We start from the raw sequence: 72,089 nt of genomic DNA, 5'->3' as shown, positions 1-72,089 counted from the left end.
ACTGCTCAGGGTGACAACATCACGTGACCCCCCAGTAATTCTATTTTTAAAAAAATTATATTGCTACCCCACAGCCAGAATAAAAATAAATGGCAGTCTAACTAACCCTGTGCCTCTTAATAGAGGCTGCAGGCAGGGATGCCCCTTAGGCCCAGCTCTGTTCGCCCTATTTATTGAGCCTCTCGCTCAGCTAATCAGAGAAGAGGAAAAAATAAGAGGTATTTGGATTAAAAAGACTGAATTTAAGACCTGCCTTTATGCGGATGATGTACTAATCGCCCTTTCTCAGCCCAACCTGAGTCTGCCTAAACTACTCTCCTGCTTGACAATCTTTGGGTACTATTTGGGTTATAAATTAAATATACACAAGACGCAGAAGACGCATAATGTTGGTAGTTTTAAATGGGGAAATGACACTATTAAGTACTTGGGGATCATAATCCCTAAGAATCTGTCCAATATTTATGCTATAAATTACTTGCCGATTACTAAAGAAATAAAGTCTGATTTCAACAGATGGACCTTACTACCATTAGACCTCCATAGTCGAATAGACATAATCAAAATGAATATCTTACCACGATTACTTTTTCTCTTCCAATCCATACCTATTGAAATACCCTCAAAACAATTTATTGAGTGGAAAAGAATTATTTCTGGGTTCATATGGAAAGGTCTAAAACCAAGGGTTAGATTCACTACATTGCAATTACCCAAACAAAATGGGAGATTAGATCTGCCAAATTTGGAGAGTTATTACAAATCAGCACAACTGACATACTTACTTTACTGGTGTGACCCAAATTATAGTGCTAAATGGAAAATGTTAGATCTGACTCAACTGGATATTCCCCTCCAATCACTACTTGGAGACAGAAATCTATACTCTTCACAAAAAGAAAAACTGAACTGTTGGACAAGAACACCCTTGAACATTTGGTTTGATGAATGCCGCAAGTTAAAATCGGGAAATCAAATTAATTTATTAAAATGGTTGGCATATGATAAAGACTTCAAACCAGCCCAGATGGATGGACGATATAAACAATGGTCATTTAGAGGTATTACAGCATTCTGTCTCATTTCTGACAAGGGGGGGATTGGATAGCTTCCAAAAACTTAAAGATAAATATTACTTAGAAAATCAGGACTTCTTTAGGTACCTGCAGGTTAGAGCCCTCTTTAACAGTACTATTAAGACAACAGAAGAAATGGGAACTCTACACTCTATATTAAAACGAAATGGGAGAAAGAAGCTAATATAACTATTTCAATAGAGGATTGGCTAAACATTTGCAAAACCCAGCTGAGCACTTCATGTTCAGGATAATTGGAGAGAATTTACATGGAAGAATATGATTAGATTTTTTTATTACACCGAAAATAAAACAAAAACAGAAGGATTTGCCAAATTTGGGACGATGTTGGAGGGACTGTGGTAACACTCAAGCAGACTACTTCCACATCTTCTGGGACTGTCCAACCATCCGACCTTATTGGACTGAAACAATGGAAAAGATTAACTTAAGCTTTGACATTAAACATGATTTATGTACAATATATCTTGCCAACCTACCACACATAATCAATTTTAATGATAGGTACTTGATAAACATGTTGGCAGCTAGTAAAAAAGTTGTAACTAGAAAATGGCTAATTAAAGAGACCCCAACCAAAGGGGAATGAAAAAAAAAAAAACTAGAAAAGAAAAAGAAAAAAAAAGTTTCTCCCTGAAAACTAACTTTCTCCCTGAACCTACAAATGGACAAATTTAATAATTATTGGAGGAAATGGATAGCCCATTTCAATACAGTAGAGCCTTGACATGACAACACATAATTAGGAACAATATGGATACATGTGTACGTAAGAAATTGTTGATGTATTTACATGCAAATGTAGTAGTTATGTAAATATGTGGATATGTACAACTGGACAAATATTTGTATATGGGGATATGTATATGTTTGTTTATGTGTATATTAGCATACACGGTACACACCAAGAGCAGAAGTTTGAGGAGGGGAAAAATATATAATAATACAATTTTTAATGCAATAAAAAAAGAGTATAAAAAGAAAGAAAGAGGAAGGTTAGGGACCTGGGATCTGGCTCAAAATGAGCGCCATCCGGTGGAATTTCCAGCGGCACCTGAACAATCCCAGAAATGAAACTTCACCGATATATACTAACGATGTGCACTAATGGTTGTAAAGTTACCTAACAAGCAGATTTTGTGGATCTAGTGGGAAGGTAAATCCAGTGAGCCTTGTCATAATGTCACTAAAGCCACGCCAGAATGTAGTAAGTCTTATACATGACCAAGTGCAATGTAAGAACGAGCCTTCCAATATATATTGTCAAAATCTATGTCCCAGTCATGTGCACCTGCCTGGGATGCTGTCAGTGGCACAGGAAGGTTGGAATGATGTAGTATGATGACATTAGTAACATTTACCTTCATGATAAATGCAGTGTTTGTGTAAGTGCACATAGTGTACATGAATATGTTATGTAACATAATTTCCCCCCCGAGGTTATCCTTGAATTAAATACTGTAGTAGTCATGAGGTCACATTAAAAAACACATCAAAGTACAAAACGTGTGGGGAAATCTGAGTCATCTCTGCTGTAGTGTAGACCGCTAGCGAATATTGTTACACAGATAAAAACAGCATTCACTGTTTATCTGAAAACGTATTGTTTAACTTATAAAATGATTCAATGAGCACTCGGTTTCCATAGCAACCAGACAGCAAGAGTCCCCAAACTAAGACTTCCGTCAACGCCAATGTTTGAGGCTATTGTCCATAGATCAAACTGCGTTTGTCTGTAGATTTTGTAAGTGGATTTTTTTTAGGACAAAATAAGGCGAGATGTATCATACTGCTTTTTCTCCTGTCGTTTTATACTGTGTTTTCAAGGATGCCTCAGACAAATCCTGTCCTGTTAACAGTCAGTGTCAGCTGTGATTTTACCATTTTGTAAATTGCACTAATAAGACCTAACAAGCCACACTTTGTATAAAATTAAATATACTAAATATAATGTGGTCTTTATTAAACAGTAAACAAACACAGTTTTACCCTAAATAGACACCATATAATGATGCTGCAATTGGAAACCAGATGTAATGAAGTGTAATGCTAACGTTAGCTGGCTAGCCTAGCTAGGTTGCTCTGTAATTAATTTTTTTGTTTCATCCAGAGGGAACGCAAATCTCATTTACAGTCATTTAATGCTTTTATTAAAGGTGACCTATTATGCTTTTCTGTATTTTCTGTCATATCTATAATGTCAGATTTTCATGTTAAAAGTGGCCAAAACTCAAAATAATTAGGTAAACGTATTTCAAAGAAATCCCCTTGAGCAAAAACTTTAAGATTTCCAACTGTTCTGAACGCTCCAGTTTCAACAGTTTTTTCTACTGTCGGCTCCGTGTCATGTTACGCCGGCCTCTATGATTTGTCATCTGCTCCAGGCAGGAACGACTGGAGTGTTTTTTCTTTTTAAGCTACTGCAGTGTTAACATTGTCGCATGTAGTTATATGCTAACGGCAGTAAAAGATGTAATCTTGGCTGCTACTGTTGTTAAATTCTCCCCAATTGCGTGTCACATTACTCCTGAAACATTTCCGGTTATGTAGTATTTGATTTAAAAGTCTAAATCTGCAATTTTTGACTAAAAAGTGCTGCTATATTCTATTAGTCTCCACTGCTAACCACAGTAGCTGCGTGCTAGCGCTATGGAAATCTGTACCCTTGGCTGCCAATGTTGTTAATTTCTTCCCAATTTCAGGTTGCATTATTGTTGAAACATTTCCAATTGGGTAGTGTTTGGTTCAGAAGCCTTTATCTGCAATTTTTGATGCTGCTTCGTTCCATTACAATCTAACGTTAGCATACTGCTAACTATTAAGTAGCTTCATGCTTACGCCAGATACCTGTATGACTTGGTGGCCAATGCTGATAATTTCTCCCCAATTTCGGGTCACATTTCTGCTGGGACATGTCCGGTTGTGTAGTATTTGGTTTAGAAGCCTTTATTAGTGATTTTTTACGTTACAAAGTCCTGCTGTATACTCGGTTGCAGTCAGTCTCCAGCGACAATGGGTGCAACAACAGCCGAGATTCCAGGAGACTTGGAGATGCGGACTGCTGACCAATCAGAGCAGACTGGGCTCCAACCGAGCGACTCAGACTATGCGGTGAATACAGGTGCAGCAGCCATGGGCAGTATGACAAAAATAAAGTGTTTTTTTAATATTAAAGCATGTAAACATGTTCTAGTACAAACACAAAATACAAGTATGATCCTGAAAATGCTATATAATAGGTCACCTTTAATGCTGTAATGCTGTGACAACTCACAGATATTCATGTATTGGTATTATTTGTGTTTCATTTTAGAAACTGTAACAATATTCACCACTATGCTGTACCGTGTGTAATATTAATGTTACTGTTGGTAACGTTAATACTTACAATCTTCACGTAAAAGGCTAAGAACACTCTGTGCCCTCTTCACAGGCAAACGATGGAACATCCCAGCGTCCCGCTGTGAAAGACCAGACAGCCAACTGCAATACACAATCAGTCAATCAATCAAGAAATACTTTTGTTAAATTACCACGTGTGTTTATTTTACCTGTATACTATGCAAATCTGTGTATAAATTAGCCATTGTTGTTGTGATGTGTCACAATTACTTTTCAAAAAAGTCAAATACTATCTAACAAGATCTAACAGAGGGAAACAACTGATGGATCCCACTTTAGATTACGGTACAGTTTTGTTGTAATTTGTTACAAATTACCTTCTAAGAAAGTCTAATAAGATCAAACAGTGTGAAATAATGATGGATCTCACTTTAGATTACAGCACTGTTCTGGTCTAATATGTCACTAATTGCCCATTAATAAGACTGTAACTGGGAAATAAAGATGCAATATCCTGGACACTTTAATAGCTATGACAACAAACTGTACTGTAAGATTGCCGATGTTCTTTTGTCAGAGATGGAAAACACTTGGCTGATAGCTGAATGACTGCATATACTGTACATGTCTTATCCTGCTAGGTTGGACTGAGGGTGAAGAATGATTGGCTGCCAGGCAGACAGCCTTGGCCTGGACTGGTAGGAATGTGCGGTGCTTTGACCTGGTTCCCTTTGGGTTGGTGTGACCTGCTGAAACAACAGGACAGACTCATGAGCAAATACCCCTCATAATAACTGTAATATTCCACAACATGGCTTCACATTCAGCCGCAAGAATAAAGCTGAGATGTTGTATTCTATTAATCCAAAAAGAGCTCTGTCATAGAAACAGCATTAAGATAATGTATATATAGACAATTTGTCTGTAATCCCTGGTATGTTACGGGCACCAGCAGCTGTAGGTCTTTCAAATAATCCCCCCAGCCACAACAGCAACCACAACATACCACCATCAACAATAATACTACAGAAATTGTACACACTCTCTCTCTCTCACACACACACACACACACACACACACACACACACATTTTACCAATTTATTTCAACTTGAAGTGAATAATTATTTACAGGGACATAAATATATGCAGTTAAATACATACACAAAAGCAGGCATACAGCAGACAAAACACACACACACACACACACACACACACACACACACACGCACACACGCTCACACGCACATGCACACGCACATGCACACGCACACGCACACGCACACGCACACGCACACGCACACGCACACGCACACGCACACAAACATATGCAGTATCTATTGCCATGCCAAATAATGGATCCATTCATTTCATGTGCTCTCTACGTCAAGCTGCTGCAGTTAGCCACAACAATACCAGGAAACCAGGTGATTCTGCTTTCAAAATAAAAGCGGTGCATGTGTCACTTTGGGGCACAGTGTTTTTTCCACTATCTGACAGACAAGGGGGGGGGGGGGGGGTTATTATTTTTCACAGTTCCCTCCAGAAGATAACCCACAACAAAACAGTCCTTGGAAAGTATATAATGTCTCCAAAGTATGACAAATATTTAGAATTTACAAATATCTGTACAAATTGTTTTCAATGACGGGTCTAATGAGTGTTGGAGCGGCACAAGTATTGATATGCAAATAGAGTTTAAGGGCATTTCTACATCTATTTATGCCTAACTGCGGGAGTGGAAATGAGGCTTTGTGTGGGTGCGCCTAGCTCAACAATAATTAGGATTTACAAAACAGAACTGAGTCCATCTTTTACATTATATTTGAGTTAATAAAAGAACACGCATGTACGGATGGTCTTTGTTGACTTTAGCTTGGTATTCAAAACCTTAACCCCCCAGCATCTGGTCAATAAACTTGGCCCACTTGGACTTGGATTGTAGGTTTTCTCACAGAGAGGGCTCAATTTCATAGGTGGCGCCAGGGAGGGGCTTGGGGGCGCTGTAGCTACCCCTAGGATTCCCATAGCACCCCCAAGAAATTGCTGTGGTTTATTTATAAAAATATTTTTCTTAATGTGTAAATACTATAATTTATATTTGAAAAATGAGTAAATACTTTAATAAAACAAAATTATTATTGTTTTTGTTTTTTAGATCAACTTTTTATTGTTTTTTTTTTTTATATTTTTGAACATATAGAACAGACAAATACAATTGAACAAGAACAAAAACCCTCACCCACCCATAACTCTCTGCGGTCTCAAGGAAAGCAAAACAAACGAATAAATAAAGAAAAAGAAACAAAACACAAAAACAGAAATCACACCTTGCCTAGTCACTCTCCTATACTTCTTGTGATGCTGAGGTCATTAGGACTGATACTTGTGCTGCTGCGCCTTTCCATAGGTCTATAGTCGATGATTTGGCTTTGTTAATCCTTGCTGTAGAGAGCTCAAGCATAACTTTGTCCAGAAAATATGCCAACCACTGTTTTATACAAAGCAAGTGGGGGGGGGGGGGAGCCAGCGCTGAGCTATCATTTTCTTGGTCGCGGTTGAGCCGGCTAACCAAATTTTCTTCTGTCTCCCAAGCAGATGTAATTTAGAGTCGTCATTAAGTAACAAAACAATCAGGTCAGTAGGAATTCAACATCCTATCACATCAGATATTATTGATGTTGTTTTGTTCCAGAACTCATGTACCTGTTCACACTCCCAGACAGACATACACTTTTTTGGATACACACCTGCAAAGGCAAGGTCTTGCAGTCTTTCCTATAATATAATGTTATAGGTTGACCCAGTTCTTCTGCCTCCTCTGGGTCAAGAAGAGGCAGGTTTGGTTCTTTTAGGAACTTCTGGCATTGTGTCGGATCTGGGTTGCAGGAGGACTCATACAGCTTTGAGTAGAAGGATTGAAAAGTAGTGCTGATATCCTTAGGATTGGTTGAGATATCTCAATCTGTGCGAATGCTGTTGATAGTAGCTCTGGATTCGCTTTGTTTTAATTTCAGAGCTAGCAATTAGCTTGGTTTACAGGCATTAAAATAGTAATTCTGCCTCACTCTGTGCATTATGAACTCAGCTCTCCTTAGCAAATAATTTAGCTCTGCTCGATTTGTGACTAGAAGATATGTGTAGATTTAGAAAAACAAGTCTTAAGAGATTGCTCTAACGATTTACAGTGTTCTTCCAACTCTGCAATCTTTGCCTCTCTTTTCCTCTTCAAGTTGACCACGAAGGAGGATGTGAAATCCCTAATAAACCCTACCCTAGTTGCTTGCCATGTATATGCGGGATCAGGAACTGAGTCGGTATTAATTGATATAAATTCAGCTAGTTTGGTTCTAAATTCTGCATCAAAAGCTGTGTTCTGGAGAAGGGAATTATTAAATTGCCATCTCCTAGATCTTTCTCCTAACATATCACAACAGAATGTGGTTATCAGCGCATTGTGGTCAGACAGAATTGCTGGTTCTATTGCTATCGTGTGGAACATTGCCTTAAGTTCACTGGAGCACAAACTATAATCAATGCGGGAGTGGGTGAGGTGACGTGTGGAAAAGAAGGTGTAGTCCTTGCTAGTAGAATTGTGCATCCTCTATACATCTGTAAGATGGTGGGATTCCACAACTGCTTTGAACATGTCTGATATATGTTTCTGGGTTTGGTGTGATTGACCCCTGATCTATCCTGATTTAAAGTGCCCATATTATGAAAAAATCACTTTTTCTGGGATTTGGGGTTTTATTTTGTGTCTCTGGTGCTTCCACACACATACAAACTTTAAAAAAAATCCATCCATGCTGTTTAGAGTGAGATACGGTTTCTGAATGTGTCCTGCCTTCAGTCTCTGGGTGAGCTGTTTAAAATCGGCACGGCTTGTGACATCACAAGCCGAAACGAGCAGGCTAACCGCAACCATTAGCTCATGCTAGCGTTAGCATTAGCATTAGCATGCTAATGCTAACGCTAGCATGCTACCTCGTTCTCAATAGCAAAGCACTGCTACAACACACACAAGTTCACCATAATCTACAAAAGAACTACTTACATGTGCGCCCTCATTTAGAAGTCTCCCAGCTAATCCTGCCTTGTAACTGACCGAAGTTGTAGAAACAGCCTTTCTTTTACTGTCTATGGAGCTAGCTAGCTGACATGATCTACATCTGAGCTACTGGGCATGTGCAGTGCAATCAAAGATAGTACAGAAGAAGAAGAAGAAAAGAGGTCTCACTCTGTAGCTAAAACAGAGACCAGCTGAAAAGGGGATCTGCAGCAGTGAGAGAGAGCACTGCAGTACAACTAAAATATGGTGTTTTTTGAAAATTAAACCATGTAAACCTATTCTGGTACAACCTTAAAATACAATTATGAACCTGAAAATGAGCATAATATGGCTGCTTTAAATCTAGTACTGCATTCATGTCTCCCCCTACAATTAGTAAATATTCGTTGAGAGAGAGCAATTCATTGGTTAGGCGCGAGAAAAAGCTTTCATCATATGTAGACGGTGCATATACCGAAACAAAGGCTATTTTCCTACTCCTTATCGTGGTACATATATAAGATATTCTGCCTGATAAGTCCTTACTGCTTTTGTCTACGGTGAGGGCGCATTTCTGCGACAGCAACACAATGGAGCCCTTGGTTTTGGTGTCGTCACTAGATGAGGCAGCAACCTTAAAGTATTTATTTTGTAGATGATTTACATCTCTTTTACGTAAATGTGACTCTTGTATGAGCACCACATCTATGTTCTTCCTTCTTAAATAGTCCAGGAATTTAGCTCGTTTGATCGGCCGTTCAGCCCCCTGATGTTAACTGAAAGGATTAAAAGCTTAGCCATATTCCAAATTTACATGCATACATGTCTCGAGTACCCTACCGTAATTTACTGAAAAAAATGTAGTAAAGGGTGAACTGTTAGCTCTGAGCAAGGTGTGACAAAAATATAAAAAATACAATAAATCCCCTAACCCTTTGAGACCGCAGACCCCCTCCCCTATTTGTAAGATGCGTGACCACATCAAACGCAGTTTGTGCAAAACTCCAGCTCAAAACTACACCTCCTGTCTTAAGCCACAGGTCAATTGAAACAGGTCTAGTGGATTCTTATGTTAAACATGAACAATATTATAAACACCTACGAACAATTTCTGGACTAAGCTATGTGAAAAACAGACCAATCTAGTTGGAGCAATAAGCAGATTATGAGCTGAACAGACCGCATCCCTCATGTTCTTTCAGTCTAGCTTAAATGTCAACAAACATAGACTGCAGACTGACCAGTCAGCATTTATCATGCACCTTCAGTCTGGTTAAGTGTCCCTTTAAAGCTCGGCTTCAAAACTTTACATACAGTATCCTTAGGATTACCAGCCAGTATTTATCATGTAAAATATAGATTATATATATATGAAATATGGAGGCAAGTGTCGGAGCTCAGTCTATTGCAACCATAACGGGTGCCGGTCACGTGTTTCTCCTCAAACAAAATTATTTTTAGAATAAAAAACATCTAAAGAAGAGCTCAATATTTGGTAGCCATTAGGATTAGAGAAGTGAGTGTAACATTAGTAATGGATCGTTTTTTTTACTCCCTAAACATCAACGTGTGGAGACTTCATCAAAATCTGTAAATGAGACTGATGCCCTCATGGACGTAGATTTGCAAACGTAGCGCCATGGCCAACCTGCAGAAAGCACATGTTGTGATACTTCAGCTTACGTCATATTTACCAAACCTGCAGTTCATCGGGTAATCAGCGCCTTTCTCCGCCCACTATACCGTAAATTGCGCTGTAGCAAAGCGTTAAGTACTTGTGCTATGATACGGCTGAGTGCAGACTGCGATATTCCCACTGCTGATACTATGACTGTTTGAAATTATTCTGATGCCAATATTTGTAATGTGGCAAGGAGTTTAACAACTGCTGGAATGGAATGTGATTGCTGAGTCGGAGATTCAATGTCATCTTTGACCTATGTCTTTGTCTTGCTCGGATTACTGCTGCCATTTCACCAGGAGGCATATGCGAGGAAACCTGCTTGGGGCTGGTTTACACCTGCTTTTAAAAGGCAGACAATTTTCACCACAAAATAGAAGCGCGCTGTCATGGGAGTTTTTTGTACATACCGTGGAATACATAATTAGGCGCACTTTACGCTTCCCCTCTTATCTCTTTATGGAAAACTCCCACTTTCCCCTTGACCCTCCCGTGAATGCATATGCATGACACGGAAAAGCACAATTATCCATTTTAAGTTCCCGCAGCTGTGGTTTTACCTGAGTGCGGCATGTTTGTACATACCTCGCCATGCTTTTACGCACACATTGCGAAACAAATACGCCTGAAGTGGGCGCAAAAGCATTAGTACATGAGGCCCTGAGAGAGATGGCGAACATGTCACCAACCAGGACGAAGGGTTAGATTGATATGATCATGACCACATGGGTCCTTCTCACTTTCCTTAAATTGCATCCCGGCTCCTAGCCTAGAAATCTAGACCCACCCTAGCGGCAGCAAATGTAATTTGCAGCCAGGGGGTCTAGCAACTCTCCGTTGGCTTGCGAGCTGGAAAAACCAAACTCTGGCCGGGCCAATCACATTGTGTTTAGAGTCGGTGGGCGGGCTTATGGCTGCTGCTACTGGGAACAGCGGTCTTTTGAATCGGCTTTGGCCGCGACTCTGGAAGACTTGGAGTTAAGCTTTTCTTTGAGAAAAGAACAAAGAACGGCACTGAAGTCATTCTTAAAAAAGGAAGATGTGTTCGCAGTTTTGCCGACCGGATACGGCAAAAGTTTAATCTATTAACTAGCTCTGCTACCTTCTTTGTTGCTCTGCTTGGTTGTAGCGCTATCCTATTGCGTGCAGAGAGAATTTGAAAGACAACCCCTAATCCCACCCCTCTGATTGAGCCCTGTCAATGGTGAGTTCCCAGAGCCAACATCTTGATGTGGGTCTGGCTTGTCAGGCTACCCGGCTCCTCCACTTGCCTCCCCTCCTTAGTCTGTTCCACCGAGGAAGCACGGGAGAGACGCGAGGAAATCATGGGAGGAGAGAGGAAACAAGCAAATATGTTTTAGAGGGATGAGACGGAGGTGGGTGCAACCTGCCAGGGCTGGACTGGGACAAAAAATTGGCCCTGGCATTTTTGGCCCAGGCGGTCCACACCCACCGTGATTGGTCAGACACATTCCCTGCAGACATTCCCTGCAGACACATTCCCTGCAGACGTGCATTCTATGATATGAGTTGCCTAGTGTTCTGCGTTCATGTGATAGTTTTGAATCCTTCAAGAGGGGTCTCAAGACTTGTTTGTTGATCTTACACTTAAATAATTTATTAATTCTTAGAGTTATGATTTGTATATTTATGGTATTTGTTTTTTTATTATTGATATTTGATATTGTATTGGCATTATTGTTATTATTACTATTTTGCTTAATATTGGCTTAGCAACTTTTAAAAACGGTTTACTGTTAATTTAACTATTGTTAAGATAGATAAGATTCATATTTTGTCGCTTTGGACAAAAGTGTCTGCTAAATACAATAACCATAACCATAACCCTTCCCAAAAGCTACAATAAAACTGAGAGTAGTATATGCCCTGGAAAAGAGCACCAATACAAGAGAAGCTGTGTACTCACTCACTTTTGATTGACGACCTTGAGGCCATAGAATACACAATATCCACACTCAAGTCAAAGTAATTGCCAAAGACGAAGAGTTTAAAGTATAATTTCAAATTATTTAATAACATTTAAGTATACAAGTATGTATTGTCAGTAAAGTCAGTCAAAATGTTGCCTTGGCCCACACCAATGAACAAGAAAGATTTACTCTAACAAGGTATCCTTTAAAAGAGTGAGAAACAGAAAGAAATGTCAGCTATGTTAAGGTATAATTAATTTAGCTTAAATATCTGGGCAATGTAGAGAGACAGCTGTATACATTGTATACATGAGCCTAGTAGAACAGGCTGCATAGATCACACAGACTTTTCAGCTACCCAACAGGCCAACCGCTAGCATTTTCAATGTAAACTTAAGCAGTTAGGTTACCTGACAGCCACTAACTTTAATGTTACAGCCAAACTGCTTGTTGTCGTTATGACAGCTAATACAGCCCCAAACATAGATTCTTAATCTTTTTCTCCCGTAATTTCTCTGCACCTCCCTTGCGCTTTGGTGGTCGTTTGTCCATTTTAACGTGGATACTATACTTCCAGGATAAGCATGTTACAGCTCGTGTCTCAGGGCTGGAAGTGGGGGAAGGGTGTTCCTGGATTTGACTGGATCAGGCAAGTGCCAATAAAGAAAATTAACCAATGGGCCGCTATCAGTTCGTTTTGTGCCGGCGCGGCCCAAAAAAAAAAAAAGGCCTATACATTATATTGGCGATTCGGCCCAAAAGTGCGTCGGCCCACCGGGAAAATGCCCGGTATGCCAGATGGCCAGTCCAGCCCTGATACCTGCGCACACGTTTGTACGTGTGTCAAGGACAACTCTAAATTTCAGAGCACCCTCACTGAAACGTCGAGCAACCCCATAGCACCAGCAAAAGAAAATCTCTGGCGCCGCCACTGCTCAATTTGTGCAGGTAGGTGGCCGGCAACACATCATCCACCATCTCACTGAGCACTGGATCTCCCTAATGACCTATGACTGTTGTGCAAAGTCAGGTACAAATCCCATCATTAAGTACACGGACTGCACAACAGTAGGGGGCCTGATCCGGAATAGTCTATATCTAGGACGTTTAACGGAAATTCCACCGGATTTCACTCTTTTCGGCTGGATGTCCGTCCCCTTCCTCTTTCTTTGTGTTGGCGTTCTAAACTCTGGTGGATTTATGAGGACTATGGTTAACTACTCCTCAGATCTCTGCAGGGTAAATCCAGACAGCTAGCTAGGCTATCTGTCCATTCTGAGTTTTCTGTTACACGACTAAAACAACTTTTGAACGTACACATGTTCCACCAAAACAAATTCCTTCCCAAGACTATTTTGCAGAGGCACCGTGGCTCTGTCCGGTGCTTAGCACCGCCCAAGACGATTGTGATTGAGAAATGCCAATAAACCAGAGCAGGTTTTTCTCCCATCCCAGAATGCTGTGTGGACTAGCCAAACTTTCCTCCGCAGCGCTGTGGAGAAAGGTCTGGCAATGATACAAAGTTCAAACACCAAAAATACAAAAAACACAATACATCAAATCATCAGGCAATCAAACATCTTACATTTCCAGAAGCTTAAATTAAATGTATTTCTTCTAGAATATTGGAGCTTTAATTGCTTTTTTATTTGTTAAGTGTTCTATTGAGGTGCAGTAGTGTTTCAGTTCAACAGTGAAGCGGTGGAAGCAGGGTTTCGATCCAGTCCATTTTGATTTGTGGATGTGGAATTTTCCGAGTATGATAAAGAGCTGCACAAATTCATTCATCCAGACCATGAAGTACAAAATATAACATGACATCAAATTACCGGGTTTTCTGTTAATAAAATGTTCCAAATCTTCCCAGAATGCAATTGTATTGCAATGATAAAATAAATGAAATATAGTTTCTTTTTCCAAATTACAAAAATCATAATTATAATCAATGTTCATTTGAAATATTTCCAACACTTTTTGGTGGGGTAAATTCTATGCAAAATCTTAAACGAAACTTCTTGTTAGTAATACAATATTTGTCAAGAATAGTTCATGCGTTTTTCCACTTTCGCTCACAATAGAAGACCAAAAGAATTTTGCTGTAGAAAGTATGGTATAGTCCAAAACATTTCTTATATGTTTGTTACTACGAGACACAATATCACAATATCAATTCCTTCCATAAAAAAAATATTTAGAAACAATGTTTTCTTAAAAATTGAAGAGGACTTGCATGAATAGCATCAAATACGATGGCATATTCTTTAGGTGTGCAATGCGTGACTACTCTAACACCGACTTCTGTAAAAGGTTTTACACTGAAAGTGGAGACCGGACGTGGTGTCTTTGTTACGCGGTCACTTCACACGAGAACCCCTCCCTTTCTCCCTATTCACTCCTGTGCTGTGTTTTATACTGATAAGTAAAGATGCGAATTCACACTGCGACTTGTGCGTATCAGTGAGCGGATACTTAAGCATGCAGGCTGTCCTCAGCCTGTCCGAGCTGCCTCGGATCATATAAACGCAGCTTTCACTCCAGCAGCTATGGCTGTATCTGCAGGTGAGGAGTCTTGTGTCGCCTGTTGCTTTTATGCCTGTCTGCACTGCTTGTCCTCTGCAATGGTCGCTGCCTTTATACATTTATTTTTTTTTTGCATGGAGGAATTGCTTTTTAAAATATATTTGATCTGTAATGTAGATATTGGATTATTATAAATGTGTAGGCCTGTGCTTGGTATTTTGCATTCTGTTTTTTTGTTGTTGTCACAATTAGACACCATTAAGCTTTGAAACGGTGTCGGCAGTTCAGGTAGGCTGATGCGTGATGTTTTCACAGGCAACGTCCTGCCAGACGCCATTTGAAAAGAAAGCGATTTAATGTTTATTTGGTAGTTAGCGAAATAGCGCAACACATACAAAAAACAAAATATGGTTTTCAAGTGTTCAAATGCCACACATTCATTCGGCATTCAAAGAAGCTACAATCAGTTCTTTATTTCTTGCTAAATTCCAACTTTATTCCTGTTTCGCCAGCAGTTTCTTTCCATCTTTTCCCAATAGAATGCACCGTGGAGGCCGGTAGCGACCAATGCTAACCATTTATAAAAGTTAAAATGCTAGGGAAACAGTTGTTACTGGGTGCGTTCAGTGTATGCCGAAATGTAATGTCTCCCCTATAGATTCAGAATAAGATTTTTTTGACAAGACATCTCACTGTTGCTTGTCAGTAAAGATGAATATATTTAAAAATACATAATTATTAAGTGGACTTTTGCGTGACGTTCTTTCCATTTATGAGGCGTATCGGGGCCACCGTTCAGGCAACGCTAGGTTTTATTGGACTGGAAATGCTGATAACATGACGTCTGTTTGGAAAGCTAATTGTTCTGTAATCTGCTGCTGTTTGTCCAGGTCATAGAAACGACAAGCTGTATTTGCAAATTTAGCTATATCTGTCATATGATAGCAGAGCTTTAATTCAAATGCATGCGGCAATTCAATAGTTGTGTTAAAAGGCACGGAGTTTTTCCACATGTGAGGCAACGATTCTCGGTGTATCCCCGCTGTCCATGCAGACCCCAGGTGCATTCCGGTCAGAGGGTGCATGGTGTTGATTCCAGTGGCTGCTGGCGATAATTATTTTTTGGAGGGCGCTTTTTTTTTTTGGTGGATGGGGGGGGGGCGCAAATAAATACAAAGCAGTACTTTGAAACAGAAAACAACCAGCACTACTTTATTTATTTAAGAAGAGCAAGACAATATAATACAAGATTCAAGTTACAAACATAAGAAGAATGACTCTGACTGAGGTTTTTTTTAACTCACAGTAACAGAGTAACTTGGCGTTTAACTGTAGTGTATTATTGGTTCTTTTTCCTGTCTTTCCTCTGTTAGAACAACAACCTTGCATATGAATGTTAATTTACAACACTACGTTTTCCATTTTGCTCACAGAATTAATTTAACTCGTACCTTGGGCATGAAACAAATTGCACCCACAACCAGTACTACTTTCAACCAGAAGTCTAGCATGGCTAAACTAAATGATTCAGTATGGTAATCAAATTTAGATAGCTAATTAGGTTCAAACCCCATGTACTCAAACTACAACCCAAATATCAAAAACCCGACAAAGAATAAAAAATAACTGGTGAAAAAAAATAAAAAATATAAAACCAAATTAACCTAAAATAGAGATCTCAAAATGAAACAGGTTTTCGTAGCGATAACCAGGGGAATACTAAGGGGCCATCCACACGGAGACGCTTTTTGAAGCAAACGCACGTTTTGCATCGTTTGGGCCGATCCAAACGAATCCTGTAAACGCACTGCCTGAAAATGCACTTTTTTGAAACCTGGTCCCAGGGTGAAAAACTTTGAAAACAGCTCCCTTTTGGCTTCGTTTGGACCGAGCCGGATACGTGCGTATCGATGATGTCATCGTCACACCCCTCGAGCTCATAGCCTTCGACCTCTTACCCCGCACTAGCTAGTGCAAGGCCACTGACATGACTGCGGTCAAGCTAACCGTATCCCATCTCCATGGTCAAACCAGCTCACTTCATCTAAATACTTTGTCTCTGCTCCCTGACACTTCCCTCTGCTCTGCTGGTCCTGGATTCTACACAAGATATTGCTAACGTTATGTAGCTAACGTTAAACATCGCTAAAGTAGCTGACTGCTCCAGCAGGGACGTAACGTTAACGTTAGCTGCTATGGTTAGCTGTTTATCAGTCCCTCCAGGATTTCGCGGCCTTTTTTTGAGATTGTTGCGGCCCAAAATGCTTGATTTTTGCGGGAGCTTTTGTAAAAAATTGCGATAAAAGTTGCAATGTCTTTTGTATGTTTGTTGCAATGAAGTTGCGGGAGACAGTGAAAGTTGCAAAAAAAGTTGTGATTTTTTTTTTTTTTTTTTTTTTTTTTTTTGTAGTTCTTTAAAAATAAAAAAGGAATCTTGTTTCAGGGAGAATAAAACTACTCTGGGCTGAGTTTTCCTAGTAACCTTACCAAAAAGACTTACTGTACGTACACACCGCCGCCGACTTGAGCTGCAAAGAAGCTCTGGTCGCCTGGTCAAGGACGCTTGTCAAAAAGTACGGGGAAGCTGTTTGACGCTTTGGCCGCTCTGACGTAGCAGCATTCTATGTTTGATCATGGAAAAAGCACAAGCAGCCACTGCACAGCCAATACATTGACACTAGAAACCTTTTATAAATTACATATATAATGACAGAATTTGTACTGGTTGTTGGTCGCAGCAGTGTCTGTTAGCAGTTAACTCGCTCGTTAGCCGCTGAACCGCCGCAGCATGCAGGCAGAGCGAGCAGCCGCCAGCTGTTGATCCGTGCAAGACTGTTTAGAGACGATGTGACCGGCAGGTAACATTAACTGGTCCCTATACGCAAACAATGTCATATCATAAATGATAGGGAACCCAGCAATGGCGATGATGAACTTTTCGTCCATTTTCTCGGAACTGTTTTTGTAGGAACGAAAGTTTTCATTGTATGTTTCTCCGGAATCAGCCAGTGCGAATAATTAAATAAATAATAATAATAATAATAATTTAGGTCATCATGTCGTCTCATCTGCGGTTTTTCCTGCATCCACCGTGTGTGTTTGTGTGTGTGCGCGTCAGTAGCGGGGGAACTGTATGAGCAGCAGCCCCGCCCGCTGCAGATAGCCGACAGGATTGAAACAGCAGCCGCTGACTTAAGAGTGAAAAAACGTTACAGCGTACATTGATGTTAAAATGTCGCTGTACGTTTTGTTGGTAAATGTGAGATGTTCGAGTCTCATCTTCATATCGGAAACCAGCTCTCTCTCACTCCCGTTTGGTCAGTGGCTCTCAGAGTCACATTATACTGACGTAAAGTCTGGCACGTAGGACTGCTGGGATTGCTAGCTAGCGCGCTGCAATCATGTCCGATGGCAGACAGAATTGCAAAATAAAAAGCAATCCAACAGCACATTATACAATGTAAACAAAGACACGTTTTCTTGCGGCGGCCTTTATAAAATGAGCAGTGGTGAAAGTTATTAAAGTCTAGTCATGTTATGAACGGAAGTGGACCACCTATAGGCCTGGAATATGAAGTAGCGTGTTGAGTCTTTTACAAATGGATCCGTTTGGACTAGGGATGTAACGATGCACTCCGAACCGGTTGAAAATCGATGAAAATATGTGACGATTCGTGTCGGTTGAGATGTTAAAAGAATCGCGATACACGTTTTAAACAGCAGGGGGCGCTGAAGCAGTAGCCTATATTCTGACCTCGCTTTACAGGCACGATAGCAGCGAACAAGCTGTAGCTTTTAACAGAAGCAAAAATGGCGGCGGCAAGTGTAGATGACATTGATATTGAGGATGCCCCAAACTCATTAAAATCAGACGTGTGGCGGCATTTTGGCTTTCCGAAGACTAAAAATGAAAAAGGTGAGGTGGTAACGGACAAAACAAAAACTGTGTGCAGATACTGCAAGAAGATGTTAATATACACCAATAGCACAACAAACATGATGCAGCATACAAACGGTCACCACAGTGAGAAGCTCCAGTCACCGCCGTCTGCACGTAAAAACCTGTTAGTGGGCCAAACCACACTGACCGGCGGATTTGCAGCCCCACTCGCGGCGACGAGTGCGAGAGCCAAAGAGATCACAAGGTGTATCGGCGTTTTCATGGCAAAAGATATGAGGCCGTTTTCTGTCATAGAAAATGAAGGATTTAAGCTACTCGTTAACAAATTGGAGCCCAAATACACCATCCCATCACGCCCCCACTTTAGCCAAGACTGTCATGCCAGCGCTTTACAGGGAAACAAAATCTAAGGTAATTGAGACCCTCAGAAAAGCATATAGTGTATCAATTACAACCGACGGCTGGATCTCCAGGGCTACCCAGAGTTATCTTATGGTCACAGCCCATGTGATAACCAGTGAGTGGGAGATGGTTAATTTTGTTCTCCAAACTCCAAACGAAACACACACTGGAGCTAATATTGCTGAAGTTTTAAAATCAGCTGTGAGTGAATGGGGGCTTCAAAAGGCCAACCATGGAATTGCTGTGGTCACGGACAACGCGAGAAATATGGATGTTGCTGTCAGAGAGGCTGGGCTGGCCCCCCATGTCAGGTGTTTTGCCCACACTTTGAACTTAGCCAGCCAAGCGGGTTTGAGTGTGCCCCGCGTGAGTCGTTTGTTGGGCAGAGTGAGGCGTATTGCTGCCTTCTTTCACCGAAGCTCCACAGCCACAGCTGCGCTCGCAGCCAAACAGATACTACTGGAGCTTCCACCGCATAAGTTAATCATCGATGTCGCTACGCGCTGGAACAGCAGTCTGGATATGATCAAACGCTATCTCAAACAGCAAGCGGCTGTGACAGCAACTCTCCTGAGCAACGACGTTCGACGAAATGTCCGTGACATCGATACTTTAGATGGCTCAGACATCCGTGATGCGGAGGACATTGTGAAGCTTCTAAAGCCACTCAAAACGGCCACCACTGTGCTGTGTGACGAAAAAACCCCCACTTTGTCTCTCATTGTGCCCTTAAAGCATATGATCGAGCATAACATGGCATCCAACGAAGAAGATTCCCCCACTCTGAGCAACATAAAGAGAGCTATACTGAACAACCTTTACAACAGATACACTTCAGAGTACAACCACCTGCTGGAGTGCACCGCATTAGACCCCAGATTCCGGGCTCTGCCTCATCTAGAGAAAGACCAACGTGATGATGTATTCCACAGACTGAAGGAGAAAGCTGTACTGATGTTGCAGAACCAGGTAACCTATTGTATTTATTTTACTCTTTCTCTAAATTGTATTTATTTTACTCTTTCTCTAAATTGATTTTTTTAAATAATTTGTTTATTATTATGGCATATTTTTCTAAATGTGTTTCCAAATGTGTTTGTGTAAACTCTGAGTAATGATACAAATAAATTATAACAAATTATATTAAAATCTTGTTTTTATAACAATGTGAAACCCCTGTCAATGTTGTACTTAGATTTTACTTAGTCTTTTTATTTCTGCTATTCCTCTGTGCAGGATGAGGGCAAAGAAGGTGCCAGTGGTCACCCCCCTGCAGCAGAGCAGCCTCTTGACCAGACAGACAGAGCAGGAGCAGAGCTGAAACAACCTCCTTCCAAGAAAACAGCATTGGAAGATCTCCTTGGAGGGACTTGATGAACCAGTTGCACAGCACATCAGTCAGATTGATGCAGAAATGATTAAGTACAGAGCTGAAACATCCATTTCCCTCAATAGCTGTCCACTCAAGTGGTGAAAAGAGAATGCTAAGCTATACCCACTGCTATCCAGTATAGCAAAAGCATATCTCTCCACACCAGCCACCTCTGTCCCTAGTGAAAGGGTTTTTTCATCAGCAGGGGACATTGTGAATGTGCAGAGATCTCAGCTTCTGCCAGAAAATGTGGATATGCTGATATTTCTTAAAAAAAACATGTAAAAAAAAAAAAAGAAAGATTCTAAGCTAGGAAAGAGCACCAGCAAAGCCATAGTTTGTTTATATGAAAAGATTTATTTTATTTGTATTATTTATTTTATTTGGGATTTGTTTTAATATTTCAATTTAGTTTTGTTATTTGACAAAGATATTTCAGTTTCAGAAAGAAATGTGCAGCATTTTGTCTGAGTGAGAATAAATAAAAGGAAACTTTTTCATTTATCTCTTTCTTAAATCTCATTTTGTACAAAAAAATCGTGATAAAATCGTATCGTGAAACCAGTATCGTGAATCGTATCGCATCGCGAGTTCAGTGAATCGTTACATGCCTAGTTTGGACGCACATTTTTTTTTGACACAGTTCCAGGGAAGACGGGGAAAAAAAAGATTGTTTTGGTACGTGTGGACGTGGCGTCTTTGTTTGTTCAACCCTGTTTCATTAGTTTGAGTGCACTCAAGTTCCTACCACCACCCTTAGCAGGTAAAACTATCCATCCTGGCTCCTCAGAGAATGGAGTAGATGACGGGAAAATCCTGTGAGTAGTGGAGATGATGATGGCGAAGATCCAGTAAGAAGAAGATGGTGATGATGAAGATGAAACCCAGGAGGCAGTATGATGACGGTGACTTGAGCAGCACAGTTCTGTCTCTAGTAGCGTCTCAACAAAAAACCAGCCTGCACAAAACGTGCAGAATAATCACTCAGTTGTCCATAGTAACAGTTCACTTCTGTTTCTCCTCAGGATACAAAATATTCTTACATACTACACATTTTAACCACATTTCACTTAAACATTTTAGCTTAAACTCAATGTTATTTGTCCATCTTAATTGACTAGCTTACAGAAAACATAGCAGTCACAACAAAAGGACGGAAAATACACGTATCCGTAGCTGAATTAACCAACAGCTAAGTTAACATTTTCCTAAATGTACAATGACAACAATTTCAATATTAACCATACCTCACATACACATCCATTTGTCCGGCATCCCTGCCCATGAAACAGCATGAAACATATTGAAACATAGAAAATACTTAACCGATTAAAGCCAGTTTTTATTAAATGCTGAGCTACTACCTCCGGCATATCGTATGAGTAAACTATTTTATTTTTTATTTTTATTTCATTTTTATATCATTTTTGTATACATTTATATTTCTGGAATTTTGATGGGGGCGGCGCCCCAGCGCCCTCTATTGACAAGCCACTACTGGTTGATTCCTATTTGATTATTCCATACACAGCCTGTCACATTCTCAAGGCGGCAATCACAGACTGGCACACAAGGTAACTCCACTACAGTTTAGGGCTGCTCGATTATGGAAACAAATTAAATCATAATCACGATTATTTTGGTCAATCGTGATTATTTAACATGGTTACTAATTGTCTTTTGGAAAGATGTTGCAATTATTGAACTCCGTAAAACAGTTAAACGAATCAACAGTGAAAACTTAAATTCAAATGAAAAGCCCGCTCGATGGTGTTTTAAGCCCCTAACGTCTCCTTCCAGGCAGCGATGCGACCGTTTACTTCAAGACACCTAACCCTAACCTTAACCCTAACCCTAACCATTGCCTAATCAACTTCAAGGCAGTGCTGCAACCATTGATTTCAAGGCAGAGATGTTCACAAGTCATTTTTTGGAAGTCCACGTCGAGTCTCAAGTATTTGAGCTTGAGTCCAAGTCAAGTTTCAAGTCTTATGAATTCAAAGCATGTCCTGTAGCTACCACCAGTACAGTATCAAAATCAGTTGTAGGATAACTTTATGAGGTATACTTAACACATCCCTCTAGCCCTCGGACCTGGTGAAATATTAGTCTATCACATCATATAAGTCTGTCACATCATATGGATACAACTATAAAGATACAATTTGCCTGTTCCCAGCATTAGCACAACACTTTGCGATGGTTAGCTTGTTACCTGTGATGATATATGCTAAATGTATGTTTCACATTAGCAAGTGACTGACCTATCTGGGTGCGTTTTGTGATGCCTGATGAAGTTCGACGTTGTTGATCCGGCATCATTTATATTGGTGCCACACACCTTGCATGTAGCTGTTCGCTTACTGCCACTGTTTACGAAGTTATTGAAAGCATGGGTCAAGTCTGAAGTCAGCTGTTTGTGCGGCTTAAGTGCGACTCGAGTCCGTGTCTCAGACTCGAGTCCCCATCTCTGCTTCAAGGCACCTAACCCTAACCTTAACCCAAACCATAACCATTGCCTAATCCTAGTCATTGGGGGCTTAAAACACTGATAAACTAAAAGCCCCCTAGAACCACCCCTGATAACCAAAGTGTTAATCATGCTGTATATTTGATATGAGTGGATATTGTAGGGAATACAAATGAAATACATTGTCATTTAACGTGATATTGAATATGCTGTATGTGTAGTATTAATATTTTGTTACAATCATTTAAATCATTTATTAAACAAGATGTAAGACCTAGAAGACAGGGTTGGTTAATCACGCCAATAGCACAAAGACACAGAACACAGAGGGAAATGGAGAAACATTGTGATGCAGCCAGAGAAAGCTACAGCAGCAGGGTTTTCACCCTCCCTTTGCGTGTGCCCATACAGAACAGAACACCTTTGGCTTAAGACACAGTCAGACAATATTTCGTACCTAGTGGTTTGTTCTAAGCAAACTGAGACCTTAAGATTTAACCTAGATGTTACAAAAAATGTAACCTTTCAACCAAATTTAGCCCCTATTTAACCAAATTATTAAGGCGTCTTTTGGTCTGCAAATCAGCAAACCCGTGGTTACTATGAACTGACAACTATGCATATATGTATGAAATCTCTTTATTTTGACCATGTATATGCTGCCAAAAACTCACAGATTAAAGGATGTTCACACAGAGTGTGTAAAGGAGTCCCGGTGGCTGTTAAAGGTACAATATGTAACATTTCTGCATTAAAATGACTAAAAATGACCATACCTTGTTATATATTTTTTGAGTTGTGTACTTACACTATTCTAAATGTTTCCACCAAATGTCAAACCCAGAGAAATCTATAATTTTATTTCTGACACGGGATGTTTCCTTTAGTCGCCTGTCAGTGGTGTCATATAACCTTTCACCCTCTAGTTACTCGTAACTAACGTCAAAACACTGGCACCCAGATGATACGTTCGAGAGTAATTGTAAATCATACAATGTCACAGAAAAAAATACTTGTAACTGTAATACTGCTTTTTCTGCCACATCATTTTGTGATTAATTACATGCCACTTTGCAACACAGTAATACAGCAGAGATCTTATTTATTGATACATATCAATATTGATCCAGCTTAACGTTACTACAATGTGCTGGTTGACAAGTAGCTAACTAATTGGTGGATACCATTATAGGGTTACAACATAGTTCAACACGCTCATAAAGTTATTAGTAGTATGATTGTTTTGATCACGGATAAAAGCAGCACTGGGCTAACCAACGAACGAGTTCACCAGTAACGTTAACGTTAGACTAATCTAATGCTAATTTAGCCAGCTAGCACACCCCGGTCTGTCTCTCTCACTCCCCCGGCGCAAAGAGACTTAATTCAGGATGATAGTTGACAACATACCCTGGACATGTAGCAATAGCTAGTTACCGTTAGCCCACAGCCAGCTAGTAGCCAGTCACTACCATTACAGCAATCCGTACCCGGCCAGCACTTAACGCCAGTGCCGGGTGGTAACGACGCTAACAGCAGTTTAATGAAGCGTCAGAAAACCGTCACAACAGCAGCCAGCCATAACGTTAGCTACGTCTCTGTTAGCGCTACTGGTGTTCGTGCCGAAAATCTCCTCCCTGCCGTATTTCTCCCCCCTTCACGTTTAGCTGTCTTTACAGTTAGTTAAATCAACCCGACAAAAGGTGGGTTAAGTACCAAAACGAATTGTTAAGATTACAGAAAAGTGAAGGCGGAGATCATTCCGGGCAGCTTGGAGATGTTCTGCTGCTGCACAACGGCCTATCGAACGTCCTCGCCGTCCCGAAGCGGCAGCGAGCGGGCAATGCCCACCCACACCCATCTCTCAGCCTCGTTGAGTAGCTAGCTAGCGTTACACAAACCCTGTCCGCCCGGTGTTGAAACTATCCAAAAGGTGAAATTGACATGTGAAATATATTGTGATAGTGTGGTTTTAGCTGCTGGCTAATGTTAGCTTGCTGGCTCACTAGCTAACTGGTCAGCTACCAATACAGATTAAATCAAGAAAAACGTAATTATGTTGGGGAAAATGCAGCTATTTTATTAGAATGACATGAATAAATGTTACTAAATGTAACTGAATAAACTTTAATGCATTCTAACCAGCGATGGTGTTTAAGAATAAAAACTACAACTCCCATAATTCCACGCATCTTCCCAACGTCATCAAAAGTCCGTGTTTACAATCCATTGTTTTGGTTGAGAGACCCCTAGCGGCAGAAAGTTACATATTGTACGTTTAACGCCACCAAAAGTCTGTATCATCTTTAAGTCAGGGTCTACCTAGCATTCATAGAATCCAGTAAAAACAATTAAAATCTACCAGGAAATCCCTTGGTAGCTTTTTTAATTACTCTCAACAGCATTGTTTTGTCTCTGAGAATGGGACATTTAATTTGTTTTCCCATGCCAGCCTTGAATCATTAGGCACCTTAATTTACTGGTAAATAATCAATGGATAATAGTGGTAGGTTTCATAACCCAGGCCAAGAAGGAAAGGAAACTGGAACTCTTGCAGAGGTATTGCTTAAGAACCTTTGACCTGACCTGAGAGATTTGGGTTGGACACACTAGTCTGTGTTGGTACACCAATTTCTTAGTTCCAAAAAATATATTAAATTTCAGAGTATTATACAAATCCCTATGTGTAAGGAATGCACTGGTAACCCTGCTGTTTTCAATGTGGGGCTTAACCAAGATACTAGATGGTGGATTTCAGATACTGAAACATGGGTCAGTATTAAGGGGAGACTGGTCAATTTTGAGATTTTGGGCTATTTTTCTTCAATAACATGTCTTCTTTCAGACTTGTGGTGAAAAAAAGTCCAAAATACACATTTAGGTCTTTATTTTACTACCCTTTGTCTATTTGCATCTGTAGATTTCTCCTAAATTCAACAAAAGTTGGTGTTCTAAATCTACATGCTGCTCCGTGATCACTGTCTGCACCCTATCATCACATATACCGTTGGAAAGCTCTCTCTCTCCTGTGCAGTGTTGTCGGATCCAAATATGGTCATTTCCTTTTTATCAGCAACCAATCCTGAAAGTACAATGGGGCGTTAATGGGGATAAAAGCAAAATCTCATTTGCTGATGTCAATTTCTGACAAAGTGATTTGTTCAGATTCGTCACATGACGTGCTCTGACATTTCCACAGGAGTTTAAAATGTTGAAAGAAATGCGTCACAAAGCAGTGGCTGATAATTCATGTAGCGCGTTTGAATGAACTGATCGGTAGTTTAATTTGTCCTAATTACGCAGGGACAGGGCTTAAAGTTAGCATCGATCCGCAGAATCATGGGTTCTATAGCAGTTTACTACTAGAGTGCAGTCTCTGCAAAGATGTGTACAAGCAAAGTGTCTACACATCTACTCGTCTTCTAGACGTATCCAGGAACAATGTAGTGTTTGATGTGCATCTGCGTATGGTGCTCTTAGCGCATGAGTTAGGTTTGGGATATGCAGCTCTCAAAAAAATCTGTGTTGGGGGATTCCTGGTCTTCATGTTAAAACGTATCAGAGACACCAAAGGAGAGTAACAGGTATGGAAACACGCGCTCTCGCTCTCTCGCGCGCTCTCTCTTGCTCTCAAAGCAGTTTACAGAAATTTATAGCCTACATGTCATATATTAAATATATAGGTGTCCCATATATACTATACTTTACTGATCGTGATACAACACACTATATTACAAAACACTTACATTACACAACAGTTACAGTTTTTGTATAATATAATTACTATACAATACTAAACAAATCTATAATTTTGGGATCCTAAAGTGGTTGTGAGTCCCTCAGGTGGTGGCAGGCAGATACATATTTAGCTGTCAGTGGAGCTGCTGTCCCCTCTCCTTGGAGAACTTCCAGCTTCTTTTCTGGTGTTAACATTGGGAAGTTTTAATTTTTTGGCTATTTTTCCAAGGTGTAAATCGCTTAGTGAAGATAATTTTTCACAATGGAAGAGGAAGTGCATCTCTGTCTGACCCAGTTGGTGGTCACTGAGCCTGTATTTAGTCAGGATCCGTCTCTTCTTCGTATCTCTGACAATGTGCAGATACCCTGTAAAATAACAGTTTAGTCTACTTTGTTTGCTTTCTCCAATGTTCTAAATATTAATCTTTTGAATGATTCATAATTAGTTTTGTTCTGTTGTTTTGAACCAGTGCTGATGGGAGCCTGATTAGTTAGCTTCACCATTAGCTGACTGAGGGAACTGTTTTCAGGATTTGGCTCTTGGGTTTTAAGTGCTTTGAAATGGAATGTGTCTTTTTGAGTTACATTTAGAAGTGTCCAAAATGTTACAGCTTGTTTCTGTATGTTTAGCAGTAATGGGAAACGTCCCATCTCTAGCCTCTGTCTCTCTCTCTCTGTAACATTTGTGGCATTATAGATTATAGCCTCCATCTATTTGTGTTTTATAATATGGGTGAACAGTTAGTAATACACTATAAATGTAATTTCAGTCGCCAAAATTGAGAGCGGCTTGGAGTCACTGCACAAGACCAAGTAGAAGATCAGGCAGGCTTATGCAGATGTTGACCCAGATGTGGCAGAGTTGCTGAGGGAGGATGCAGATGCTGTCATTAATATAAGTGTCTTTTGATGGCACCTGGCAAAAGAGAGGCTTCACCTCTCATTATGGGATTGGTGTGTGCATTGACATCCTTACGGGACTGGTGATAGACTATGAGGTCCTATCCTCAAATTGTCATGCTCGTGCCCTGAAGGAAAATGCTAAGCAACAGAACAAGATAACAGAGCAGAAGTTTGACAGCTGGAAAGAGACACACTGTGCAGGATCAAGTAACGGAATGGAGCAGGAGTCAGCAAAGAGGATGTGGGCCAGGTCTGTGAATCGCCACCAGGTGCGGTACATTGAGATGCTGTCAGATGGGGATAGTGCAGCATTTAGGGAGGTGGTTGCACTGAACCCATACCCTGGGCATGACATTGTGAAATTGGAGTGTATCAATCATGCCCACAAGCTGATGGGTACAGCACTAAGAAAGTTGAGTGCACAGGGTAAATTAGGAGGGAAGGGTGTGGGGAAACTGACAAATAACAAACTGTAAAAAATTATTACAGGGGGGCAATTCTTAATAACCAAGGTTCACTAGATCAGATGAAGGCAGCAATCTGGGCAGGTCTCCTCCACTCTAGGTCTACTGATGACAGCCCCTTGCACACCAGGTTCAATCCCTCCTGGTGTTGGTATAGGAAAGCAAAGGAAAATGGCGAAACACCTGGTAGCCATAAACACCATGCTGGAAACTTTCTAGCACGAGAGAATCCCAGTGTACCACCGTATGTCTAGCCAAAGCCTGCTGCAGCGAATGCAGCATGGAGGCACTCAAAATGCAAATGTGTGCCTCAATTCTGTTATATGGGCGCGGTGACCAAAAACGGTCTTTGTGGAGAAAAGTAAGCTTGAGGCAGCAGCAAGTATGGCCATCTCCACCTTCATTGAAATTGCCTTTGCCATGCTTGCTGTTATGGAGAAGTTGTGGCTTCAGAGCACAGTTGTGACGGCCAATGCAATGAGAGAAACTGATATGCTGGTGGTATTTATTGTTTTTATTCTGTGTCTTTTGCTTATAAGGGTACTGTCATTTTATTTGTGTACCACTGAGGGTGAGTTGCGGAAAAATTTAGTTGGACAGCTGCTGTCCAATGACAATAAAACGTATTCTATTCTATATGCTCAGGATCTCGAAAGCTGACATCTGCCAGTGCAAAATGTAAGAGTCTGAGCACAGCTAAAAAGGTGAAAAGGCATCAACAGGAACTGGATGAGGGGCCTACATATGAAGCAGGCATGGAAATGTAGGCTGTAGACAGTATCTAGGCCAGGGTGTCAGTTCTCCATGGGACCGTTTGTGCATGTACGCTGTTTTTTTACTGGGGTTCTGTTCAGTTGAAGGCCATAAATGCTGTGTTATAAGTTTTGATGTGATTTAGATGGTTTGTATTGTTGTTACTAATGATTTGATAAGATATTGTGTCTGTAAATAGTTGTTTCGACTAAACATTTTGAATTTTTACAATACAAATCTTTAAAGGCCGTTTTCTCAAAATGGGTTTTTTCTAGGGCTGTCAAACGATTCATTTTTTTAATCGCAATTAATCGCTGAATTTCTATAGTTAATTGCATATTTTATCACATGATTAAAATTCTATTATTTTGCATTTCAGAACAGTTTACGTTTAAGTACATATTAACAATGGATAGCAATTCTTACCAGTGTATCTTGACTGGGAATCAAATGAATGCAAAGAAAGTTACTTTATGAACTTTACTTTAAGATTTGTATTTGTTATTATTTACTGTAAACAAAAGAAAAATGTGTGAATCTGTCATTATTGCACAATTCCTCCAAGTACCTAACTAAAAAACTAAAAATCCCTATCCTTACCAGAGTCAATATAGTGTTTAGTAACTCCTAAATAATTTTGATTACTCACTGACGTCCAGTGATCACCGGTTAATGAGACAGCGTTTGCAGCACCTTACAGCAGTTCCAGTTGGGCTGCTTTCTCTGTGTCATACAGGCTGTGTATGTGTGAAAACTACTGTCCCCCTCGACGGCAACAAGACAGGTCAGAACATGCCAACCGTAGTACGTCTTTAAGACCCGAGTATTCTACGATGCTGACAGGTCTGCAGTTAGTTGCCACCCGTTTCGCAAGAGCTGTAGTGATTTTTTTTTTTTTGGATTTGGTTTCATCCACAGGTCGGCAAGTAGCACTCTCCAAAATACTGCTTTGCCTGAGTGGATAGCATGCTAGTGGGTAGCATCAACCTGAGTCACGTTAATTAGCTTGTAGGTGGTAGCTCAAGCTTGACGTGCTTCGGTGATATTTTAATTCGGCTTTACACAATGTGCATATGGCTTTCAACTTTTCTACGAGCTATCCGGGAGTTTTTGGAAAATAAAAAGAGCCATTCAGAGTTGTGTTGCTGCTGTCTTTCTCCATCATGCCTGCAGCCTGCAGCAGGAGGAAGTATCGCAGCTTGATGATAAGTAAAGGTGCGGCAAAGGGTCAAAATAGTAGCCTTTTAGGCACGGCGCGAAGCCGAGTGAAGTGTAAAATAAATGTAATAAATGCCGGCATTTGTGTGGCCCTTAATCGCATCGCGATTAATGCATTAATGCTGACAGCCCTAGTTTTTTCTCATGCTCTGAGCTATAAATCTCTGCTTTAGCAGCACTTACATACACCAAACTTTCCATTTGTATTCTTATGTATATTCTTAAGGTTTTTACAGAGGGGCTTGTTCATATATCACTCAGTCTGATTTATACAACATTTTATACCTAAAAACGGGGCGAAAATTGATTTTTTTTTATGGATGTTGACAGTTTTTTTCTGATTAATGGAGTGATAAAAAGAGATATCCAAAATCCCCTCTGTAAAAACCTTTGACTCGGGGCGTCCTCCAGCTCACCCAGTAAGAGTGTGCGCCCCATGTAGGCTGAGTCCTTTGCAGCGGCGCAGGTTCGAATCCGACCTGCTGCCCTTTGCTGCGTGTCATCCCCCATCTCTCTCCCCCTTTCCTGTATATCCACTGTCACTGTCTAATAAAGGGAAAAGCCCCAAAAAATAATCTTAAAAAAAAACAAAAAACCTTTGACTCTAATACAGTTGTGCTCATAAGTTTACATACCCTGGCATAATTTGTGAAATACTGGCCAGTTTTTTGAAAATATGACTGATCATGCAGAAAACCTCTCTTTTATTTAAGGGATAGCGGTCAGATGAAGCCATTTATTATCACATAATTGTGTTTGCCCTTTTTGAATAACAATGATGACTGAAATCACCCAAAATTGCTCAAAAGTTTACATACCCTTTAATGAACCATTTCACTGAACCATGAGAAAATCAAAAGAGCTGTCAAGATTAGCGAGAAAAGGTAGTTGAAGTGCATAAATCAGGAAAAGGATATAAGTGCTCAAAGTTTGATAAAAAAATGGAGAAATTGTGGTGGGCTGGAATCAAGGCCACAGTCGGGCAGACCAAAAAAGATTTCAGGCTCAACTACCAGAAAAATTGGTCGGGATGCAAAGAAGGAACTTTCAAGCTACTTCAGGTTCAATACAGGCTTTACTGCAAGAAAGTTGTGTGACTGTTTCAAGATCCACAATAAGGAGGCACTTGAACAACAAATCATTACTGCGCAATACAATATGCCAAACAGCACCTGTACAAGCCTAAGAACTGCTGAAACAAGTCATTTGGAGTGATGAGACCAAAATTTAACGTTATTGGCACAACCATAAACGTTATGTTTGGAGAGGAGTCAACAAGGCCTATGATGGAAAAGTGCACCATCCTTACTGTGAAGCATGGAGGTGGATCTCTGATGTTTTGGGATTGTGTGAGCTACAGAGGCACAGGACATTTAGTCAAAGTTGATGGCAAGATGAATGCAGCATGTTATCAGAAAATATTGGAGGACAATTTGCACTTATCTGCCTGAAAGCTGTGCATGGGACGCACTTGGACTTTCCAACATGACAATGATCCGAAGCACAAGGCCAAGTCAACCCTTTAGTGGCTACAGCAGAAAAAGTGAAGGTTTTGGAATGGCCATCACAGTCTCCTGACCTTAATATCATTGAGCCTCTTAGAGGAGATCTCAAATGTGCAGTTTATGCAGGACAACCCCAGAATTCAGGACCTGGAGGCTTTTTGTCAAGAAGAATGGGCATATCTACCATCTGGGGAATAAGGTACTCATCCACAACTATCACTAAAGACTGTAAGCTGTCATTGATGTAAAAGAGGCCAATACACAGTATTAAGATCTAAGGGTATGTAAACATTTGATCGGGGATCATCTCATTATTTTCTTTATTGCTATGTTTTGTTTTATGATTGCACTATTCTGTAATACTTTATGGTTTAATTTGAATCCCATTAAAATCAAAGTACCATGTTTTGTCTGATAACTCGTGTTTTCTTAAAAGAATGGTATACATTTCACAAATTCTGCCATGGTATGTACACTTATGAACACAACTGTATGTCAAGAAAATGAAAGAAGAATTTTGAATCTGGCTTTATCCAATGTTCAGATTTCTCTTCTGGAAATATATGAAAATTAGTGCATATTTAATGAGATAATACCTAATTTGCATATTTGAACATAAATATTCTAAAAAAATACAGAAAATATTTGTCTTAATGTCAGTAATCAACTGGGGAAGTTTCATGCTGATATCTATTAGTTAATTTTTTTCCCTATTCACCTGAGGTGTCTCCTCTTAAATACAGCAGAAGTGTGCCAGTGCAGCCTGTAGATGAAATGAGATGGGTAAGACTTTAGTTCATTTGGTTAAATGGAATTGTGCCTCACGGGGAGGAAAAGGAGAGAGGACACCATTCTATGTCTCAAATTAGGAAGATCTCTCTCAGCTGGCACAGCCGTGCTTTTTTAATGTCTAATATCAAATGCATGTGATAGAACACAGGTTATGGAGGTCATACTCTCTCCCACTAGGCTGTCTTTTGAAGTTTCCCACGCTGCATCCATCCTTCCTGTTCCACAGCAGGTTGGAATTTTTGAAGTAAACATCACAACACAAAATAGGTCATTTGTCGTTTGCCTCCTGAAACGATCAATATGACTGTTAAAATGCTTCATATTATCATTTTCTATAGGTACTACTATATAGGTAACTAAAACTACTTAGTTAAGGTTATGACAAGACTGTGATCATGAATAAAAGAAACTGACAATAACTGTTGGTAGAAGGCAGACTACTTCTGTCTTGAGACTAGATTTGGTCACAAAGCCCTGTACAAGACAGGACAACAAGATTAGCAAATATTATTTGCTAATCTTGCTTAGCTTAAAAAAATATTTTCAGTAAAACACCAAAACCAATAATGTGTTAGTCCGTCTTCTTGACCACCCTATCCTGTCTGTGGCACTCATCCCCAAGCCCACTGAAATGGCAAATTCTTAGGTCCCATGTAAATATATATATATATATATATTTTTTTTTTTTAAGGATTAGTAATTTCCCAAACAGCTGGCCTTTGTATTTCTTAGCAGAAAATAGTGCATTTGTTGGACTATTTTCAGCGGCGGATTAATCCACATTTGGTGCTCTAGAGAGTATTTCCTGCAGCAGGCGGTGTATGTGTTAAGGGTAATGAAGTTACATGTCACCAGTGCAACAGTGTGGCTCACTAAAAAGTTTTAGACAACAATGGAGCTCTATGGCTCTTAAGCTTGATTTATGGTCCATACTTACGAAGGTACGTTCGTAAGTACGGTTGTAGGTACGTTTGTAGGTACGTTTGTAGGTACATTCGTAGGTACAGTTGTAGGTAGGTTCGTAGACACGTTCCGTGGTTTGGTAGCGTTGCATCTCCCCCTACTAATTTCCAGGTTCTCCTTCTCCGTGAACAACATGAAATCAAGGAGAGGGTTAACTTTCCTGCAGCGGTCAGAAAGCACAGGGGAGACACTTTCTCTCTCCGTCTACACCTCCAGAGTCCGTACTTGCTCCGAAGCTAATCCCGTCACTCTCTCACTCGCTCTACCACACACTCCCCACGCCAACGGCGTAGGCCATTTACGTAGGCTACAGCGTAGAGTCATCAATAATAGATCTTAAGGCTTTGGACACACACAATATTTGTAACAAGGATTTATTCATTGTTGGTTTGGGTCTTTTCATGAGATTTGTTGACAGTCCTAAATATACAGAATATAAATATTTCTATTTTTGGAATATGCAACACATGATAAATAAAAACTAAGATAATAAAAGGATGTTGGCACAAGGCCCATGTACGATTAGGACCATATTCTAGAACGGCGCTGTTGGTGAAACATACAGAAATAAAACATCACACAGTAGCATATTCATGTCTTCTGAAAGGCCCCTGAAAATTCCATTTGGCAGCTCAATTCTTTTAGTCATGCTGGCTGTGTGGCTCTCTGTGGGGAAATGTCCAGACTGAAATATCTCAACAAGAATACCATAGATTTCCCTGTCAATTTTGTACTCATCTATGCTGCCATGAATAAGAATCATGATGAATCATGATGTCTGGTTTAGATTAGTAGAAACCTGTGAAAGACGTGCTGCATCGTTTGCATATAACCAGAAAAGTTCTTAACAATAATCAAGCATAATGAGCAGGGACGATTCTAGGATCAGAGCTTTAGGGGTGCCATTTGAATGCCATTTTTTTAAGTTATTCTACTGTGCTAACTGCATTTTAACATAATTTTGGTCCATCATGGTATGGGAAACAATGAATTATGTAACTAGAAAGACACCAATAATTCTGCGAAAACTTCCTTTAATGCTGAGCCACAAGGCCATTTCTACAAATGCAAAGGTAACAAATGAAATCGGATATCCATCTATAGAAAAGCAGACATTTCTGAAATACAGTATCAGTAACTTTTGAAAACAAGAGATTCATGCGATTTTGACTAATGGCTGACTGGCTATCTAAGCATTACATTCTGGGTTAAATTTCACTATGTTGTGATATTCCTAGAGCAGAACTCCTTCTATTGTGTCCATTCCCTGTGGATCCCAAAACCTGTTGCCATACAGCAACAGGTTTGCCATACAGCAACAGGTTTTGCCTCCCGTGGCGGAGTAGCAGCTGGATAAACAGCTCAATGTGGGCCTGGGAGCTGCCACTGGTCCTCTCTGTGTGGCAGAAACAGATGATCCCCGCCTCTCCACCTTCTCATGGGCTGTTATTAGACAATATTGTAACGTCCTGAGCCAGGACAATGAAATGGAAAATGCCTGTATGCGTGGTAGACAGCCTTGCCTATTAGTCTGTCTATTTGTGTGGTAAAGAAAGAGAGCAGCTGTCTATATGTAGTAGTACTGGATACATATTCAGAATGTGAATCAGCTTTAATGGCCAAATAAGTATAAACACATACAGGGAATTTGACGGCTCTTTTTTGCTCTTAAAAAACATTCCTTTTAACGCCACAAATTTTTTGATGCGCGATTAACAATGAATCACAAATAAAAGGCTCTTTTAAGAGCTTAATCTTAACTTAACTTAATCTTAAAATAAACTAGTTCTCATTCTGAGTAACAGGCCTTATCACTTATATTTTTAATTAAGTCAATGATCATTAAAAAGCAGCTCAAGACCCCCAAAAAAAGCAACAAACCTTGAGCAGAAATGGATAAAGAAAAGGGTCTGTTCCGTATCAAAGCCCTGTCACATGGTTCTCTCCACAAGACTAAAGTTATTTGAATGTACTGTCGATGAAATACCACTTAAGCCTTAAAAACTTAAAAATATCCCTTTTAAAGTACATTTAGAACAGATTAAAAAACATAACTATAGACAGTCATGCGATCAATGGCGAATACATGTTTTAATCGATTGACAGGCCTAGTATATATATACACACATGCATATGCATTAACATACGTATACACACACATGTAAACAGCTCTATAAGGATTATAAACAGTAACTATAGGGCAATGCAAAAGGTGCTGGAATAAATACAGAATTATTAATATAACAGGTTGCTTATATACAGTATCTGAGGTAGGTGGATAAATACAGTGTATATTTGACAGATATTTACATTTTAACTATTAAATATGAAATGAATAATGTACTATGTTACTACTACTATTTACTATGGACTGGTGAAGTGTTCATCATAGTGACGGCGTGTGGGAAGGAACTGTCCCTGTATCTGGTTGTTTTGCGAGCAGTGGTCTGTTGCGCCTACCAGAGGGTGAGAAGCTGAAACGGGGTGTGTCCAGGTTGTGTCGTTGTGTCCAGGGTGTGATGTTGTGTCCAGGTTGTTTCCGGGGTATGATGTTGTGTCCAGCTTGTGATCTTGTGTCCAGCGTGTGATGTTGTGTCCGGGGTGTGATGGTGTGCCTGGGGTGTGATCTTGTGTCCGGGGTGTGATGTTGTGTCCAGGTTGTGTCCGGGGTGTGATCTTGTGTCTGGGTGTGATGTTGTGTTCAGGGTGTTATGTTGTGTCCAGGGTGTGATGGGTCTGCAGTGCTGCTTCCTGACTTCCCATTTCCTGACTCTAGAGGAGTTAACCAAAGATCCTCTAAACTAAAGATAGCACATTTCAAGCAGCGGCAATGTTGTGAAACGGTACACACTTCCTGTCTCCTAAATGGGCGTGGCCTCATTTTGAAAGTGTAGTGAGCGTTGTGTGGATGGATGAAAAGTTTATTAAATTAAATGTATTAGTATTTTCTTTTGCTAATGTTAAGATATTTACACAGCTAAAAGACATATTTAGCATCACAGAGATTAGTTTTGTTAGGGCGTTTACGAACGTTAGTTGATGTTAGCTTGTCAATGTTACCAGATCTCGTGAGAGTTTGGTCCTGAGACAGAAACAGGTCTCAAACAAAGTAAATTTTCTCCTGATGTGTCCGTCTGAAAAATGCCATTTTAGTGTCAGAATGCTCTCGAGATATGTGGCTTGTGAAAAATGGCTCCTATATTTACTTTAGTGACCATGGAGTGAAAGAATCAGTCATAATCTGTGTTCACGTTCACTTCTCCCATTGGAATCAATACGCTCCGCTAGACCTGCCTCTAGTCTCCTAAAGAGGCGTGGCAGTTGCGGAGCCTACGTGACACAGATACAGGAAACTACTCTGAGTTGGGGCGTCTCAGTTCTAAACCGTCTCTGGTATAACTCCTGGATGGAGGGCAGGTTGGTCCCAGTGATTTTCTCTGCCGTCCTGACTGTCCGTTGCAGTCTGTTCCTGTCCTGTTTGGTAGCCGATCCGAACCACACAGTGATGGATGTGCAGAGAAAAGACTGGATAAATTGCGGAATACATTTGTTTCAGTAGCTCCAGAGGCAGGTTGAACTTCCTGAGCTGGAAATAATCCTGCATCTCCGCAGGAAACTCATCCTCTGCTGTCATGGATGGACATTTTAGCACCACCAGTTGGAGGGGATTTTTTTTTGTAATTGATTTCAGATGCCTAATCTATATTTAAAGCTCTGTCCCACTGATGCCTCTGTTTGCATTGCATTGTTAATTAAAGCCAGTGGTCGCACTGCAATATACACCTGATTTTGAGGGGATTCTGCAGGCTGACTCTGACACTCGATGAAATATAAATAATAGAAACAGCTGAATGTCATTTTCTCAAACAATGGGCTGTTTCATTGACACTCCCACCGCTGCACAACCCTGCAGCAAATCGCCAGATCGCTGTTTCCCTGTCTAAACGCAGCTTAACAGGTTTATTGCTTATACAGAGCACGTCAGTTTTGTCCTCAGGCACGTTTAGCTATCACACTGATGCGTACTGCGCCCAAGTCCAACCAAACTGTGCCCTGGCCCACCTCTTTCAAGCGGGCCAGGGCACGGTTTAGCGTACTGTGTCCAGGCACGACACGTGTAACCCCCAGCCAATAACAGCATTCTCCACTACCCCCTTTGCCCCTCAGCGTCTCATATCGACGCACACATTTAATTGACACAGAAACAGACAGGATGAAGCTCTGCATTCACTCAAAATCCGGCGTTGCTGCACCTTCCCACGGAGGTGTGTGTGTGTGTGTGTGTTTATTTGGCACTCGATAAGTGTGAACATTGTTTATGAATGCTTATCATTGCGCATTAGTCAACAACCAATTCAGACCGGCATTCTAATAAATGGTAGATGCTTTTGCAGGATGTGTACATTTTATCCATAGATACCATCCACATCAATAGATTCCCATAAGCAGGGAAAACCCTGAGTGCGTAGTTTCTTCCTCGGACCAAACTACTCCTCGTCCACTAGTTTTGGTTCAAGCGTCTGTTTACAGCAAGCCTAGATGGTTAAAAAATGCTTACTAATCGCTCTAAGTTTGTTTAGAGGGCTGAAAGCGTTGGTTTTTGCCCCTTGGTGCGGTTCGTCTGGGAAGGTCTGAATGATGATAATGATGATGTATTATGTAGTAGTAGTAGTAGTGATGCATTTTGGTACGCTTGGATTTTTCTCTGTGTGACACAAAACCAAACCAAGGTGAAACGCTCCAAGTTTACATACTCATCAACTGATTTGGATGCCCTAAGATATATCTCCCCAATGGTGCTGATCTTATAGCAGTAGGATGCTATTGCCCACCATTGGCGTCACATGAAGCTGTAAGACTGCTCTTGCATAAGTTATCAGACAAGGATTATGTTTTATTGGGAGATTTAAATTGGGACTGGCTCTCAATGTCCTCAAAGGCACTTAAGGACCTCTGCAACGCTCCAAATCTGTCGCAATTGATTAAATCCAACTCAGAAAACTTGGATAAGTCTCATTGCTTGATGCAGTTCTTGCACATTTTCCACAAATACTCTGCAGTTGGAATACTTAGTAATATCAGTGATCAATACTTGTTTTTGAAATTGCAAACCTTTTTTTGTGATCCATAGTGACTTGGACCTTGTCTGTGAAATGGCAGATGTTAATTTGGCATGTATTATTTTTAAAACAACTTTCTAGGCTGTAATTGATAAGCATACACCTCAGAGATGATTTAGAGTCAGTGGTTAAGATAACCAATGATATAATGAATCTTATCCTCTATCAGAGAAAGAGATAAGGCATGGGCCAAGGATGAACAAAGTAATGATGCCAGGGACTGGGTTAAGTTAGGAAACAAATGCACTCAATTTATTAAGAAAAAATTGTGAGTGAAAATGTGAGTACAATATAAACGAAATAAACACTTCTTCATACACTCAGCCATCTAACTGTTAACCCTATGAACTAAAAGTATGTTTGCTTATTGTGATGTCATTTCTGGAGTATCTTCAAATGCTTCATATCCCTAAAATCAGTACAACCTAAGCTTAAAGGTTATGTAAGCCAGTAAACCATACTATGTAATAAAAGTGTTAAAATAGTGTCATAAATAAAATCAAATAAAAATCTGATGTTTTCATCATATTTTACTAAATAAAAAAACAAAACCTATTGATCCAAAAGATTTCTCAATGTAGAAACATGAACGAAATATTTCTTAACACTACAGAAGTTATTTGAACTGTGTAAAATGTTTAATTTTTTAAACATGCTAATTTTTATGAGCAGAGCGTAAAGGCGTTTTGATAGTTTAATCTCGAATAGAAATGCTCTGCCAGCTGTTTTACACTGGACGTTACGTAACGTGATGACGTCATCACGAGCGTTCAACACAACGCGATAGACAGCACCCTTAGCTTTCTGCTGCAAAAAGAATAAACGTTCTAGCTGTTATGGTTTTTATTTTAGACCGATTCAAACAGGATCATAGAAACAACAATCTCCCGTGGACGGCCGCTAGTCCGCGGGAGATTGTTGTTTCCATGATCCTGCATCTCCATTCTCTAAGGGTTAAACTCAGATATAATTAGGTAATATCAGCTTGACCACCAACCACACTTGATAAATATGGCTTTTTGGGGTATTTATTGTTGTATGTTGTATTTCTATTGATCTTGTGTAGTTATCACTGCTGCGAAGCCAGTTGCCCCTCTGGGCACAAATAAAGTTTTACTTGACTTGACTGCCTTGACTTAATAAATGAGAACCTTAAGATTCCAGTAAAGTTTGGAAGTTGGTTAAATGTACAATATGTAACTTTCTGCTGTGTCCGTGTTTACAATAGATTGTAAACACAGACTTTTGATGAAGTTGGAAAGTTGCGTGGAATTATGGGAGTTGGAGTTTTTATTGTTAAACACCATCGCTAGTTAGAATGCATTCAAGTTTATTCACGTTACGTTGAGTAACTATGAAGGTAAATATGGTGCAAAAAGGGAGAGCTTGTAGAATACAATGTGAGAACTTGCAGAACAAAAAATCTGAACTTGTATGTTAAAATTTGCACTTGTAAAAATTTAATTTGCACTTGTAAAAATAAAATTTGCACTTGTAAAAAATATTCACACACATGTGATCTGAATTTGAAGTCATACAAAGAAAAAAAACATGAGATCTTGTAAAAAAAATCTGAACTTGTAAGTTGAAATTTGCACTTGTTGTTCACACACCTGTATTCTGAATGTGAAGTTACAGAAAAAATATTCACAAATGTGTAGATTGATATTTACATGAACACAATGACAGCTGCAAACTTATAATGCAACATTTACTCGTATACTTTTTTTTTTTACTCTGGTTCATTTTCCATCACAACCACAACTCAGTGATTACAACCTCTCGAATCTGTCACTGCAACTTCACATATGTGCTCTCTCGCATCACAAAGTGGCGAATCTGCGCACCTCGACTTTCACAACACTCTTGACGATACATTTGGTGCAAAACTAATTTGTACCTGTGGAGCTCTGAGCTAACAGAACGGGAAAAGCAGGGTTTCTATCGCCAGATGAGGGACAACTCTGTCCGGCTTATTTATGTAGCATGGAAACTTGGTGGAATAGCATGCTAGCGTTAGCTAACTAGCAGCCAGCCCGCTTCTAAATAAATACTGATGACTATGACTTGAAATTCAGATCACATGTGTGTGAATATTTTTTACAAGTGCAAATTTTATTTTTACAAGTGCAAATTAAATTTTTACAAGTGCAAATTTTAACATACAAGTTCAGATTTTTTGTTCTGCAAGTTCTCACATTGTGTTCTACAAGCTCTCCCTTTTTGTACCATATTTACCTTCATAAGTAACGCTTATTCATGTCATTCTCAGAGCTGCCAACTTTTCAAACAACCTTGGAGTGAGATTTTGTGGGGCCAACCAAAATTTTGCCGCATACAAAGCAAGGGTCCCAAAATTAAATTAACATTGGTCTACCAAAGGGATCTACTAGGACCACTGAAATTTTAAAGAATGAGAACCACTGATTTACATAAATTCTAATCCTTCAAAACAATAAATAGAAATAACCATTTTTGGACACCAGGGGGACTGGTGGCCAAAGACCAAACCTCATTAGATTAGGCAGTGTGGGAAATTCATTCTTCAATCAAGGCCTTTCCCCACCACAAGGTCCAGCAGAAAATAGACTGAAAAATACCAACAGCAAGACAAAAGAGACAGCATGGCTCATTTTGTGCATGTGTTATATCATAGCCTTTCTCAAACTTTTTTTGTGCCAAGGCCCAGTAATGTTTGGCCCTCATCCTCTGTGCCCCACTTACTGTATGTAATTTTTTGGGAAAAGAAAGACTATTACATTTAGGTGCTACATGATGTCTGCATGTGTAACAGGTACCGGCTTGGCACCCGTTAGCAGGTTATTGTAATAATCCTGTAACAGCAGGAAAAAGTACACATAAAGAAGTGAGACACGACGACGTGTTGTTCTTTCTCCATTCAACTGGATTATCTTTATTTCTCACATGAATACTCTTCTTTCTGTTATATTATGTTTGCATAAATGCACTGGTCAAAACCAGATATAGCTCTTTACAAGAGAATGTAGCGGTACATAGACCAATTTCCATATATTACATAGCTACAAAACATACTCATTCCTCATTGATATACAAAATACAAACCTTTTCTACACAAAACATATGTCTGTCTTTGTATATTATACCTTCATTGAAACTACTAATGTAATATACAGTACAGTAACACATCAACCTTCTCATTAAGGTGTCTAATGTGAATACTTTCACCATTTCTCTTAGTATTTATTACTATTTATAACAGAAGAGACTGAGTTTACATCTGAGATCGATCAACACATTTCAATAGTAAAACATTTACCTACTAACTGCCTAACATAGAGTAACTCCGAGGCCCAAATACATGAGCAAGAAAAACCTAGTAAGCCCGTATTGAAACGGCGCTGGCGCGAATGACTAAACAGCAAATGCTACAAGAACAGTAGGCTAACCCGTTAGCTCAAGCTACTGTAGCCGGAACAGAAATAGCAGTGATTAGCTTGGTAAACAACTATAACCTAATACACATTCCGCTGCAACAATCAGCTGCTACACATTGACTCTTATTTTAACAATGTCTAGAAGTCACTGACAGATAAAACAAAGTAGAAAACAATACCATGTAGCTAAACGGGGAAAATAGACATGACGCCATTATGGGACATGCAAGGTTGCCGTTACTTTTAACTTAATTAGCAACACATTAGTGTGCTGATACCATATTGCTTATAACTAAGACCATCTTATAAATGTCTGTATTGTTTTATGTGGTGGAAACTAACCTGTAACAGCAGGAAAAAGTACACATAAAGAAGTGAGACACGATGACGTGTTGTTCTTTATCCATTCAACTGGATTAAGATGCCAGATGCTGTGAAAAGCTACTACTGCCACCTACTGGCGCAATATGGATTAGCATGGCCTTATTTTTCTCCTTACTTTTAAATGATCAAACTATAAATTAAGGTACCCAAAAATATGAAAATCCATCTTCAAAGCAAAACAATAAACTCTTAAAAAAAAACAAATATACCTTTGTATCACAAAACCCTTTTTGTGAGTATCACATGCATTAGAGATGCACAGAGGTTAGAGAAGCACAATAGTGGCCCAAAGTTTCCCAGTATCTGCCCCCCTGGTGAGCTGGCACAAACCAGTCACAGCTGGCCTGGCAACCCAATGGCATAGGTTTTGTTTCCAGATTTTGTGAGGAGACATATAATTTTGAACATTAAACACTGAATTTGTATGCACCTATTTCTACCCTTTTCTACATCAATGCTGATGCTGGAAACAATTGAAAATATAGAAAAATAAGGCCCTCAGGCATTCTGTATTATTTTTAACTATTCTCTTGTAGATCAACTTTTTCTAATTTAACGTTATCTCTGCTGAGTCAACACACATGTAGGCATAATTTACTCTTCCCTCCTCTTTTGCATCCTTTGTTGGGGAAGTAAATCTCTTTAAATGTGCATGTGGCACTTATTCATGTGAATCATACATCATTTTAATTCATTTATAAACCCCTGGACTTCAATAGCTCAGATGTGTTTCAGCAAGATTTCTGCTCATGTTTACAACTTTGTGCACATTCAAAATATAAGTCCTACCATCTGTGTTCTCCGAGATTTGGAGAGTTGTAATATAGTCTGCTGTGCATGTGCTCTGCTGATATGGTAGTATGTCATTCATACCGTCTGACAGACACAGAGGTCCATTTGGGTCTCTGACAAATTTTAGAGAAGTGGCTGTACACTGCTCTTCATCGGAGGTAGAGCACGGATGCAACGTGTCACGTGTCACAAGTTGCTACACTTACCAGCCGCGCTGCTCACCTCTGTTTTTACAGAGCGAGTGGACACAAAGCGACGGATGGGTCTGTATTTAATGTTGAATGAACATTTCGAAAATTCCACAGACAGGGAGCGCTCTTGAACCCCCTCACTGTCTCTGAAAGCATAACTAGTCAATCACGAGTGGCTCAACAGGTAGATCTATACATGGATTTCTCGGCAACGTCATCACTGCTTGCGCACGCAACCGGGGGGCAGAAAGAAGACGTGTTTCGTGTAGCTAGTAGTAGTAGCAGCATAGCGTAAGTCAAAATGCCAAGGAGTTGTTGCGTGGTAAATTGTACAAACAGAGCCAGTGATGGGTGCCTGATGTTTAACATACCTAGGGGGAAGCATGGTTTTGCCAAAAACCGGCGGAGGTTATGGCTTCAAGCCATAAGAAGGGCAGATTGGGGTCATATGTAAGAGTCAGGCTCCCATTGTATCAATCAGAAAAGTTGCAGCTTGTTCAGTTGTTCAGCTAAGTGATATCTACCTGTCAGGGCTGTAGTACTCGAGTCCGGACCGTAGATAGTTAAAGTACTCGAGATAAGTTTAGACTGCTAGCTAAAGCTACGCCGATGTTTTGCTAACGTTAGCGCAACAGCGTTAGCCTAGCCTGCTAGCTAGGTAAATATTACGACTGCCTTCGTAGTTTCTTATATCTGCGTCCACGTTGTCAACATAAGACCTGTGGCGTTAGTGCTCCTTTTGTACCATAATGTTATTGAATAAAATATTAAGCTTCGCTCCTACGAGATGGGTGGGTTTTTATTACGTTACACACAAAGCTAACTGGCTATAGTTAGCCTATATGCTAGCGGACATAAGCTAACGTTGCCGAGACAGCTGCAGTAGAGTTTCAGCTAGCTAACCACAACAGTGTTGTCGCCCTCTCGCCCACAATCAACCTCTGCTGCTAAAAACAGTCAACCTGCAGTGATGTTTTGAAATGGACACACATATCGTACCTTTTCCCGGAAATCCTGGCCATTATTTTATATATATATATATAAAATAAAAAATATATATATTTATATAAACAAACCATAGGGGTACACTCAGGGGTAACCCTGCTGCTAACATTGGCTATTACATTAGCCTAAAATGATAATTATAGCCATACATATATATCACAGTAACACTGCAAAATTAAAGACAGACAAACAGATCCAACTAAAATCACGTTTTATTGAGTCAGCAGTTAGCTATATACAAACAATAAGGAAAGCTTAAGGTTGTTGCAGTAGTGGACCAGCTCACCAGTCTGGCTTTCTGCCCCTGGTATGCGCACGCACCCTGTAATGTTTGTAAACAGGAAACCCGTCTATAGATAAACTCATCTTTCAGGCATTTGACCGACCGGGTTGACACTTCAGTGTGAGAAATCGGGGGTGTGGTGTGTGAGCGTGTGAAAACCAATCAAATGAGTGTGTCTCACGGCCAATGCGTGAGAGTTGGCAGCCCTGCATTCTAATAAAATAGCTGCATTTTCAGTCAACCTGCAGTGATGTTTTGAAATGGAGACACACATATCGTACCTTTTCCCGGAAATCCTGGCCATTATTTTAACGCATAAACAAACCATAGAGGTACACTCAGGGGTAACCCTGCTGCTAACATTGGCTATTACATTAGCCTAAAATGATAATTATAGCCATACATATATATCACAGTAACACTGCAAAATTAAAGACAGACAAACAGATCCAACTAAAATCACGTTTTATTGAGTCAGCAGTTAGTTTAATGTTGTAAACAGGAAACCCGTCTATAGATAAACTCATCTTTCAGGCATTTGACCGACCGGGTTGACACTTCAGTGTGAGAAATCGGGGGTGTGGCGTGTGAGCGTGTGAAAACCAATCAAATGAGTGTGTCTTGTCAGCCCTGCATTCTAATAAAATAGCTGCATTTTCCCCAAAATAATTACGTTTTTCTTGATTTAATCTGTATTGGTAGCTGACCAGTTAGCTAGTGAGCCAGCAAGCTAACATTAGCCAGCAGCTAAAACCACACTATCACAATATATTCCACATGTCAATTTCACCTTTTGGATGGTTTCAACACCGGGCGGACGGGGTTTGTTGTAACGCTAGCTAGCTACTCAATGAGGTTGAGAGACGGTTGTGGGTGGGGATTGCCAGGGGAATCTCCGGGACAGCGAGGACGTTCAGTGGCTGTTGTGCAGCAGCAGAACATCTCCAAGCTGCTGAGAATGATCTCCCCCTTCACTTTTCTGTAATCTTAACTATTCGTTTTAGTGCTTAACCCAAATTTTGTCGGGTTGATTTAGCTAACTGTAAAGACAGCTAAACGCGAAGGGGGGGAGAAATTTGGCAGGGAGGAGATTTTCGGCACGAACACTGGTAGCGCTAACAGAGACGTGGCTAACGTTATGGATGGCCGCTGTTATGACTGTTTCCACACGCTTCATTAAACTGCCGTTAGCGTCATTAGCACCCGGCACTGGCGTTAAGTGCTGGCTGGGTACGGATTGCTGTAATGGTAGTGGCTGGCTGTGGGCAACTAGCTATTTCTACATGTCCCGGGCCTGTTGTCAACTCTCTTCCCGAATGAAGTCTCTTTGCGCCGGGGGAGTGTGGCAGACAGACCGGGGTGTGCTAGCTGGCTAAATTAGCATTAGATTAGTCGTCTATCTAAAGGCTAACGTTAACGTTACTGGTAAATTCATTCATGGGTTAGCCCAGTGCTGCTTTTATCCGTGGTCAAAACAGACAAACAAAAGAGTGTGTTGAACGATGTTGTAACCCTATAATGTTATCCACCAAGCATTAGCATTAACGTTAGCTACTTGTCAACCAGCACATTGTAGTAACCTAAGCTGGATCGATATTGATATGTATCAATAAATAAAATCTCTGCTGTATTACTGTGTTGCAAAGTGGCATGTAATTAATCACAAAATGATGCCTTGTGGCAGAAAAAGCAGTATTACGGTTACAATAATTTTTTTCTGTGACGTATGATTTACAATTACTCTCGAATGTATCATCTGGGTGCCAGTGTTTTGACGGAAGTTACGAGTAACTAGAGGGTGAAAGGTTATATGACGCCACTGACAGGCGACTAAAGGAAATGTCTCATGTCAGAAATAAAATAACAGATTTCTCTGGGTTTGACATTTGGTGGAAACATTTGGGATAGTGTCACAACTCAAAAAAATATATAACATAGGTATGGTCGTTTTTAGACATTTTAATGCAGAAATATTACATATTGTACCTTCAAGTCCTGATCTTTTAAAGATAAATCAAAGCAAAATCAAGAGTAAACATAACATAGCAGATGCTTTAATAAGATTTTTGTTTTTATCAATATAGGCTTAGCCACTCTTTAAAATCACCTTGATATTCCTAGATGTTAAAAACAGTGTAGAAACTTATGTAGGAAATAGTTTTAAATTCTTTCCCATTTCTCACTCAAGTTTATAAAACTCTATCAAGTCTGCTGGCCCTGACCAAATTGAGCCTTCTTTCTAAAAATGGCAGCAGAGAGAGGGCTGGTTTGTATTTGCCAGCAGCTAAGGTTAGAAGAATTTTGCCAAATTCCAAGATTCATTGCAAACGACGACAGTTTAGTTTTTGCTTGTTTGTAACATACTATGCTATTTGCATTTATAATTTACACAACACATATTTTGGTCTGTTTCAAAGGTTAATCAGTTACAGCATAGTTGATATACTTAATACATGGTCCCATTTCTTAATATTGTGATTATATACTGTATTTCTACCATTGTTACTGTTCTATCTACTCTGTACATGTCACACCTATTGCATGTCTGTTGGTCCTGTATCTAAACCTAACTAAACTAAGAGGCTAAATAAGTAATTGCTAACATTAGCATGCACAATCAAAATGGTTATATGCAAGAGTTTAGCAGGTATACTTAGCAGTTATGTTTGCCATTGTTGCACATAAGTCAGGGGATCACCAAAGTTATTAAAAGTCATCCTGTGGGGAACATGAATGTCAAACCACTCACCTCATGCCAAAGCCGATGAGGTGGTGGGCCGCCCGAAACTTTTTCGAAGTGATTTTTAAGAAGCCGACAGGAAGCTGGATACGTGCAAAAACTGTGGTGTTTATTAACAAAACAACAAAAAACATACTCAAACAAAGGGCACAAACTGAACCGCCACCCATAAATACAAAAACTAAACTGAGGCAAAATGACATTAAACAAATCAGCAATCAGCAAGCTGCCAAGTCCTTTCTCTCTTCCCCTTCTTCTGAAGGTACTTTTCACTTCTCAGCCTCAGCTAATTGGACCCTACCACCTGCACCGGTGATTGAAGGGGGAGCTGACCTGAGAAACCAACATTAACACTTTGTTTCTGAAAATACCGTTACATTTCAATAGAACAGTTACTGCTGATGTAACCACACTCAGTCGCACTTATATGACTGGCTGGTTGGAGCAACCCCCCTCGAATCTGCGTTGTGTGTAGAATGATGAATGACGAGCGGGATGCTAGTGGCTCTTTACGCCCCGATGGGCCCGTTTATTATCTGAGTAGGAACAGAGTATGTACTGGTCAGTCATACAGTTGGCTCATAGTAGCTTACACGCAGCACACTACAAAAGAATAACATGTTATGTTAGCACCGAGGCTAGCTAGAAAGTGCATTATGCTGCTATTTTAACATTTGGCACTTGAAAAAGGTACAACAATCCACTTGTAACTCTTATTAATAATCTGGTCATGAATCACAGTGCACATATGTTCATACAATGAATATGCAGACATAAATACACAATATCTGTACTCCGTGCTGCACTCGGCAACTCACCTTGGGCACGTCTCTCATAACTGGCAATGAATACACAACAGCCAGTGGCATTTAACTACTGCAGAGAGGGGGTGCCCTTGAGCCAATAATTCTGAATTGCTATTAAATAACAATAATGGCAAGTGGAATGGCATAATATGTAAACCCTGTTACACTGACATTACCATTTATACATATATGTGCACTCACAACAATAGGCACCCCAAATATTTTTAATACGTCATTCACTGCAGAACTGTCTTACCTATTGTTCTACACCTTAAGAGTTCCCAGCCTCTCAGAACTTAAAGGTGCTCTAAGCGATGTCACATCTTTTTTTAGGCTACATTTTTTGTCACATACAGCAAACATCACCTCACTATCCGCGAGCTACATGTCCCCTGAACACACATTGTAAAAAATCGCGGCTCTGTAGACAGCCCAGGCTCTACAAATGGCAACAAAAACAATCTGTGCCAACCTGCACCACGAAACATACACAAACAGTGTTCCAGCATTCCAGCCAATAACCGACGAGAAGGATTTTGGGGTGGGGGTTGGGGGGTTAGTGCAGGCACAGATTTAGAAAGCAGAGGCCCCTGGGCACAAAATCTTGGAGGCCCCCCTCCCCGAACTCGTGGCCCAAACTCACACAGCATCTTAATTTTTAGAAACCATTAAAGGAAGCTTTGAGTTTTTCTTTAGTTTAAAACAAAACCACTTTCTCCAACTCCCTTTCTGTTCATGTTAACTGTGACAGCAAAGGAGATCTATAAATATCTATAAAACAAAAGACAAAATGGAAATTATCACAGAACAAAATCAACAGAATTTATTGCAATAAAGCAGATTAAAATCTATGAAGATACAGCCTAATAACATAACTAACAATAACTATAGTCATGTATAGGGATGCAACGGTATGAAAATTTAAGCTCATGGTTATAGTGACCAAAATGATCACAGTTTTTATTTACTACTTATACTTACTTATTACTTGAAAACTGGCTACTAAAACACTGGCCGGCTGAGGGGTTACTATGAACATTATCAAAACTAAATGTTATAGCCACCAGCATACAACAAGAAACAATACTAAGAATTACATTCATTTCTCTGTAATAATTAACATAAATGTAACATAGTATTGCTCAGTAACACAAACTGAGAATAAGCCACATCTATTACAGCACTCAGCACACATATCTATAACGGAGCAAACAGTGTAATACACCTTTAATAGCTAAGCACGTGGCTCCACAGCGCTAGTCTGTTTACTGGCGATTGCACGTTGCTAGCAAACACAACCTGAATTTCAACACGTGGCTGCACAAGTAATATTAAACAATCTCCACATCTATCAGCTATGCAATAAGAAACAGCAATATTATCAATGCCATAATATCTCTCTCTCTCTCTCTCTCTCTCTCTCTCTCTCTTCAAATAAATGTCTCGTCGTAACACGGGCTAAATTGGTCCACATCGCAGCAGAACACTTAAGCTTTAACGTTTACACAGATTTTTCTCTCTCTCACTGTCTCTCCCCTTCACGGAGAAACAGATGATCGACAGTCTACCTGGGTACAGCTGCATCACCTCCCCTTCTGGCCACCCTCCTTACTGGCAGTTAAAGTAGAAATCCACCAGTTTATCTGCACAAGGGACTCTTTACTGCCTGGGACCTTATGCAACAGTCTTTTTTCTGGCCTTTCTCCTTGAAAACTCCTCCACGACTTCAGTAAAGTCCAGGTCTCTGACGAGATCCGACTCTATTGCCAGAGAGTTCAAGCGTTGTTGACTCATCCTTGTTCTCAGTTCATTTTTAATTCTCGCCATGTGGGAAAATGAGCGCTCCCCTTCACAGTTTGTCACTGGCAAAGTGAGAAACATCCTCAAGGCCACGTACACATTAGGGAAGACGGATTGCAGGCCAAGTTCCAACACGGTGTTCAGCATCTTTGATGGCGACTTGTCTTGCTCACACATGAATGATCTGAATTGTATGAGCTCGTTGGCAAAGCTGCTGTTTAGGTCTGATGGATATGCACAGAGTAGTGCATTGGCGTGTTTTGTGACCTCACTGTTGCTCGTTGTTTCTGGCATGAACAAAACTCCAAATATATCCGTCAATTCCTTGTAGGCAGACAGGCGATGATCAAGACAGCTGACCAGTTTGTCTATGACTACATAAAATGTGCCTGTTTGGAATTTCTTCCTCCCACCATGTAGGTTGCTTGGATCTTCTTTAGGCTCACTCCCTTCATCTCCAAAGGTTTTCCGTTTTCTGCTTCGTTGTAGGTCACACTTATAGGTGTGGAGCACACCTGTTACATTCAGAGCTGCTTTTTCATACATCTCAAACTGATCACGTTGTGTGGAAACAAACGCACGCAGTGACTCAAGTAGATTCACTGCAGTCAAAATGTTGATGTCACTTTTTTGTAGCATTATGCTTGTTGCTTGAAATCTGTCAAGGATTGTATCCCAGAAAAAGGCCATAAATACAGTTTCTAGATATTTCAACTTAGCGCACAGCACCCCTGCTTCATGTCTGGTGTCTCTTTTTTCCTCATCTGAGCTGGCTATATTTGCAAGTGCCTCCTTTATCTTTGCATAGTTTTTTGATAGAGCTTTGGTGGCATCTGCTCGACAGCTCCATCGTGTACCTGACAGAGATTTCAGTGTCAAACCTATCCCGTCGGTGTTGCGGAAAACTTTCCCCCATCGGTTGGTAGAGGAGGAACAAAATGTATACAGTGACTGCAACATGGTAAAGTAATTTCCAACTTCTGGGCTGCTTGCCTCTATGGTGTTGACTCCAACTAAATTCAGGGAGTGAGCTGTGCAGGGTACATAATGGATTAAAGGATTTCTCTTCTTTAGATGCGCTTGAAGTCCATTATACTTTCCAGACATATTACTGGCGTTGTCATATGACTGGCCTCTGCAATTTGACAGCTCCAAGCCTAAGCTCTCAACCATGGCAACAACGCATTCTGCCAAATTTTCACCTGTGTGGCTTTCAATTGGCTCAAAAGCGAGAAAACGCTCAACAACTTTCCCTTTCTTGTCAACAAATCTGAAAATAAAAGTAAGTTGATCAACGTGGGACAGGTCTGGGGTTGAGTCGACAACTACAGAAAAGTATTTGGCTTCCCTAATTTCATCCGCAACAGTCTGTAGTTTTTTCTCCCATCACATCAATAAATTCCTCACAAGTTGTGGATGACAAACATTCCCGCTGCCTTTCTTACCAAACTTGTCAATATGTCTAGCTAAGAATGGGTCAAACTGAGCTATCAGTTCTAGAATGCCGAGGTAATTTCCATTTAGAGGTGACCCCAGCAATTCATTATCACCTCTAAAGGCAAGTCCTCTCTCCCCGAAAAACTTGATCACCGCCACGACTCTTTTGAGGACCTCTCTCCAGTATTGTCTTGCTCCTTCCATTTGTTTTAGTAAAGATGAATCAATGGTTGCAGTGCCCTTACATCTCTGATGTAAAGCTAGCATGCAGCTCCTGTGCACATCACTCTTCTCATGATCCCCAATGCGTTCTGAGTGTTTCCAGTCGCTAAATCCTTCAACAAACTGATTATGCTTTTTTGAGAAAAGCTTACATGCAAAACAATAAATATTTCCATTTGATGGAGAGAACATGACCCATTCTCGAGATACTGTCTGTCCATTTGGTAGATGAGAAGTAAGTAAGTCATTGTTGAAGCAACGCCTTTTACCACCAATGGTCCTATCCCTGGCAGAAGCTGGATAGTTAGATCGTCGGTTATGAAAAGCTGCTGCACTCCTTTCGATGATAATAGATTTAACAATATCGCTGGTTTTGTCTCCCCATAAAGCTGGATCTTTAACATTGCTGAACCAGTCGTCCTGCATTGATGATCCACGCTTAGGTGCTGGTTGCATTTGATTAGGTTCAAGGTTCAAGCAGCCGCTTTGGGAAGTCTCCCATTCAGGTGGAGGATGACACTGAGGTTCATCAGAGCAGCTGGGTACTAGGAGATGGCAAGGACAGTGAGAAAAGAGTGCAGAGTGGTGCATCATTAAAATGAGTTGTCAGGACTTACAGCACATGTGTCAATCTTAAGGCCAGATATGGCCTGTGAATGAATTATCTTTGGCCCGCATGACAACATTTATTTACTATTAGAGCTGGCCCGCCGGTATATTGCACGCACCACCATGATAGTACAAATAAGATGCAGGAGGAAAACGTCACAGGTGAGCTGACAGTTTATGGAAAATGAAACATGTGATGAGCATCATAACACGAGCAGTTAACTTTATCAGAGCCAAAGGTTAAAATCACCGCCAGTTCAACTCTTTTCTGGCGGAGTTAAGTTCAGAATATGGTGACTTGCCCTACCACACAGGTGCGATGGCTAAGCCAGGGAAAGGTGCTGGAAAGATTTTTTGAGTTGCGTGAGGAGATCTGTGAGTTCATGGAAAGCAAAGGGAAAGACACAACAGAGCTCCAAAATTAAAAGTTTCTGTGTGACATCACGAGCCACCTGAATGCGCTCAACCTGCAGCTTCAGGGGCGGGGCCGTGTCATCACTAACATGTACGCTACATTGAGGGCTTTTAAAACCAAGCTGCGCCTTTGGGAGACGCAGATGCTGCAGGAAAACTTGAGCCATTTTCCGCACTGCCAAACAACGAAAGAGCAGGTCGCTGCCGCCATTTTCCCAACTACACAGTTTGCTGAAAAACTCGGCATACTTGATGCTGACTTTACACGGCGATTTGCCGATTTTGAAGCACAAAAAAGCAGGTTTGAACTGCTCAGTAATCCATTTACAGTTGACGTGGAAAGTGCACCATCAAACCTCCAAATGGAGCTGATTGAGCTCCAATGTAGTGACACACTGAAGGCAAAATATGAGTCTGTGGGCGCTGCAGAGTTTCCACGTTTCATCCCTGACACAATGCCCCAGCTGCGCCCCCAGGCTGCTCAAACGCTCTCTGTTTGGCAGCACATACTTGTGTGAACAACTGTTCTCTTTGATGAAGATAAACAAAACTTCACACAGGAGTCGTCTTATCAATCCTGAGGATTTCCTCAGCTCAGAGCCTGACCCCAGACATTGATGAACTTGTATCCAAGATGAGACACCAAGCATCTGGCTCAGACCAGTGAGCATCACAGAGCAGCCAACGGTGCTTTGACGCATTTTCAGTTTTTAATGCAGTTTAATTTTTGCATTTTTTTTCTCTTGCTACTACAGGACAATTAGATTTTTGTTTGAAGTTAATTACTTTTGGCTGTTGTAGAACATGTTTTAACTTGAAATTACTGAAAAACTGCATATAGAGCCATAAGAAATTAGTGAAACTGATTTTATTTCTTTTATTTATTTATTTATTTTATTTCCTAATTTATGTTGTTTTATAGGCAATAATCTATAGGCCTTGTTAGTTTCAGGTTCAATAAGTGCAATAAGGTTGTTGACTTACAGGGAAAGCTGTACTTTTGGCAACTATTTTATTCTATGTCATAATTTCCTGAAATATAATGACAACATAACATTAAAATAAAAAAATAAAAGAATACAGACTATCAAACCTGACTCATTGTCATCATCAGACACAGCCGACAGCCAAAAACTGATCATGATACTTTTTTTGTGTGTAAATAAATTATTGTTAACACACATACACACAAAGACACACTCATTAATTCATTTTATTTTAATTTAAAAAAAAAAAAAAAAAAGCCCACACAGTTAGTGGGGTCTTGGAGGCCCCCTAGAGGTCGGAGGCCCCTGGGCACCGGCCCAATCGGCCCGGTGGTAAATCCGGCCTTGGGTTAGTGGCGGAAGCACGGAAGGGAGGGGGAGGGGACTGGATGAGGAGGAGGGAGGGGCGAGCTAGTCTCGTTTTGTTTGAAAATACTTCGAACGTCAACAAGAAGTAACGTCACCTAACATCGCATAGAGCACCTTTAATCAGGCACACCTGTATGTACTCTCCTTGATTAAGCTGGTGAGCAGCTGATCTACCCCCCACATCACAGGCAGAACCATAGCAAAAACACTATGAACCCATAAACCCACTAAACAGGCCTATGTCAAATTATAAAGTAGCAAATAAACTAAAACATAACACTGAAATTAAGGATTAAGCAGACACAAAACATTGTTAATTATGGGAACAGAGGCTAGTGAAAAGGGAGAAAGGCAGTCTTTCACAATGAAACATGTCTGTTTAACTGCAATCCATTACGACACTTCATTCTGAACCAAAAGATGTCAACCTGCTGATAATGCTACATGAAAACTCAGAGGATCACCAGTCATAAGGATCATTGTCTGGGGAAAAAAAACGTGCTAATCCATCCAACATCCTTGTAGATGTTCAGACATGGTACATGTCCACTGGATAATTGAATAAAACATTATTGAAATTGTACTTGCTGTCAAAATCATTCAGATGAATCCTCTGGGCACCATGAATGCCTCTACAAAATTGAATCCATACCATATTTGCTGAGATATTTCAGTCTGGACCAAAGATGTGGACCGATTAAAGTAGTATTATTGTCCTCCATCCATGGAGCCATGCCGCTAGAGTGGCTAAAAATGACTATACATTTCCATGGGGCAATGGATTTGTCTCCCAATTTGGCAAAATAATTCTGAGACTAAGTGTAGAGCCCATCATAGTAAAAGTCATTTAATTTCTTTTAAATTAATTTCTTTTAAAGAATACAATGCACATATTACCCTTTGAAAACAAGGCACTCTAATTATAACAATACTGATCTTTGGGTGTCATATTTACCATGTCAGTTCATAACTAACTTGAAAAATTCTTGGCCAAAACAGCCTGTTTTTTTTAGGTTTGAGCTTGAGGACTTGTTCCAATGTTTTGCCACCTTTAAAAATCAGAAAGATGGAGATGTCCTGAGCCGAGTAGCTTGTGAAAAATAACCTATGTCAGATTTAGTGGGCTAGAGCTGTTATTCCTTTTCACTATGTTTCAGATATCAACACACAAGTAAGCATCGGATTGGATTTGGTATCAGCAGATACTCACTATTAAAGGGCTCGGCTCAGGATCGGGCCAGAAACAATTGATTGGGACATACTTACTTAAAAATATGGGCTCCTGTCAAATGGTCAGCAATCATATCAAGCTAGCATGCAAATTTAAAGGACCTGTGACAAACAGAACAACAAATAAAAAGCCACCATTGATTAAAGTTATTTGTTCACCCTGTCTTTCTGTTTGATCTTATTTCAGGCCTCAACGCAGCATGAAAACATCTGATCCCACTCCAGTATCTCCAGTCGGCAGACAGTGCGGACTAGTCGCCACTATGCGATGTGTGTAAGGGACCAGTGGCGGTGTTGTGGACCCAGGCGGGATGCTGCTGCTGACGGCTGGTCAGTATGACTTTGCTGGACTTGTGGCTGTCGCGCTCTATCCCCATGTGCCTGCTCCTTCAGAGCCTTGTCCTCATGGCCCTGTGCTTCCCCTCGGCCAGCATGTGTCCAAAGGGCTGCATCTGCCAACGTGACCCCCACCTCCACGGCCTCAACGTTACCTGCAGTCAGTCCCGCCTAAAAGAGATCCCCGCCAGCCTTCCGGTCGACACCGTCCTGCTGAGGCTGGACCACAACCAAATAGGCGCAGTGCCCGATCAAGCCTTCCACGGACTCCGGCTTTTGAGGGAACTCAACCTTTCATACAATGCGGTGGAGACCTTAGGGGAAGGTGCCTTCAGCGGCATAGAGGCAACGTTACAGGTGCTGGACCTCTCCCACAACCGCATCACTAGCGTACACAAGGATGCCTTCGCTCGGCTCAAGGCCCGCATCATTGTGGACGATAACCCCTGGCATTGTGACTGCGCCCTCCAGCAAGCCATCGGCGGAATGGCCCACAACCACGAGGCTGCCGCCAGGGTCCTCTGCAGGAGCTCGGAACTTCGTGACCAAGAGGGTCGACCTTTCTTGGCGGTTGACACCGACCTCTGTACCCTGGCCAAAAGGACCACAGACTACGCTATGCTGGTGACCATGTTTGGTTGGTTCGCCATGGTCATTTCATATGTAGTGTATTATGTCCGTCAGAACCAGGAGGACGCCCGACGCCACCTGGAGTACCTCAAGTCGCTCCCGAGCAAGCCCAAGAAACCTGACGAGGCTGACGACATAAGCACTGTTGTCTGACGGCAGTGTCATAGTGACTGTGTCCCACGCAAACATCACAAACACCACAATGTTTATTGTAACAGGACCCACATTTATAGTGTATACTATTTCAATCTTTTAGGTGATGTGAGCTCCCAATCTGCTGAGAAATCTTTGTATTTTGGAAGTTGTGTTGTATGTCCTTACCAGGGTTTGTTCATGACTGATCTGAGATGAGATGAGAAGCGGGGCCACAGAGTCTAATAGTCTAATACCAACGTTGTTTTTTCTACAAAAGTTGCATATGGAGCTTTGAAAATTTTTATCTCAGGTTTAAACATTGACATGATAATGGCTTTTTTAGATGACAATTTGGAATATCTGATAAAAAGAAATATATTTATAAGATGTGACACCCAAAACGTAATTTCCTAGAGCCCTCATTTTGGTATCTCAAAGCCCACGATAGAATGTACATTGAGTTTTGCAAACACTTGCTAAACTAACTGCATCTTTCATACCCCTTAAAATTAATGTAAATTATAACATTTACATTGACAGTTCTGCACAGAAATGTCAGCATTTCTGAAGCCATGGCCTGCTTATGGAAACTATTTGATCTGTACTTTATGTAATATTTTCGATCATTAATGGATATGGGGTATGCAGATATGAGGTCTTATCTCCCTGCTTGCCTTGATCTGTGATGGCCTGTTTTTAAATAGACAAAGACAAATAGGCACTCACTGAAGCATTTAGTAAACCATGTCATAACTACAGAGAATACTAGATGCTATGGAAGCCCATTTCTGTCAAGAAAAGAAACAAATGAAGGGTCAGGAATGATTCAAAATAAAAATATCCACTCAAAATTATAAAATTTAAGGAGATATTAGGAGTTTCTAGATGAGAATTATGAGATATTAACACAAATTATCATATATAAAATGACTTCAAAAGATAGAGCTAGTTGGAACTAGCTTTTACTAGCTTGTCAGCGTTACCTGCTAGGTCACCATTACAAACCAGGGTAAATTAGCTTAGAGCCAGTAGTCTCTGTAGTTGGGAGACTGCTGGTTCTAATCTAGAAATTCAGGATCACAGTTCTGGCAAGGTAATGGCACAAACATCACCCAAAACGTATAAAGAATGGTAATGAGCAGGTATTCCAACTGTAAGCTATAACTCACAGATTAACCCTGCTCAATGTGAAATTAAAAATGAGAGTGAATCATTATATTGTTCTTTGGCCACACCATCATTAATCTTTTGATGATTCTGATGATGTGTCTTGTCATTAAGACAGATGTTGAAGGGCACATTATGTGCTCAACAGTTAACAAAATTACTTGTATGTTTTACTGTATGTGCATCTGATAAATATAAATGTACTATACAAGCAAAATTTGGGGGAGCTACTCCTTAAATAGTCCAAATGACTTAGTATCTCAGAATGATGACTTACTATCTCATAATTTTGACCATATGTTTTTGTCATTCCTTATGTTACATATGTGCTTTTTCTTTTCCGGGTAGGAATGGGTATTCATAGGTGTCCTGATTGGTCAGAGGGTGTGAATTATTTTCAGATAACCACACTTCTCTGATGCAATGTTCTCATTGGCACTATTAATTATGTCTCATAGCTGGAATGCTGCTGATTTCAGTTCTTACGAGGCTACAGCTTGTCCTTGATGGAGTAGGAATGTAATGTTTGTTATAAGCTTGACAAAGATGCCAATACAAAGTTTCCATTTAAAGAATGTACTGCCCCAAAATTTGAAGAAACAATACTTATTTTAATTGTAGCAGGAAGCCATCGTCTAAGCAGGATAATTTACTCCAATTCATGCAGCTATTGAACGATAATGCACTTAGTGGATGTAAATGTGAGTGCCAATAGCATGCATTATTTTTCAATAATGGCACTGTGGATTATGCTCTATATACAGAAATTTGGTAATTGTAATGCTAATCCCAATTATGATTTGTGCTTAAGTTTGAGAATAAGGCTTTCTAGCTGAAATGACATGGAACGTTCATAGCTCCTGCATAGCATTGGGCTTCATCACAGATGACCCTGCTATCAGCAGATGGTTTATGATTAGAATTTATTGATGGTGCAATTTGCTTTCAAAACTACAGCAGCCTATTGCTGCCATCATCACAAAAACATTCTGCTCTTATGACGAGAAAATGAAAATGTTTTTTGTTATTACTACATACCAAATTATTCAGTTTTACCAAGAATAACATATCACTATATCCGGTCACATTTCATTACACAATATCAGTATATTTAATTACAACAAACCTTTGTTGTTATAACGACATACTAATTTAGCTTTATTATGTTATGAGAAAAAGATACAATCAAAGCCTGAAAATGAGACACTAGCCTAGATCCCTTCCTTGCAACATTAAAATAATGTATAGCTACATTGTGGTCATAAAGGAAAAAACATAATAATATGAAACCAAACCCACACCCTTGTGTGTAATAACGAGAACATTTCTTGTGAAAGTAATGTGGTAACAAAAAAGTCTCCTGTTAAAACTTGATAATTTGGTAGTGAAACAAGAATAATATGTCATTATAACATGATATCTTGTTATAACAAGGTTTTTTTTTTCGATATCTTGAGAAACAATAACCTCCCATATAGTGCGTCGTCTCTATCACTTGCACATTAAGGTCATTGTGTGCTAACGGTTCAATAATTCACTTTACATGCCCATAAACGTTTGAAAGCTTTTGCTAGCATACAACACATCAATTACCAATCAAGCAAAATTGGACATTTGCAAGCCAGAAATATTTTAGTGGTTATATAATTTTATTTAGATTAGATTGATTAATCTGCCTTGCAATTATACCATTTTAACTGACCCCATAAATGTTATTCAAATTCATGTTAAATTAATCAATTATACAATATATTACACTATGTAATTATTTAAAATATACCCATAGACCTAATCCTACCAAAAGCATCCGTTCAAGATTGCACCTGTGTTGGAACCAAAACAGTACATGTCTTATGGACCTTAGTTTATGGTGCTATGTGTAGCAATTTACAATCATTTTATTGTCATTACAGCATATCAGATTCCTCCTTCTTTTCTTTCTTTTTTACAGTTACACAGAAAACTTGATAGTCCACAGTCATTGTGGCACAATCTAAAATCATTTCAAATCACAAACTCTAGTTGGTCCTTTGCTGACCTCCAGTGGTTTAACTTCTCACCTTACTGCAGTGATGTACAAGTGTACACCCGGGTGTGTCAGCACAACATGATATCACTGTTGGGTGTGGTTACAGGTGCAACAAAGCACACTTCTGACCAGACCCAACAGTGTGGTCAGAGGTGAAACAGGCTTGACACTTTCAACCAGATAGTGCAGTGGAAAACACTCCATGACGAAAAATAGGAGACACCATAGTGGTGTCCCGGTTCAGCATCAGTCTCCTTTAAGTCTTCAATTTGAGACCAAATCATTGCTGGTCAACAAAGCATGTCCTATTCCAAAGGTTCCTTCAGATTTAGCCAGGAGCTTTCTTGGCCATTACAGTTTTTTTTTCCAGAATTTGGTGGAAGACCAGAGTATCCTTTGCCTTCTACAGAATCCCACCCATTACAGTTTTGGCTATTCAAAATGTACAAGCATTATTTTTGGCTGCAAACTGGCCATTCTGCTTGGACATGTGCATTTACATTTTATTTCTAGTATATGTATGCCTTAAAACACATTAACAAACTTGGTACACTTAACAAAAAGCGAATGGTATCCAATATATCCATTGGTTTTGAATATGTATTCTGGTTACCTGAATTACTATGGCAGGAAACTACAGTGTATGCCTGGTAAAGGATTCTAATTGATAAATACCCTGAATGTTAAAGGTGCACTATGAGTTCCTGCATGGTTTCAGCGCGATTTCATTTTTGTCTCAAATTGTATGCATCTCTCCTTGATCCGCTAGCTGCCTGCCCCCTGAATACACTGTGTAAAAGCCCGTTCTCGGGAGACAACATGGGTCGTAAACGTCAAACAAACACTAGAGGCACAGGCTGTGCACCAAAATACAACAAACAACTCCAGCCAACCACCGACAAGATGGTTGGGGGAGGGGGTGGGGTTAGTGACAGTTAGTTAGTCATGACAGTTACGGAAACATGGGGGGAGGGGCGAGCTTGCTCTGTTTTGTTTGAAATTTCCTTGGAACGTCAACAGAAGTGACCATGCAGTAACTCATAGTGCACCTTTAACGGATATGGAACAGTAGATATTCAAAAGCATTTTGAAAAAAGGGGCCCTAAATTTGAACTTAGATTGAGCAAGACGGTTCATTTTTGACCTTGGGAGTAGTAGTTTCACAAAATAATCTCAACTCACAGTCCAACTACTAGCTTTTTCCAGAGAATTTGACCTAATCTCTAGCTGTCATCAGCAGATGGATTGTGTTCAGTTGACTTTGAGTTGGCTAACTTGAACTGGAACTTGGATCATGTGACAACAGGTGAGATACCCAACATAGGACCAGGATGGACACTGCTAAATTAATGGGGACTGCCAGAAGCATCCCAGTGGGACCTAGGCTGCTGTAACATCTAGACAGAGGATTTAAGTCAATGGGAGTCAGCACTTACCAGAAATCATTCAGTACCTTGAGATCTTGGTTGGTACACCCCAAAGCCAGGACCCTCATGTATGACATCCCAAGCAACAGTTGAAAGGAACGCTACTACAGCGAAACAACAAGAGACTCTGGACAAAAGACATCAACATCCAAAAGTGGTTACAGCATTGACTGGGAAGGGGTCAAAGTCATCAACCAAGAGTCGGAAGATGGCCAGAGAAAGATCAAGGAATACATTCACATCTTACACCAGGAACCATTTTTTAACCAGCCCAGTACCCTAGTAATTAGGCCGACATTGGGGGCTCCAGCACATCAGGAATTACGTCCATCGTCAACATTCAGTGCCAATGGAGGAAGTAGTCTGCCTTAGGTAGTGAGGCGGAAAGTAAAGGTGTGGAGGTGACGTACACCTTTTTATTAACTGTAACCACAATTTCCCCCTAACCTAACCCTTAACCAAGTGTTTAATTCGCTTAACCTTAATCATACCTTAGCCATAGTTATTTTGCCATAAACACAACTTTAACCATACTGTAGGCATGTACAGAGTTTGTTGAAAGCAAGACGTTGAAACATCCCTGAATGTATTTTGAGGTTTTGGCAGAATTGCCCCCATGTATGATGTTATCACGTGGCCAAAGTTCCTTGGAAACTGAACTCTCTCTCCGACAATTGAGAAAACAGATAAAGACCGCGAGAAGTGGCTGAACGCCTTTAAAAAAGCTAATAAGTGAGTTATTTTGTCAAAGAACTTAGAATGTCTTATTTGATGTTTTGGAATCTAAGGTTTTTGGGAATTGTATAACATCTGTGCACAGGCTCTTGCCATGTTGTACTGTACAATTCTTCCTTCAGTTTGTAAAATCTATGTTTGTTCCTGTTGTGTTTAGTCAGCTGTTGTCAATCAGAGTCAGTCTTTGTATATCTGCACTGATCAGAAGTAAGCACAAGACTAAATGTCAGTTTCGGTGGACTCTTCTTGTTGGTGATTTGTGGTTACTCCAGTCCTTCAGAGTCAGTGTTGTTTACTGTTAATTGTTACCGTTTGCCTTCACTCGATTTCATTTGTACCAGGCCCTTTCAAGGGGAGGATAGATTTCTCAAAGTTTGGGATGGTAGACTATACGATCATCTCAGTCATGACAAATTAAGCCAAGCTGCCAGTGCATGCATCGTTTCCCTTTAATAACAATGTGTACAGTAATGTTCCCAGCAGTGGGTGAAGAGAAAATTGATGCTGTCATTTCCCAAATGGCTTATTTTCCATCACAGCCACTGGAACATATGACCAGAGAAATCCAATGAAAACCACATGAAAGACCATATTGATATGTAAATGTACAGGGAACAAACTTTCACCCAAAAAAACAAATTTTATAAATACTAACTACTTTAAATAATAACGTAAATGAATCCTGCACATGATTAGTGACATGTTGGATATTGGGTGTTGCTAATATCTTGTGAAATTTCCTTCTCCATTCATGTTTTAATTGTTTGTCACAGAATTTGTACAATAATGGTTGTTAAAATGACGTCTTAGGGGATATGCAATGATTATATGTTGGTAGAAAACACTAGGATCACATGTAAATAGGAACGTTGATGTTGTGTGAAATACTTGAAATCCCTTTAATTAGTTGTTCTTGAATGTGTTAAATCCCTTAGCCTTGTCTTGTAGAGGCAACATCACACTCCTCATGACAGGATCAGGATAGGCTATGAAATGCATTTTCAATATAATGAAGCAGAGTGTAGCCAAGGACCCGAGAGTATTTCTAAGTGCCTGAATACTTCTCTCACCATTTTTTTTATTTTTAATTACGTCTTCTTTCTCCACCTTTGGTCTTAGTTCTGAACACATAAGCCCCTCTTAGTTTAGGGTTCTCACTGTTTAGTGGATTTGTCAATTTAGGTTTATTTTGCAAGTTAGAACCAAAAAACTGAATCAACCATTCTGATGTAAAGAGCTGTTCAACTCAATTATATTCAATTATAATTATAAGTCAGTGTGTGATAGACTAACTCACAGTTGAGGATGAAAATGTTAGCACTGACTATCATGGTGGTGTTGTAATGGCATGACATACAGAACATGAAATAAAGGAGGTATGCATTGGTTCATGGTATATTTTCTTTCTCTGTTGACTTAAAAATACACAGCTTTTGGCAGTAAATGAGTAATGCATTAAAGGAATGTGATTTCTTTCAGGAATGAGTAGTGTTAACACTATGTCTACACAGAAGGCATGGAATGTAGGTGACCATGTATGCACAGGCCCCGTTTTTTTCAGATGTTATTTTTATTATTTTTTATTTATTAACCTTTATTTATTAGGGGAAGGTTCACTGAGAGGCAACCTCTCTTTTGCAGGAACGCCCTGATCACATTCACACAGTTACACATTCATACCTGGAAGCTGCCCAGTACAACCACAGTCTGATCTGCTGGCCACTGAGCAGCTCCCCTGGAGCAGTTGGGGTTAAGGGCCTCGCTCAAAGGCACCTCAGTGGTGGTAATGAGGGAGGGACAAGCGCTGCTCTTTCACTTCCCCACCCAGATTTTATCCTGTCGGTCTGGGGATTGAACCCGTCGGTCACCTCCCGGTCACAAGCTTGCTTCTCTAACCTTTAGGCCACCACTGCCCAGATGTAAAGAGAGAGAGTACACCATCCTAAATACATATCCTTTTTTTTTGAGAAATCAGTAAAGTAAGTACCAGAGGTCAAATGCCATCTAAAAGGCCTCTATTTAGCCATTTTCTTATATGAAATCCAGAGAATCAGATCCAGGGAATTATGCCTGGATAGAGTGTAAAGGAGGCAGAACATGATGCAGATTACACTGCAGTCACGTAGCTGGTTTTTAATTTGGTCATAAACTACTACTAAATTTAACCAAGCTAGCTAGCTAGCGTTAGCTGGTAACTTAAGGGAAATATTACAAATTTTCTGTTCTGCCTCTCTTGTTGGATGACTCGCTTCAGAAGTGTTGAAAAACTTTACCTTTAGCGTTTAGCTTAGCACGGTGCCATAGCAACCATAAACAAAACACTGGGCGTTTCTCAATCTGTGTTCTTCTATTGACTTGTGTTCTTGTGTCCCTGTGAAACGTCATCTCGTGTTGCCCAAGTACTGTCCCAATACACAAGTTCGCATTTCACCAAGAACAGTTAAGATTCCCGGAAATGTTCTTGACACGCCCATTTTACCAAGGATGCATTGGTTGGTAACTTGTATGAACTTCGCTGCACCCGTATCCCAACATTCATTTCGGCATTCAATGATGGTCGGGTTTCCGGTACACAGACAGCCCAAAAACGGGACAATTTTAACAATTTTCGCCATCTTATTCATCACCAAATTAACTTCTGACCACATTTTAGGCGAGAAATGAACGGTTTAGATTTCGAATATAGGCAGTCTTGCGAAAACCTTTGCCGAATTGACAATTTGCTCCAACGTTTTCGGAGTTTTCGGAGCTCCGTGAAGTGAGGCGGCCGCCAGCTTGCGCCTGCCCCGGCCGCTAGCTCGTCGCTCGGATAGTCACGCTCAGAGACCCCGCTGGAAGCCGGAGGTCTTTTAGACCGGTCCCGTAAATAAGAGGCTTTTATTTCGCCGTTGACGGATCGTTTGTTTAAATATCGCAACACATGTCCTTCATAAGATTAATGGGAACCTGTGGTTAACTGTCTTTTCAGAGTTAAACTCCACAAGCACACACACACACACACACACGGGAGAGAGATATACGCGTTTCTTTTCGGGAGACTTGTTTAAATTATGCCATAGGCTATACATTTACGTATATATAGATTTAGTATTTTTTTGGTGTATTTGTTTTCTGATTTATTAGAAGTTGAGTTTCAGTCTGTATAATAAATTAACAGTTGTACATAAAGTGGTAACATGCTATATACATGTTATGTAGACTAAAGGGGCGACACCAACCTTTATAATTTGAATTGCTAATGTCCATCTCCCTGGGCATATACAGTGCACTACAATAATATAGAAATGATCACGATCATGATCATGAACACATAGGACACACCAGTGCATGCCTACTTATTTTTTAATTTAAACTGACTTAAACTTATACACTAATAATAGTAGGGATCACGTTCCACTCTTTTGAATAAGTACGGAGTGATTGAGCTAAACCATAAACAATAAAATTAAAGCTCAATAAGTTTTATTTTTCAATATTATTGCAATAGTTGTAACATTGTGAGGTTTTCTTGTCCGGAGATTGTTTTAATATAAAGTGGTTATATTGTTGTGGTTTTTATTTCTAGCTGTTATTTTGGAGCCCTGCTGGTAGCCTCTGTGCTGGGGGGGTTGAGCAATAACAGGAAGTACGCATCGTCTCAAACTCTTAACAGTGTTTTCTGTGCTTGTGAACTTGCAAGTTCATTCTTCCAGGTACAACTAGCAAGAACGTTCTCCCCAAGAACACAAGTCTGTTCTTTGCATTCTTGGTATTGGGAAACGCCCACTGGCTCTAGCTGTTGCTGCTTCCTGTTTGGTGCTGGAGGGAGCACCCTCATTGGTTGTTGACAATGACGTGATTTAACTTCACTACCAAGACTTATAATTTACAATAATGTCAAACACGTAGATTTTGTCTAAATGTCAAGACGGGAAAAAGACTGACTCGGACTGAGTTTTATGACCAACTTACACCAAACGATTGAAACGACGCACCAACTCTAGCAAGACTCTCAGGATTTCATTACGATATTGGAAATTAGTCTGCGACAATGGAATCGCTTGAAAAGTCCTTTGGTGTAAGGTCGGCATAAGAAATATGAACCCACGTCTAGTCCTGCACAATTCCACAGCTTCTGGAATGGGCCAACAAACATTTACCAGAGGGAAAAGTGGACGGTTAGTTTGCAGGGTCGATAGCTAATTAGCTGCTCATCTGCAGCACATTAAACAGCATGTAAACGTATCTCATATCACTCGAGTCCAGTTAGATGCTGGTGTGGTCCTTCTTCCTTCTTCAATACCACCAACACGCAGTCTCTCCATCACATGTAGGCTACTGCGCTAGTTTGTTTCCTTTGTCTCTCGTTCTCTATGTGTAAAAATGCCACATTGTAGTTTAACTAGTGGGTAGTCCAGAGTTTAGAGGTAGAGGTAACGTCTCCCAATTTGGGGGCTCCTATCAATCTGCCAACATTTTGTTAGATGTTGATGGTTATAAATACCTCTCAAATGTGGGTTACCTGGCAGTTAAATTACATGTCATTTTCTGTTTCTGTATGTATTAAATGCAGAAGTGTGACGTGTGGGTGTCAAGGCTTTGGAGTTGTTTAAAGGCCCATTTTGACAAAGCTGGGTCGAGTAACAGGAAGTAAGGTATCGATTAACAATGTGACTACTTACGCTGTTGAGTAAAAAGTTAAGTATTGTCATTACTTATTTGGTGAGTAACGAGCAGTGCATAACACTGGAATTAAAAAATAAATAGCAAGTCTTTTTTTTCATTTTCACAAAGCTAACATAATAGCAATGTAGCATCTTAATTGCAATTGAATTGTAATCCTTGTAGGCAAACATTTTTCTTTGTGGAATGAGACTGCAATTTAGATATTGGCCTTGTCATTTGCATATGACAGAAGTATTTAAATGCAAAGTATTACCCCATGAATAAAGCATGTGCTGATAGTGACAATGCTAATCAGTGCTGCATTCAATGAAGACAATGGTGTCTGAAATGAAAACCAGAGGGCGCTTATCATAGACTTTCCTGATGTGATGGCAGTCATCACCTGCAGCCACACAGCTGATTTAAATGCCTGTAACCTTTCTGCACTCTTTAAAGAGCGCAAAAGCTTTTCTTTATAGTTTACTCTTAGTAGCTTATTGTCTCCTCTTTTGGTTTGTTGACCTTTTTTGTTACTTTCAGTGCACATACTGTACATCAGATAACAGAAGAAATAAAGGATGACAGATTTAGCTTCATACATCATTTTAATAATTCATTTGGTATTGTTTGCTGAACATTAGTTCTGTTTGTATTGCACACATTTAGTTAACTTCTGTATAGTCATATTTTGATTTATCTTTAGTTACATTTATCTCAAGTGCTGAGGGTTCCGCTGCTGGTTTGGTCTGGTCTGTTATTATATACAGGCTGTCCTGTTTAGCTGACATACATAGAAAATACATGTCAGTTATAACTGTATGTCACAACACAGGGTACCTGCAAGGGCTTAAAAGTATTTAAAAAGTATTAATTTATAGTCTTATATTCTAAAAAATAAGGCCTTAAAAGTATTGAATTTAGTCTTAAGTCTTACACATACTGTAGCGTCATAAATGAAGGTTTTGTGTGTATACAGTCATAATTCACTCTGTTTGGTGTGAGTTGGATGTTTTACGACAGTACAGGTACTATACAGGTTTATGTCAGTGTTTTTCTTAACGCTCTTGACCAGAGGCGGCAGCAGCCGCAATCCTGTACACACTGTGGGTAATTTTTTTTTTTTTCCGTGAGACATTCATTAGATGCGTATCTAATGATGATGCGCACAGGAGCAGCAGCCGACAGCAGCTCTGTTCTGCTCTCTGCTCTGTTCACAGTAATACTTTTCTCATTAATTATACATTATTTCACCAACCCATCCACTATTAATGGGAATATAAATTTTTATGACTCAATCCATAGATGAAGTGGTTGCTGGATGCGAGTATCGCTAAACCCACAGACGGAGCTAGCATGTTGTTTGAATCATGTGTTTAACACACATGGACATAGTCTATATCCACGATGTTCCATTTCCGAGATTGCTCTGTTGCTGCCGGAAATTCCCCCGGATTTCACTCTTTTTCGGCCGGATGTCAATTACCTTCCTCTTTCTTTGTGTTGGTGTTGGGGTTGGGGTTCCGGGGATTAAAGGACCCAATCGCAGAGAGCAGGCAGGTAGGCAGGAGAAGGTTTGAGGAAGGGGATTTATTAACAAAAACACGCCAGCACTAAGGCTGGGAAAAAAACCCAGGGAAAAATGCAAAAAAAGGCACAAGGCTGAAACAAACTGACAGGATAGAAACTAACTCAATAGACAGGTTCAGGACACAAACTAGCAGGGCGAGGAACACAAACTCACGCAGGCAGGACAACGGACACAAAACGATTTGACAAGAGACAAAGGAAACACAGGGGCTAAATAAACTAGGTAATGAGCAAACACAGGACAGGTGACACCAGGGCTGGGGAACAGGTGGAGCACATAGACAATCACACAGGCGGGAAAACACAGGAAGCAGAACTAGACATGACAAGACAGAAAACGGACTATCACAATAAAACAGGAAACAGAACATAATACAAAACAAGACCGAAAATCACTCAATGACAAGGAGACAAAACCCACAGTACAGAAACAATCCATAGGGACATACATTAAACAGAAGTATACAAATAAGGAAACAGAACCTAATACAAAGAACAGGAAAACAGGGAAACTAACTCAATACACAGGGTAATACAAAATCCATATACAGAACAGGAAACAGCAACACAAATATACAAACAGGCAACAGAAATGTCCAAAACCACAACAGTACCCCCTCCTCAAGGGACGGTTCCCAGACGTCCCTAAAAAAGTCAACACTGGGAGGGCGGAGAGGGACCAAAGGGGGAATAACCGAGAAGGATCAAACAACCAAAAGTGTCCAGGAACCAAAAACAACCCAAGGAGGGCGGAGAGAGTCCAGAGGAGGAACAAAAAAAAGCTCCAAGAAAAACAAAAACGGCCCAAGGAGGGCGGAGAGGGTCCAGGGAACTCAGAAAGTCAATAGAGTTACTGGGGACAGAGGGAACCCAGGACAGGGGCAGAACTGTTCTGACCAGCAGAGCTGCTGGCAGGCAGGGAGAGGGGGAACCCCTCCGGTAGCCGAACAGGCCGGGGAGGGCAGCGCCTCTCTGGGGGCCGAACAGGACGGCGAGGGCAGCGCCCCTCCGGGGGCCGAACAGGACGGCCACGGCGAAGCACCTCTGGAGGCCGAGCGGGTCGGCCACGGCGAAGCACCTCTGGAGGCTGAGCAGGCGAAGAGGCAGCTGGGCTGGAACCCGGCAACGGGGCAGCTGGGCTGGGGCCTGGCGACGGATCAGCTGGACTGGGACCTGGCGACGGATCAGCTGGGCTGGGGCCAGGCGACGGGTCAGCTGTGCTGGGGCCAGGCGACGGGTCAGCTGTGCTGGGGCCAGGCGACGGGTCAGCTGGGATGGAGTCAGGCGGCGGGTCAGCTGGGCTGGCGCCAGGCGGCGGGTTAGCTGGACTGGAGTCAGGTGGCCAGGCAACGGGGGCAGAGGTTGACTGGGGTGCCGACAGGACACGAGGGGCAGGAATGGGTCTGACCGCCGACAGGACACGAGGGGCAGGAGTAGGTCTGACCGCCGACAGGCCACGAGGGGCAGGAGTAGGTCTGACCGCCGACAGGGCACGAGGGGCAGGAGTCGGTCTGACCGCCGACAGGACACGAGGGGCAGGGGTCGGCCTGACCTCCGACAGGACACGAGGGGCAGGAGTCGGCCTGAATGCCGACATAGGGAAAGTCTCTGGGGGGTAGGACAAAGGCAGGGTCTCTGGGGCAGTCTCAGGGGTGGCCTCAGGTGCGGCCTCAGGTGCGGCCTCAGGTGCGGCCTTAGGTGCTGTCTCAGGGGCGGTCTCAGGGGCGGTCACAGGGGCAGTCACAGGGGCGCCGGAGACCGGCAAAGCCTCAGGGGCGGTCTCAGGGGCGCTCTCAGGGGAGCCGGGGATCGGCAAAGTCTCAGGGGCGGTCTCAGTGCTGGGACACTGGTCAATTTGGGGACAGTAGGAAGCTTGGAGACACTATAAGGCTCGGGGACACTAGAAAGCTCGGGGACACTAGGAGGCGCGGGGACACTAGGAGGCGCGGGGACACTAGGAGGCGCGGGACACTGGGCAGTGCTGGGACACTGGTCAGCTCGGGGACACCGGTCAGCTCGGGGACACCGGTCAGCTCGGGGACACTGGTGAGCTTGGGGACGCTGGGCAGCACGGGGACGCTGGGCAGCACGGGGATGCTGGGCAGCTCGGGAATGCTGGGCAGCGCTGAGATACAGGGCAGTGCTGGGACACTGGGGGGCTCAGGGACACTGGGCAGTGCTGAAACACTGGTCCACTCGGAGACACTGGGCAGCTTGGGGACACTGGGCAGTGCTGGGATGCCAAGCCAGTTATGATTAGGCCAAATGTTGGTTATATATATATATATATATATATATATATATATATATATATATATATATATACATATATATATATATATATATATATTTTTTTTTTTTTTTTTTTTTCTTTCTTTTTTTTCTTTTCGTTTTAGGCACCGGCACCATTTTAAAAGTATCGCTTTAGCACCTTATTATCTTTTCCCCTTATTTTATTCTCGGGGGGGGGGGTAAAGAGGTGTCACCTTTTTCAGCCCTTCTGAGTTTGCAGGTATGCAATAAACCAGAGCACATTTTTCTCCCATCCCGGAATGCTGAGTGAACTAGCCAGACCTTCCTGTGCAGCGCTGTGGAGGAAGGTCTGGCAAAGCGAGACTAACATGGACATGAATATTGCGGTGTGAGGCTTAATCCCGTTTCTGATCATATTCAGGATATGATGTTTACATGGCACACAGAGAAATCAAGTTATTCATATCTCACAGAGCTAGACAGCTGTCTGCTCTGAGCGCATCCACCTCTCTCTCTCTCTCTCCTACAAAACGCTTCAGTGAAATATTTTCATGATCTGTTCATTATGAAATGATAAAAGTACGCTAGGAACACACTCTCATACACATTAAATATTATAAAAACAGTTTATTTCTGGCACAGTAAACGGCTTCAGCGGGTGGGCGGTTCTTGTGCCTACTATGAAATAGAATCCTGCCGGCACCACTGCTCTTGACCGTGGAGTGTGTGCGAGCTCTGCCGTGAATCAGTCAGTTGTCAGGAAAGAAAAACGAACGTCTCGCACCTTGCAACAAGCTAACCCGTCATTTTGTAGGATATCATACCAATTGTTGTGCATGAGTTTTCGTACAATATCATATAAACCCATTCACGAGAAAGCATCACCAGGCTAGCTGTTTCCCTTCTTTATGCTAAGCTAAGCTAACCATCTCCTGGCTGTAGATATGACCGATAAGAGAGTGGTATTGATGTTCTTATCTTACTCAAAACAGTGTGTTAACTCAGGAAAATTGGTATCTATGAAAATTATGTTTTACAGGAATATTTGAACCTCTGTCACACAGTTTATATAACAATCTGCCTTTTAATTGAAATGTCCATCAAGAAGGAAGAAAAAACAACATTTTTATACGATGTGTCGTTGTCCATAACCTAAAAGTGAATTAAAAAAATATTTTTTTTCCCTGTAGGGTGTCACAAACAAGATGCTTTGGTATGAAATACAATTAAAATTAATATCCTCAAAAAGTAATTCTGCCATAGGCTTATTCAAAAGCCGAATCATTTGAACAAAACATATTCAGTCTCCGTTGGAAAGGGAGACCTTGACAGACGTGAAACAACCCAGTCTCATATAAAAACGTACCCTGACTACGTTGGTCCAAAGTGCAATAACGTAGAGGGGTTACAATAATGGCCCTTGAATTGTATGACTGTTACATTTTTTCTGCCTATTCTTTTCCTATTGTTTTGCGTCCAAGTCACGTGACTTTCAAGATTCCGGCTGTGAGAACAAAAAACATGGCGGACATTTCTCTCATTTTTTGTGAAAAAAAATCAATATTTTGAGTTAGTTTCTGCATAAAAATGCGTTTTGATTACATTTCTAGCGAGAAATATATATTTTATTTTCATAATATTCACTCAGTGAATGTACATAATCACTCGCTTGCTCGTTGCGAAGATTTTTCAGATATCGCCAGAATAATGTGAAACTGACACGTTTTGGTTGCTATGGATGCTGCTATTGCCTAGCATAGCTGTGGCCCCAGATTCCACATAGGACTCCCTTGCGATTTCACTCCGTCTGACGGATCAAACCCTTGCCCACTACATGCGTTGCGCCTGAGGTTGATTTGCTGATCAACACATTATTCCGTGGCAGCGGGAGAAACTAATGTTGACAAAGTGACGAGTTACGATCGTACGACGGAGCATTAGGGCCACATCAAAGGAAAAAAAAATAAGGAGGAAGATTTTTTTATTTATTTTGCATTTCGAGAATAAAGTCGAAATGTTGAGAATAAAGTCGAAATGTCGAGAATAAAGTCAACATGACGAGAATAAGGTGGAAATACTTTTTCGAGAATAAAGTCGAAATGTCGAGAAAAACTTGATATTTCAAGAATTCAGTCGGGCTGTTGTGAATAAACCAAACTACTAGTCTTCTACAAAATTCCTTGTGAAGGCCTATATGAAATTGAATAGTTAAACAGCACACACAAATGAAATAGGTGCACT

General features: G+C 40.7%; 1 protein-coding gene across 1 annotated transcript; it reads left to right on the top strand.

The window, feature by feature from the left end:
• The first annotated feature begins 14,471 nt into the window (after positions 1 to 14,471).
• On the top strand, positions 14,472 to 56,398 carry lrrc3b (leucine rich repeat containing 3B). Its single transcript, XM_031279095.2, has 2 exons — positions 14,472 to 14,659; positions 55,093 to 56,398. Exon 2 carries the CDS (start codon positions 55,242 to 55,244, stop codon positions 56,022 to 56,024), a length of 783 nt encoding a protein of 260 aa, XP_031134955.1. The 5' UTR covers positions 14,472 to 14,659; positions 55,093 to 55,241; the 3' UTR covers positions 56,025 to 56,398.
• The last annotated feature ends 15,691 nt before the right edge of the window (positions 56,399 to 72,089 follow it).

The sequence above is a fragment of the Sander lucioperca genome, chromosome 16, assembly GCF_008315115.2.
Source record: "Sander lucioperca isolate FBNREF2018 chromosome 16, SLUC_FBN_1.2, whole genome shotgun sequence".
NCBI lineage: Eukaryota > Metazoa > Chordata > Actinopteri > Perciformes > Percidae > Sander > Sander lucioperca.
Note: the sequence above shows the minus strand (reverse complement) of the source record. Positions and strands in the feature narration are given on the sequence as shown.

Excerpts from the sequence above, each read along its gene's own strand:
- lrrc3b (XM_031279095.2), top strand. The coding sequence starts at position 55,242 with ATGACTTTGCTGGACTTGTGGCTGTCGCGCTCTATCCCCATGTGCCTG.